Source organism: Nicotiana tabacum, chromosome 8 (assembly GCF_000715075.1).
Source record: "Nicotiana tabacum cultivar K326 chromosome 8, ASM71507v2, whole genome shotgun sequence".
In the NCBI taxonomy this organism is placed as follows: Eukaryota; Viridiplantae; Streptophyta; class Magnoliopsida; order Solanales; family Solanaceae; genus Nicotiana; species Nicotiana tabacum.
Genome location: NC_134087.1, coordinates 70,815,103 through 70,887,191, shown reverse-complemented (window position 1 = coordinate 70,887,191; position 72,089 = coordinate 70,815,103). Strand labels below are relative to the sequence as shown.

At 38.9% G+C, this 72,089-nt stretch overlaps 1 protein-coding gene and 1 pseudogene across 1 annotated transcript; one reads left to right on the top strand and one right to left on the bottom strand.

Moving 5' to 3' along the window:
• Positions 1-47,735: 47,735 nt before the first annotated feature.
• On the top strand, positions 47,736-50,283 carry LOC107765876 (transcription factor bHLH104-like; annotated as a pseudogene).
• Positions 50,284-51,288: 1,005 nt separating this feature from the next.
• On the bottom strand, positions 51,289-53,370 carry LOC107765873 (1-aminocyclopropane-1-carboxylate oxidase homolog 1-like). The gene is made up of 3 exons (XM_016584572.2): positions 52,745-53,370; positions 52,026-52,347; positions 51,289-51,780 (listed from the first exon to the last, which is right to left on the bottom strand). Exons 1-3 carry the CDS (start codon positions 53,254-53,256, stop codon positions 51,529-51,531), a joined length of 1,086 nt encoding a protein of 361 aa, XP_016440058.1. The 5' UTR covers positions 53,257-53,370; the 3' UTR covers positions 51,289-51,528.
• Between the last annotated feature and the right edge of the window lie 18,719 nt (positions 53,371-72,089).

Genomic DNA, 72,089 nt, shown 5'->3' with positions numbered 1-72,089 from the left:
ATCTCCACCTATAGCCACACCTGCTCCATTTGAGGTAGAAGTTGCCACACCTTTCACAGTGACGGTATCAACCACACCTCCTTTTAATTCCAAGGCCATACCCTAGGATTACGTTGTCGAAGCTAGGCGAAAGGGAAAAGCAAAACTGGAAGAATCTGATGCTGCACAAGGAATGATTAGAACAGGGAGGATTTATACACCTAAACACTTGGGAGGATCGAGTAAGGAGCCTGCTACTAAGAAACCTATCGTTGAAACTAGACCGGATAATCTTTAGAGGAAAGTACAGGCGAGGGAATATTTCGTTGTCGATCATTTGAACAAAACCCCTGCCCAGATATCAATCTTATCATTATTGCAAAATTTGGAGGTGCACAAGAATGCTCTGATGAAGGTGTTAAGTGAATCCTATGTGCCTAACAATATCACATGTGGAGAAATGGCCAACATGGTAGGGCAGGTGCTGGAGAGTCATAAGATCACCTTCCACGAGGATGAATTACCTCCTGAAGGGTTAAGTCACAACAGGGCGCTGCATATCACGGTACAATTTGAAGACAAATTCATTGTCAGGGTCCTGATAGATGGAGGTTCAAGCCTCAACATTTGTCTGTTGACTACTCTGAAAAAAGATTGGGCAAAGGTTTTCATGAGATAAGAGCAGGAAGTATGAACGTAAAAGCCTTTGATGGGTCTCAAAGGGCCACAATTGGGGAGATTAATCTTTGCCTACAAATGGGGCCAACTTGATTCGATATTGAATTCCAAGTGCTTGACATATCAACTACATACAATCTTATGTTGGGTCGACCTTGGATACATGTCGCTGGGGCTGTGGCTTCCACACCACACCAGGCTGTGAAGTTTGAATGGAACCATCAGGAAGTGATCATTCACGGAGATGGGAGTAACCCCATTTATACCAGTCAAACCATCCCAGTTATCGGGAACAAAAGAAGGCTAGGAAGGGAAACTTATCACCATATCGAACATGTCAATACAGTCGAGAAAGATAAATATTGGAGTAACAAAATAGAAAGCATACTAGCTTGGTCTAGATACGAACCCGGCAAAGGGCTTGGGAAGAATCTCCAGGGCATCACTAAGCCAATACAGCTGAAATGTCACGGTACAACCTTCGGGCTCGGATACTAGTATATATGGCAAGAGTATGATGATTGGTCGCCTCCATGGCGTGGACCTTATTACCCTCTTGAGCAACTAGTGCCACATCTGGGTCAGACTTTTCACCAGGCTGATAACTGCAGAAGAAGAAGCTTTAGCTAGGCTAAGGAATTTGTTCCTAGAGGACGAGGATATGGATTACAGTGCGATAATTGTGGAGGATGAGGAAGAAGGCCTCACCATTCAGACTGTGGAGAAAGGAGTCGTTCTTAGGAATTGGACTGCCACACCATCCCGGGCCCGCCTAGTCCCTGGGTAGCTTGGCATTTAGCCTAAACTTATTTCTATAGCCACGCTAGGCATTTCAAATGTTTTCAGTAATTTTGTTTTTAAAGATGCGTTTTGTTTCAAAAATAATTGCTCGATTTATCGAGCCGTACTTGTTTTAGAAAATTTTCAATTTTTATCAATGCATGGCTATTATTATTCATTATTATCTTTTGCACTTTTCTTTCTACAGTGTTATTATTACTTTTCCTAATGAACCAATGATTGTGACAAGTAATGAGACAACACAACATAAGGATAGTAACTCAGAAGAAGAGGATGAGATACTTGAGGAAGTTGTCAGAGAGGTTGAGAACTTTGAGAATAAACCTAAGTCGAACCTGGACTAAACTGAAGCAGTAAATTTGGGAGATGTAGAAACTGTCAAGGTGACTCGCATAAGCATTCACTTATCACCGACAGAGAAGGAGTAGTACATTCAGAGGAATATGAGGATATCTTTTTATGGTCGTATGATGACATGACCGGTCTAAGTACATCTATAGTAGCTCACAAATTGCCTACCAATCCAATGTGTCTGCCAGTGAAGCAGAAACTCAAAAAGTTCAAAACAGACATGAGCCTAAAAATCAAGGAGGAAGTTACTAAGCAAATCAAAGACAAAGTCCTCAGGGTAGTCGAGTACCCAACCTAGCTAGCCAACATTGTACCAGTTCCGAAGAAAGATGGGAAGTCAGAGTATGTGTTGACTATCGAGATTTAAACAGAGCAAGTCTCAAGGATGACTTTCCACTTCCAAATATACACATCCTGATCAACAATTGCGCCAAACATGAACTCCAATGTAGATTGCTTCGCGAGTTATCACCAGATCTGGATGGATGAAGAAGATGCAGAGAAAACAGTTTTCATTACACCATGGGGAGTATACTGCTACAAGATGATGCCATTTGGTCTAAAGAATGCTGGGCTACTTATATAAGAGCCATGACAACCATCTTCCATGACATGATACACAAGGAGATAGAGGTGTATGTTGACGATGTTATCATCAAGTCCAAGAGGGCCACGGATCACATATCAGACCTGAAGAAGTTCTTTGACAGGTTAAAGAGGTACAATCTAAAACTGAACCCCGCAAAATGTGCATTCAGGGTTCCCGCAGGGAAGTTTTTGGGATTCATTGTCAGCTATCGAGGGATCGAGTTGGACCCGTCCAAAGTTAAGGCTATTTAAGAGTTACCGCCACCAAAGAGCAAGAAGGACGTGATGAGCTTCCTATGACATCTCAACTATATCTGTCGCTTTATAGCATAGTCCACAGTCATATGTGAACCCATCTTCAAGATGTTGAGGAAAGATGCTGAAACAAGTTGGACCGAAGATTGTCAGAAGGCTTTCGACAAAATCAAGGAGTACTTGTCCACACCACCAATCTTGGTCCCACCGGAACCTGGAAGACCTTTGCTACTCTATCTATCTATATTAGATAGAGCTTTTGGATGTGTTTTGGGACAACATGATGAGACAGGGAGAAAGGAGCAAGCCATATACTACTTGAGTAAGAAGTTCATACCCTATGAAGCACGATACTCTCTGCTGGAGCGCACTTGCTGTGCTTTGACCTGGACAGCTCAAAAATTGAGGCATTACTTCTGTGCCTATACCACATACCTCATATCCAGGACGAACCCTCTAAAGTACATCTTTCAGAAGCCCATGCCAACCGGAAAGTTAGCCAAGTGGCAGATATTATTATGTGAGTTCGATATCGTCTATGTAACTCAGAAGGCGGTTAAAGGACAAGCATTATCAGACCATCTTGCTGAAAATCCTGTGGGAGGGGAATACGAACCCCTGAAAACGTATTTTCCTAATGAAGAAATATCATTAATAGGAGAGGACATTACTGAAGCTTACGACGGTTGGAGGATGTTCTTCGACGGAGCTGCAAACTTCAAAAGAGTGGGCATCAGAGCGGTTTTGGTATTAGAAACAGGACAACACTACCTTGTATCTGAAAAGCTTAGGTTTCCATACACCAACAATATGGCAGAATATGAGGCTTGCATCATGGGGCTCAATCTGGCCATCGATATGAATATACATGAGCTACTAGTAATCGGTGATTCAGATCTTCTGCTACTTCAGGTTCAAGGATAATGGGCTACGAAGAACACCAAGATACTACCATACTTGCATCATGTACAAGAATTGATGAAAAAATTCACAAAAATAGAATTCAGGCATGTGCCCAGAATTCAAAATGAGTTCGCATATGCACTAGCCACTCTGTTATCAATGATACAACATCCAGATAAGAACTTCATCGATCCCATCCCGGTAAGGATCCATAATCAGCCAGCTTACTGTGCTCATATTGAAGAAGAAATGGATGGATAGCCTTGGTTCCACGACATCAAGGAATATTTGGCAAGAGGAGAATATCCAGAGCACGCGAACCATACTCAGAAGCGCACACTGCAAAGGATATCCAATCACTTCTTCCAACTCGGAGGGACCCTGTATAGGAGAACTCCTGATCTAGGGTTGTTAAGGTATGTTGACACAAAGGAGGCCTCCAGATTGCTCGAAGAAATACATGTCGGAACTTGCGGACCACATATGAATGGTTTTGTCCTAGCCAAGAAAGTACTCAGAGCTGGATACTTTTGGATGACCATGGCGACTGATTGCATCCGATATGTATAGAAATTCCACCAATGTTAGGTACATGAAGAAATGATAAGGGTACCACCCAATGAGCTCAATGCAACAAGCACACCTTGGCCTTTTGCTGCCTGGGGAATGGATGTCATCGATCCGATCAAGCCTACTGCTTCAAACGGGCATAGGTTCATTTTAATGGCCATTGAATACTTCACAAAATGGGTAGAGGCTACATCCTATAAAGTTGTAACCAAGAAAGTCGTCGCAAACTTTGTCAAGGATCGTATTGTTTGCCAATTCGGAGTTCCCGAGTCCATTATCACTGATAACACCGCCAATCACAATAGTAATCTGATGAAAGCCATGTGTGAGACCTTCAAAATCAAGCACAAAAACTCTACAGCATACAGGCCTCAAATGAATAGAGCTGTGGAAGCTGCTAACAAGAACATCAAGAAGATACTAAGGAAGATAGTAGAAAACTACAAACAATGGCACAAGAAGTTACACTTTGCCCTATTGGGATACCGCACTACAGTCCGCACATCAACTGGAGCAACCCCCTATTTACTGGTTTATGGTATCGAAGTTGTCATCCTAGCCGAGGTAGAGATTCCTTCTTTAAGGATCATACAGGAAGTCGAACTTAGCGATACAGAATGGATAAGGAGCCACTATGAGCAATTGGCCCTTATAGATGGAAAAAGAATGAATGCAGTATGTCACAGTCAGCTTTATCAGAACAGAATGTCCAGAGCTTTCAATAAAAGGGTCAAACCAAGATAGTTTGCACCGAGACAGCTGGTGCTGAAGAAGATCTTCCCGCATCAAGATGAAGCCAAAGGGAAATTCTCTCCCAACTGGTAAGGTTCCTACATGGTTCACAGGGTGCTAATAGGAGGAGCACTCATACTTGCAGAAATGGATGGAGAAGTTTGGCCGAAACCAATCAATTCAGACATAGTCAAGAGATACTATGTTTAGACTACATACATTCCTTCATATGTTGTAACTGAACTACACTTGACCTGATTCCCGTTTAAGAGGGGATACGTAGTCAGCCCTGTGGGTTTGGTCATATCATAATAAAATTTTCATTTTCCTCTAGAACCAGAAACTGGGGCAAATTTTGAGGAGGACCCGCAAAATTTCGGAGCGAGTCCAGCCAACACCTTCATATGCCAGAAAGTCAGGAATTGGTTAAGAAACTAGGGCAGAATTTTGAGAAAGATTCTCAAAATTTCGGAGAGATGTCAGCAAATTTCATCGCACGCAAACTGCCAAATGATCATTTACCAAACTGGGGCAGAATTTTGAGGAGGGCCCTCAAAATTCTAATACAAGAAAGCTGCAATGTCTCTAAAATGTGTCATAGCCATCAGTTCATCTAAAATTACTATGTTTTCAGAAATAACTCTATTTTTATCAATAAGTGCATATTTTCGAAAACTTTATTTCCGTGACAGCTAGGTGTTACCCAGGGCAACTCAAACAGGGCCTCCAGAATGGAGCAAAGCAAAGACAGTAGACGAAGGCACGAACCAACCTCCCCTTACAAAACTTACAATTTTTCTTTGGATGCAGGCATGGTGAACATAACAGAAGTATTCGCAAACATACTATCAATCAAGTTGACAGACACAAATATATCTCCAGCTAAGAAACACTCCACTCCTATTTGCTATCTGTTCACTACATAAGGCTAAGCATTGTCTTCTCTTTGCATGAGACTAAGCCATGTCTTAAATCTTGCATGAGGCTAAGCCCTGCCTCCATATTTTCATAAGGCTAAGCATTGCCTTCTCTTTGCATGAGACTAAGACATGTCTCAAATCTTGCATGAGGCTAAGCCCTGCGTCCACATCTGCATAAGGCTAAGCATTGCCTTCTCCTTGCATGGGACTAAGCCCTGTCTCAAATCTTGCATGAGGCTAAGCCCTGCCTCCATATTTGCATAAGGCTATGCATTGCCTTCTCTTTGCATGAGACAAAGCCCTATCTCAAATATTGCATAAGGCTAAGCCATGTCTCCATATTTGCATAAGGCTAAGCATTGCCTTCTCTTTGCATGAGACTAAGCCCTGTCTCAAATCTTGTATGAGGCTAAGCCCTGCCTCCATATCTATATAAGGCTAAGCATTGCCTTCTCTTTGCATGAGACTAATCCCTGTCTCCATATTTGCATACGGCTAAGCATTGCCTTCCCTTTGCATGAGACTAAGCCCTGTCTCAAATCTTGCATGAGTCTAAGCCATGCCTCAATATTTGCATAAAACTAAGCACTGCCTTCTCATGGGACTAAGCATTGTCCCTCCCTGCATTAATGTTGCGCTATTCTAAACTTGGCACTATCTTCTTCCCTCGGGCTAAGCTCTGCCCCTAAATTCCGCACAAGACTAAGCTTTGTCTTGTTATCACTTTCGATACCATATCTCTACACTTCATGGGTTGACATATAGCCAACTTGTCCAAAGGCATCATAGTCCGAAGGCATCATCCTCATATCCTGAAGACACCGTGCCATGGCCTGAGGACCTCTCAATGCTTGCACATCATTATTCAAAGGCGTCATGGTTCAAAGGCACCATTTTCATGGCTCGAGAACATCATTTCATGGCCTGCGAATCGCCTATCTCACAATTCATGGCCCAGGATATCATAGTCTAAGGACGACATCCGCACTGTCCAAAGACAATCCCTCATGGTCCAAAGGGAATTTGCATCATCTATATGCTTGCATGCATTGTGTTTTAAGTTTTTCAGGTAATCGAGGAGGTAACCATTCTTCAAACAGAAGCAACCTTCGCTCAGGTTTCCGCTCATACCATTTTTGCTTTGCCATTATAACTGATTCCCATCAATTGCCTACCTTACTCTGTAACCATTCAGATATATGCCCTATAATACATCTCACACTCCAAACTCACAAATCATAACTCCATCAGATATCTCCCTTCACAAAAGAACCTTTTCCATCGGCTTCATTCACCGTTGCGTCCAGAACTATACATGGCCTGATTCCTGTAAAACCAGGGATATATAGGAAACTCAGAGACCAGAGCTCGACCTCCATTTTTTTCAAAACACTCATTCGGTCAAAATCGGTCATCATTTCTTTACCCGAATACTCTTTCATCATTCCCGAGTAAAGAGGGGCAGTTGTTAATACCCAATTTTCCCCACACACTTAAAATATTGTACATGCATTTGCAAACATGCACAAGTATTTTTACAATTTTTCTATGATTTTTAAAGGCCCTAAATCCATTTATTTATATATTTTTAATTACATAAATATTCAAAACTATCCCTTATATTATTTTACGATGATTTAACCATCTAAATTCATCATTTATGTTCATATAAGTGTTCAAATACTTTAATTGTATTTTTTATAATTACATTTGTATGTTTAAGACTATAATTGCATATTTTATCCATACAGAAATTGACCTTTTATCTTTTTATAATATTGAATAACTATTTTAAACCACCTTCATGCTTGAAAACCATTTTTTATCATTTTATTAGCTATTTTTAAAATTATTTTAATTAGTAAAATGGGTATTTAAATAACAGCCCCTAATTTACACCCAAAATCGGAACCCCCCCTCTAATCCAATTTATTAAACCCAAGCCCAATTTAAAATAACCCTAACCCAATTAAACCTACTCGACCCAGTAACTCCGTTTAATCATGGTTGTTGATCATTTAGATCAATGGTCAATGATTAAACTTACAATATTAATCCCAAACGACCACCTAAACCCCCTCATTTCTTTCATTTCCGCCGCCCTTCTTCGTTCCCTCATCTCTCAACCCTCTCTTAACCTAACCCTAAAACCTAGCTGCCATCACCTGCAAAACTCCCCGTCTATGGGGTTTCTCTGTATTTTCCGGCCCTCACCGGCCTGCTACATCTTCTGGTTGTTCGAATTCGTTGATCTATGAGAGAACCTCAAAGAGATTCAACCTGGTTTTGCTCGAAACTTTTTCACAGGCCTTTCTATGGCCATTTTCGTTTGTGAGTGATGTTTTCTTCCTATTTTTGGTTCGAATCTATGGGTTTAGACTGATTTCCTTTCATCTCTGTCATTTACAAAAAACCTAGTCTTATGATTACTTGGGTCTGTTCAGATCCTTGTAGATCTGAAACATTCAAGTATTATTTGGTATTTTTCTACGAAAAATCTTTCTATTTCTCTTATCATTATTAGATTTCAGTGATGTCTAAGAACTAGGGTTCGTCCTAAGTTCTCTTCAAACGATTTTCAAACTTCCAAGTGTTGAATATGATTATTCTTTACTGGTTTGATTAAATTTTTGTGTATATGCTTAAACCCTAGGTCTTTCTGTTTCTGGCACTAGTTGTTTCAGTGATTTCCCCCCTTATTTGTTTACTTCTGTCAATCCAATATACTGATTGATTTTTATTTGGGATTTGAATCATATTTTCCTATTAAGATCAGTATCTCTTGTGACTTTTACCTATTTCCTTATTTGTGATTTTAATTAGTAATACTTGCCTTATTCAAAACTATCAGTCTGACTTAGGGATTTGATTGATTCCTACATGGTATGAGAATGATTTTTTGCCTTATTTGAGCCCTAGTTTTGTACCGTTAATTGACTCTCCTACTTCTAAAGGGTCTCTTCCGGATTCTTCTATATTGATTGACTCGTTAATTGGCTGATCGATTTATTTGATTACCCTTATTTTATGAACTATGATTCACTCTTTACCTTGTTTGGTTTTACCTCACTAAGTGCTATATATACTCTCATTCTGATACTTCTAAGGACATGAACAACAGTTCACAAACACACCCACACACAAACTTTGCTCTCATATTTCTCTGCTACTTGTGCTCATTGTTTGTCTAGTCGGCTGAAAGTCAGGACTAGACTGTTGAATCCTGCTACATTACTTTCTGCTTCTTCTTCTTTAAATGGTATGCTCCCACTTTACTATCATGCAAACCTCTGTATGATTTGATTTGTGTACTTCCTATTCCCAGCATAATAACTTGTTTGCTTCTATGTTGACTGCAATAATATGTTTGCTTCTGTCTGATTGAACCCATGTATGTCTTGCTCTCAATCTATTTATTCCTACTTTAGCTAGACTTCTGTATTTCCATATGAATCAGACTCATGCTTATTTCTTCTTCACTAGCATGTCCCCTCTAATCTTATGTTCGCCTCTGACCAATATTGCTCCTAAGCTCAGCTACCCCTTTTCATGTGACTATATGCTCATCTAGTAACAGTTAATAAACTAAGATGAATGAGAGTCTTTGCTTTAATATTTTACGACTATGTTCTGTGTGGTTTGATGAACCTTTGTTTTAAAATGTTTCCTAAACTATTTTTTACTCCGGATATGTCCTTACTTCTAAACTGTTTCACACTTCTAACATTTCCTTCACTTTTAAAACTATTTTCACTCCTAAATGTTCTCCCATGTTAAACTATGCTCACCTCTGAATTCTTTTACTTCTGAAATATTTCTTAAAACTGTTTTCCACTCTTTCAAGCACTATCTCCCATTCTTACTCTTAAAATACTTAGGCTCCGGCCCCTCTAGTGTGTGTACTGCCTAGGAATCTATGAGATTCCTCCGAACTCTGGCACACTGGGTCTGGCCTCTCCACACTGCACAAATAATTACTTCTCTTTAAAAGGGATCTTGGTGTGAGCATTGCCCAGGGTCCCTGAAGCCCTTGGGAACTTTGACACACCAGGATACCATTGGGTGCACTATGAGATTATGACATTTTGAGACTGGTTGAAGGCCTGCTTTGCTAGGTTTATCCTTTGGGCCTATATTCAGGCTCCCTATAGCGTTGCTTGGTTTATTCTGTAATTCATTTGTTCTATGGTCTGTAATAATAATCTTTGTAAACAGATATTGGGGGAAATTAGTAAAAGGAAGGGATTCTTATATGATTTTTGTGGGGAAACCGGGTAGAAGTTATGCCTTTAGGTCTATATTATGTTCACTTGCATTAGAAATCATGCGTTAGGTTTATAGTATGTTTACCTGCATTAGAAACCATGATTTTAGGATCACTTGGCATACTGGACGACATGTTATAGGCACACTACCTCATTTGTTACGAAATTCTATTTTCTGCATAATCATGATCATCTAGAAATCCTGTTATTAAGTTACTACTATAATTCTGCCTAATAAAAACGTCCATTCTTTTTGTACTTTAGAGATCCTGCTTTAGGACTGTATTTTCTTTTAAACTATGCCTACATCGCCTAATTCAACTATCTTGTCTATAAAAGATGTTTAAAAATAATCCCAACACTTAGATGTCATAGAGATAAGTGTGTAATATTCAGCACCTATACCAGCATGCCTATAGGACTTAATGAATTCAAATTGTTTTAAACTGATTCCCAGAATTCTGATTGCATTTTATAGGGTATTACAGATCCACGCCTAGACAAGCCTATAGGTAATCAAGGTCTGATAAAAACTGTGAAACTATGCTTTCCTTGTGACTGCCCAGGTTCAACAGGTTCTAAAATATTAATAGGCAAACTGATTAGGTCTCTATCACTTTGCCTTAACACAATGCTGCATATTCTCTGCTTGTCATGCTCACCTAGATATCCTGTTCTAGGACATTTCTAAAATCTGTTGTTTAAGACGTGCACTTACTTATTCTATTTGTGGAGGTAAAATGTGAGCCTTTAACTATTCTATCCTTGGTCCAGTCCTACGTGTTTTGTTTGTCGCCTAGAGTTTTCTCCTTTTAATTACTATAGGAAAGTCTAGATCCACCTTAACTAGAAGTCCTAAATACCTCCGAGACTATATAAATAAAGGGATGGGTAGTGCACGTATAGGATACATTTTAAGATTGCTAGAACGCTTTAGGCTATGACCAAGGGGAGGGTAATTAGGTAGTAAAGGATATGATGACCTATGCTCTAATGCCATATGTAACCTCTCTAGTTGAGGAAGGCTTACCGGGTATTGCGCAGATGTGATCCTATAGGCTAACAAACCTAGGACTTCCCTCATCTTATTTATATGTGTGCTTAGACTGCTCATCTATCAAATTTTCTTTATCTTATATGTGTGCTTATACTGCCTATTTGTTAAATGACTAATTCACATAATTTGAGTTCGGTCGGGACCCACCGTTGTGGACCGCGAGGGGTTCCTAACACCTTCCCCTCAAGGTTATTTCGAGCCCTTACCTATTCTCTGGTAATGCAAACCGGTTTCATGAGTTATTTGCTTTAGGTGTCCTAACACTCCTTAAATTTTTTAGGTGGCGACTCTTCAAATTCAAATACCCAATTTCCAAAAGGAAATGAGTTGTTCTCAATGTATGTCGAAACCCAGACTCCGCAAGGAAAAAGGGAGCGCGACAGATATGATATGTAATGAATGCATATGACTGAGTATGTAATGCAATGAAAACAGATAATTCAACAGCAGAAATGACCTCAATGGGTCCCAACAAGATAAACATGTTGTCTAATCATAGTTTATAGCATGAATCATAGCTATATAGCTCAAATACGTAGACATTTCATGGTTGCAAGTAAGATCAGGTAACTACACAATACCACAAAAATAACGGAGTCACAATTCACACTGTGCACGACCATATTCCCATCAGCTAGCATGTGCATCACCTCAACACCAATCGCATAGCACGTAATTCGGGGCTTCATACCGTCAGCACCAAGTTTAGAAATGTTACTTACCTCGAAAAAGCTAAATCCAATACCAAGCAAGCCAAAAGATGCTCCAAAAAATGTCATTTCGTGCGTACCGATCTCCGAATGACTCGAAACTAGCCAAAAGACACTCAAAATAAAATAGTGCCAAAGGAAACAAACCCAATCGATAAAAGTCAAATCTTTAATCAAAATACCAAAATCGGCCATAAAGTCAAACTCGGACCCGCGCCTTTGAACCCAATAAAACTCATAAAATCTAATAATCCGTTTAATTAAGTTTCCAACCATACTAGTTTCACTCAAATCCGACTCCGAATCAATGTTCAAAACTCAAATATTCACTTTATAAAATTTTAGACAAAACCCCCAAATTTTACTTTGAAATCATCAATCAAATGCCAAACACGAAGATGGATTCATAAAATATAACTAAACTTGAGTATAGAACATTTACTCCAATCCATATGGTGAAAATCACCTCCAAAAATTGTCCAAATCCGAGCTCTCCAGCTCAAAATACGACAAAATGCACAAACCTTTGATATTAAGTATTTTGTCCAGTTATTCTGCCTCGTTTTGTGTGCCAAACAATCTTGAAACTCACTATTGATATTTCCAATGGATTCCTTGTGAAATTTCAGTCAAGTTAGGCTTTTGAATCACTTCATTTGACCTTATAATGAAGGAGATATGTTGGTTTCAATATTTGAAAATAGTGCAGATTTTTAAATACGAAGTCAGTGACAATTTCGTAATTAATCTAAAAAAAATCTGGCAACCAAATTCTTAGTAAAATAATCACAAAATCCTCATAAGATGTCCAAATTTGATGATTCTTTTTGCAATGGCTCCATAATTACGATATGATTCTAATGCTTCAATCAAAATAGAAATCGAAGCTTATTTGTTTATTGTGGTACCATTTATGCTTGAAGAAACGACGTCGAAACATAAGAAAAACGAGCGTAACACACCCCAAACTATTTCAAAATTCACCCGAGCCCTTATGTACACCGTACGAACATACCAACAAGTGCCATAACATAACATGGAGCTACTTGATGCCTCAAATCATGCATAACAACATCGAAACGACGAAACGCACCTCAAATCAAACTTCATGATCTTTTGAACTTTCGACTTCCAAATACTCGCACCGAAACATATCAAATCAACTCGGAATGAACTCAAATTTTGCACACAAGTCCTAATATATCATATGGAGCTACTTGTGCCCCCAAACTACCGAGCGAAGTGCAAATGCTCAAAATGATCGGTCAGGTCGTTACACTAGGTGTTGTAAATTGATGCGTGCTACTTGTTGTGGGGGCTATGTTGTGCGAGGTGATGAGAGCTCGTACGTATCTACATTCATATTATTGTCCGGGTAGGCTTAGGTTCACATCATGATATAACTGTACTATTTGAGCAGTCTCTCACCTATTAAATTCCTTTGTTTAACATTACTACTTGAGACTAGACTTGCTATCATAGAGACTTTACGATATATATGTTCATTGAGAGGTTTTGTTAAAGAAATTATGACTCACACGTTTATTCGTGAGTGGGGTCAAGGACCCGTTAAAGCTTCTTATTCTAATGGGATCGGGCTGTTTCGGCAGGATTATGTACTTCACATCTTATGGGATCGGGTTGTTCGCCTCGGCAGGATTTATGTACCCCACTCTCATGGGAGCGGGTCGTTCGCCTCAACAGGTTAATAGATGTATCTATGATTCGTGTCGTTCGACCCTCGGCAGTACACAGTTTAATTATTTATGTTGGATGGGGCCGTATGCCTCGGTATTTCTATAAAAATATCCTCATGGAAATCGTGCGTAATATTTGGCAAGAAGCCAGTGTATCTTTGTGTTTTCCTTATTTGAATTATGACAACCTATCTGATGAGATCCACTATATTTATATATATGTTGCGGTTAAGAAAGTAATTTCTAATGGAGAGCTTGAGTTTATTCCAAAGAGGAGGATTGTACCACATATTTATACTCGTTTATTGTGTTTATTTGTTATGCCTCATTTCTGTACTTGATATTATTGGACCACTAGTAAGTGTCGATGTCGACCCCTCGCCACTACTCCTCCAGAGTTAGGCTAGATACTTACTGGGTACGCGTTAATCTACGTACTCATACTACATTTGTTGCACATTTTTGTACAGGTATATATATGTCTAGTGGCCTTAAGGGCATAGAGGTGTGGTTATTTACGGGGACTTAGGTGAGTTGCATTCCATGTTACGATCCATAGCCAGCAGAGTCTCTTTCAAAGTTATTTATACTTTCTTGTCTAATTTTTATTTCGGATAGAGGTTGTATTTTATTTTACTTCCTAGTGATGCTCATGCACTCGTGACATCGGGTTTGGGGGTATTTATGGGTTGTTTAGTATTGTGGTTGTAAGAAAATATCATCATTTACTTTGTAAATTTTATCACTTATCATTTATCTAAAGAAAATTAGGATTTCAAAATACTAAATAGAGTAATTAAGTTAATAAATTCTTGTTGGCTTGTCTGACAGCGATGTTAGGCGTCATCACGACCTTCAATGGATTTTGGGTCGTGAAAACATGGTATCAGAGAACTAGGTTCACTTAGGTCTGTACTTATCTTCAAGAGGCTACGAGGTTGTTAGGAGCACTTCCCTTCTTGATTCATCATCATGCGATTTGATTCCTTTTGAGGCTTATGCCTTTATCTCCTTCCTATTCAATCTTATGCAACGTGAAGAACTTGTTATAAATTGGGAATCGAGGAATTGTAATGGTACTACAGAAATGGTGCAGGATGTTTCTCCCTGCGTATTTGATTGGGCTATTGTCGTCGCCTTGCTGAAGGTCGTTCTATCGTTTCATCTCAGATTTGGCACGGATGGTTATGACGATTCGTGTCTTACTATAGCACAATATTTGTGTAATGGTAGGATGCTTGTCTATGCGTAGAGGCAGTGAATGACTTGAAAGGGCGGTTTTACTCAGTGCATGATTCAGAGATTCAGTATTTTATTTCCGGCGGAGGAAAAGAAATCGGACTACGAATGCTTGGGTTTGGATCCATACGGTAATGAGACTTGGTATTTTTGAGCGTGGTGGAATATTCATTTGTGATGTAATGTCGTCGTCCTTGTTAAATGTGTTAAGTTCGCCGGTGTTATGGTCTTCTTCAATTCGCCTTTGGGGGCAAAGTATTGTGAAATAGTGTTGGGGAAGCGGCTATCAGAGATCATAGTGTATGGTGGTTCAGGATTGAATTGGTGTCCCTAGTATTGAGGGCTCAAGGAAGGTGATCTTCGGGGAGGTTTAGAGCTGGTGGTGATCTGTTGGTTCAGGTGCTGCAGAGATGGATTTCGATTTAAGGCAATAGTTGGGCAGTGAAGGACGAGGAAGGGCATGCGGGAGGTGTCTTGCGGTGGTTAAACTTCTAGAAGGCCAGGTGTAAGAAACAAAAATCGAGTAGCTGCTTAAAAGAGAGGGTTTGACCAAAGAGGGGGAGTGGCCGGGTAGCATATGGGTTCTGTGGTAGGATAGCTACACACATGGAGGAAAGTTTAGAGTGATTTGGGATTTATGGTAGACAGTGACAAGGTCTACGGGCTTAATTTGGAACATTGGCTACTATTCGGAGGAAGGTTGGATACGATGGGAAGGAGTTGCTTGATATGAAGAAGGATACGACATGTCTTCGGGTTGGGATATTTTTTTGCAATTTTAGTGATGTCAATAAGGAGTGAACAGACTTTTACAACGGCTGAATGAGCACGAGCTTAGGATGGTTTAAGTATTTCATAGTAAGGGTACTCAATGCAGCGTCGTTCGAAGATGTCGGCATGTAATTTCCACAAGTGGGTTATTCCTGTGAGCAGGTTAGCGGTCGTGTGGTGTTGACGAAGCTTCTATGAAGAATTGTATTGGCTATCTGGTAATAGGTCAAATATGTAAATATGGCTAGTGATTTAGGGTGTTCATAAAATGTTAATAGAAGCATTTCGAGGAACTTGGCGGGTTGATTGTACAAGGTCATGTCAATGGGGGATAAGGAATCTTAGTGGGTTCCAGAGTTATGCAATGGTAGCTTCAAGCTAAGTGGTAGAGCCCCACCGCCTATGATTGGATTGTATGGTTGCCTACTTGTGAGATTTCTGGTTATCGACACATTGGTGGCTTATTATGACTAAGGAAAGAGGACATCAGTGGTGATTTGAGCAAAGGATTTAAGGAATGTTTGCTATAATTGGCCCTATCAATTTATGTTCAAGCTTTGGGAAGACTCGGGATTCATGCTTCATGTAGAGGTGATTTACAAGGAAAATGATTCAGTTGGGTGCTTCTTTGAGAGGGTGTTCATGTGCTAGTAGAGCCTTGGGGTTTGATCATATTTGGGAACAAGTTAGAGTGGTGATTCTCAGCAACGGTCCTAGGGGATTCAAAAGTTAAAGTACGACACCTAAGGATTTCGAGTCTGTAGTATGGTTAAGTATCTAGCTTTTGCAGTAGATTATCAAAGGGGCTTGGGGTGTTCTATGTTATCTTCGGTCTATGGTGTAGCATTGGATGAATGGCAGGAAATAACTTCGGATTCATAGAGGAATTATCAGAATGGGTGTACCAGTTAAAGATGTGAATATGCACACAAGGAGGGTATGAGATGGTTCATGGGTTTTTATACGATGTGGTCTCGTATTAAGTTATGCATGTGATTTGTGGCGATATGTGCGAGGCTCGACGGTCGCCGTAATTGATTTTATTTGGAGGCATTCAAGTATTATGGCTTGTTATGTGTAGATGGATCCCGGAAGAGATGTGGTGGTTTAGACCACTACTAGAGGATTATATTTTCTGCGATTATGGGAATTCAGTCACATGTTGCTATGGTTCTCCTAGAATGAATTAAGTGAAAGGTTTCTATATGATGAAGTGTTTATTCTATTAATTGTTCAGGAGTTATAATGAAATTATTATACTCTATGTATTGGCATGTTAGGTATATAGTGAGCGGCATGGGAATTGGAAGTTGAGGATCAAGGTTGTCATTTGGTATTGGCAAGAATATCACGATCTCAGATGAGCAATAAAGGATTCAAATGGTTAGAGTAAGCTGGTATTGTCTTTAGTGTCACCTGAGATCGGTGTCCTGTGTAAGAGGCTTTTCGTATTGATTACGGATTCTTGATTTGCTTTACAGCGTTTGTGTGGTCAGTGGTATAGATGTGCAGACTTGTTACCTGGTGTGGAAGTTCATGGGAGCATATCCTACGGGAAGATTGCATGAGTATGTCAGGTAGTCACTTGATTGATTGAAGATTTAAACCAAGGGTGGAGATTTTGGTACTATCGCTAATGTGAGAGTTTAGGCCTGAAAGGCGCTCTACTCAGTTGATTGTGAATCGTGGAAGTTTGGTTCGGATTTGATAGTTGTTCTTATGTGTTATGGAAAAAGGGGTTATTGTGGACCCTTGAAAGGTTATTAACCTAGTATGGTCTAACTGGATGTGTTCATTTTTGCATAGTGCCATTTATGGAGGAGTATTCAGATGTTGGATGTTGTTTCGTCGTCAGCTATTTCCTGTAATACGGTATTGTGCCATGTGGGTTGTGAGGCAGTTTGATTATTCACACTTGCGTTAAGATCCCATGTAATTTGTGGTGTTGTGAGAGCAGGATGGCTCTTAAGATACAAGTCATTTATTGCACCTTAGTTGTGCTTGATTTTTGTGGCGTATGGCGCTATTCGTCTCCCCAGGATTTGTATTATGCACTTCGCGTGCTTGTGGTTGATATTCGGGTATTTCGCGGGTAGGAGCATTTTAGCTCGGTAAGTATTTCCTTTATAGATTATTATGTGTGGATCGAGTGGCACGCCGCCATGGGTACATCGTTTGGATTGGGTGGCACGCCGCCACGGGTATCATGGTTGGATCGGGTTTCATGCCGCAATAGTATTATGTGGGGATCGGGTTGCACGCCGCAACAATGTGATGTTGAGTACAGTTCCCCATATCTATCCTTGTGTGTTTTGTTTCTCATTTCCGGAGGAAGGTTCATAATATCCTTTCTGTTGTTTAATTAGTTACATGGGTTGAGTAGTTCTTTCCAAGGTTCATTTTCCTTTGGTATCACATTCGAGTTTGTAGTTTTTTGGCACATTGTGGCATTATTGAGTCTTTTGATAGTGTCTGAGGTGGCTTATTGCCTGAGTAGCTTGTTCTAGGTGAGACGAGATTATTGGACTTGGGATCCGTACGACAGATTTGTATAAAGCGTATTAAAGAGCAAATACCGTTATTTGGTTCATAATGAGGTAATGGTTCTTGTCAAGAGGTAGAACATAATGATTTGTTGACTCGGCAATTGGTTATGAATTTTACACATCTCTTCCGTCGTGGTAGAATTCCAAGGGTTGGAACGGTACCTATATGTGTCATGAGGTGTGTTGTGAGCATCAGATTTGTAGGATTTCGGCTATTGTTATCAGAGGATGTTATTATGGTCATGTGAATTATACAGTGCATAGTGTGGATTCAGCAAGGGTATGCAATCATGTATTGGTGCATAGTGTAGTGATTGATACGGTGTTCACATGATGTAAATAGGCCTAGTCGAGGATTTCAGATGTTGGAGTTTGGCTCTAAGGCTTATTTGCCTACATAAAGGGGAGGATCTTCATATTGGCTCAAACTAATGTACTTAACTGAGTTGTGGTAGCATGGGTAGGTGCACGAGGTATTAAACAGTGATTTCAGACAAGTCTAGAGCAGTTCTTAGCACATTCGAGAACGAACATATGTTTAAGTAGGAGAGAATGTAACGAACTGACCGGTAATTTAGAGCCCTACCACATCGTTCAGCAGTTTGAGGCCATGAGCAGCTTTACTTCAGGTATTATGACTTGTACGCGTGGTCAAAAATGAAATTCGGGAAGTTCGGAGTTGATTTGGAAAGAAAATTTTCATTTCGGAAGCTTTAAGTTGGAAGAATTGACTAAGGTTGGATTTTTAATAAACGACCTGGAAATCGGGATTTGAAGGTTCCAACAGATTCGTATGATAATTTTGGACTTGGACGTATGTCCGGATCGGGTTTTGGATGACCTGGAGCATTTCGGTGCCTATTGTGGAAGTTGGCATTTTTGGAAGAACTTCATAAATTGGGTTGAAGTGTATTTCAATTCTATCGATGTCCATTTGGGATTTCGAGTCTGGGAATAACTCCGTAATGGTGATACTGGTTTTAGGAGCGCGTCCAAAAGTGAATTTGGAGGCCCGTAGCTCATTTCGGAGTCATTTGGCAAAAGTTAGAAATTTGAAGGTTTTTGAGAAGTTTGACCGGGAGTAGACTTTTTGATATCGGGGTCAGAATTCGATTTCGGAAGTTGGATTAGGTCCGTAATGTTAAATGTGACTTTTGTAAAAAAATTGAGGTCAATCGGACGTGATTTGATAGGTTTCGGCATCGAATATAGAAGTTTGAAGTTCTAAAGTTCATTAAGCTTGAATTGGGTTACGATTCGTGATTTCGATATTGTTTGATGTGATTTGAAGGCTCGACTAAGTTTGCAATGTGTTTTGGGACGTGTTGGTATAATTGGTTGAGGTCCTAAGGGCCTAGGGTGGATTCCGTATGGTAAACGGATCGAGTTTGGACTTGGAGGAAGCGATGTTGGGCGAGCTGGGCAGGAGCGCAAGTGCGAGGGCATGTCCGCACCTGCAAAGGCACATATGCAAAGGGTAGATCGCATAAGCGCTATTTTGACCGCAAATGCAGAGGCTGCTGGGTTGAGTTAGAGCCACACCTGCGATGGATTTCCACAGGTGCGGAGCCGCAGGAGCAGCTATTGGACCACAGGTGCGAAGGTCGGGCTGGGCAGTGTGCTTCTTTAAAATGAGAGTTTGGCTCATTTTCACTTCACTTCTTCCATGGGAGTCGATTTTGGAGCAATTTTGGGGTGCCATTTTCATCATCAAGCGTGAGGTAAGTAATTTATACTAGTTGTGAGCTAAATACATGATTTATATACAGATTTAAGCATGGAAATTTGTAGAATTCGAGATTTTGGAGAAAGACCTTGAAATTTATATTTTTGGATTTTGATCACGAAATTGGACATAGAATTTGGAATAAATTATATATTTGAGTTCGTGGTGTTATGGGTAAAGTTTATCTTCGAAAATTTTCGGAATCCGTGCACGTGGGATCGATGGTGATTTTTATTGACTTTTTGAACGGAGTTGGAAATTATTGTAAATTGAATTGTTATGAGTATTAGAGTATATTTTTATTGGTTTGCACATTGTTTGACTAGTTTGGTGGTTTGAGGTGTTAGGGTGACGTTGGAGCCAGTTATGGAACTTCAGAGAGAGGTAACTCTCTTGTATAACCCTATAAGGGGGAAATGACCCCTAGGTGTTGTAAATTCATGTGTGCTACTTGTTTTGGAGGGCTACGTACGCGCGAGGTGACGAGAGCCCGTACGTAGCTACATTCATGTTATTGTCCGGGTAGGCTTAGGTTCACATCATGCTATAACTGTACTATTTGAGCAGTCTCTCGCCTATTAAATTCCTCTGTTTTACATTACTACTTGAGACTAGACTTGCTATTGTAGAGACTTCATGAGTTCATGATTAGTCACCGAATAATTTTACTCCTCTTACGACATGTTTCTGTTATAAATATGTTTTATTGAAAGGTTTTTGTTAAAGAAATTACAAAATTCCTCCCGCGTTGTGCGTTTTCATCGCAAAGCTTTCCTCAAAGTTCATAACTCACACGTTTATTCGTGAGTGGGGTCAAGGACCCGTTAAAGCTTCTTATTCTAATGGGATCGGGCCGTTCGCCTTGGCAGGATTATTCTTACTCTAATGGGATCGGGTCGTTCGCCTCGGCAGGATTTATGTGCCATACTCTCATGGGAGCGGGTCGTTCGCCTCGACAGGTTAATAGATGCATCTATGGTTCGTATTGTTCGACCCTGGGCAGTGCACATTTTAATTATTTATGTTGGATCGGGCCATACGCCTCGTCATTTCGATAAAAATATCCTCATGGAAATCGTGCATAATATTTGGCAAGAAGCCAATGTATCTGTGAGTTTTCCTGATTTGAATTATGACAATCTATCTGATGAGATCCACTATGTCTATATATATGCTCTTGTTAATGAGGGAATTGCTAATGGAGAGTTTGAGTTTAATGCAAAGAGGAGAATTGTACCACGTATTTATACTCGTTTATTTGTTCTGCCTCATATCTGCTTATCATTTTTGTACCTGATATTATTGGATCACTAGTAAGTGTTGATGTCGACCCTTCATCATTACTCCTATGGGGTTAGGCTAGATACTGGGTACACGTTAATTTACGTACTCATACTACACTTGCTGCACATTTTTGTGCAGGTACATATATGTCTAGTGGACTTGGGGGCGCAGAGGTGTGGTTATTTGCGGGGAGTTAGGTGAGTTGCATTCCATGTTATGATCCGCAGCCAGCAGAATCTCCTTCAGAGTTATTTATACTTCCTGTCTAATTTATATTCCGGACAGATGTTTTATTTTATTTTACTTCCTAGTGATGCTCATGTACTTATGACACCGGGTTTTGGGGGTATTTATGGGTTGTTCAGTATTGTGGTTGTAAGAAAATATCATCATTTACTCTGTAAATTTTATCACTTATCTTTTATCTGAAGGAAATTATGATTTTAAAATACTAAAAAGAGTAATTAAGTTAATAAATTCTTGTTGGCTTTCCTAACAGCGGTGTTAGGCGCCATCTCGACTTTTAATGGATTTTGGGTCGCGACAATATGTTTGGAATACAAATTAGACAGGAGAGTGTAAATAACACTAATGGAGACTCTGTGTGTTGCAGACTCGTAACATGGGATGCAACTCACCTAATTCCCCGCAATAACCGCACATTTGCGCCTACAAGACCACTAGATATATATATGTACATGTACAAAATGTGCAGCAAGTGTAGTATGAGTACGTTAATCAATGCGTACCCAGTAAGTATCTAGTCTAACCTCGAAGAAGTAGTGACGAGGGGTCGACTCCGACACTTACTATGGGCTAACCATAAAATATCAATATTATAATTAAGCATGGATTGCATAATATAGCTGATAACTCAATAACCGGAGATAACAAACAATCCTTCTACTAATAGAAATTCCCAAATTTATTTTTTTCTTATTTAACAATTTATATCTTAAGCCAATAAAGCAATATTAATTATTATAGGTTCCAAAGATTTATCATGCACAACTTATGCCGAGGTCGTACGGCCCAATCCAACATAAAATATTTAAATTGTGTAGTGCCAAGGGTCGAATGACACGAACCATAGATGCATCTATCTGCTACCGAGGCATTCGGCCAGCTCCACAAGAGGAGAAAATACATTAAACACAACCAATTCAAGATTTATTAAGGGGCGAATATTCAAGTAATACCAATTCTCATTACGGTCAAGTAAATGAAGTTTAACCTTTTACAATTCTTTTATCAAGTTTCAATATGATTTAAGCAATTAAATTAACAAGTGGGGTACAAACATCGCAAGTATAACATGATTTGAGTCCTAGACTACCCGGACATAAGCATAATTAGTAGCTACGTACGGACTCTCGGCACCTCATGCGTACGTAGCCCCTACAAATAGAAGTACATATTAAATCGATTCACCTATGGGCACATTAGCTCGTGCTACCACAACCAGTTGAGCACATTAGCTCGAGCCAGTCTGAAGATCCTCCCTTTTATTTAGTCAAATAAGCCTTAGAGCCAAATTCTAGCATCCGAAATTTTCTACCAGGCCCGCTTCCAACATACGAACATTGTATCCAATCACTACACATTGTACCAAACATGACTGTATACACTTTTACTGAATTCACACCATGCACCGCATAATTCACATGACCCTAATAACACCCTCTAACAACAATAGCCGAAATCCCACGAATCCGATGCACACAACACACTTCATGATGCATGTGAGTTTGGTTCCAACTCTCAAAATTCTGCCTCAACGGAAGAGATATGTAGAACTTCATAACCACCTACCAAATCAATAAATCATTGAGTCTCTCCTCTTGACAAGAACTACTACCTCATTCTAAACTACATAACGATATTTGCTCTTTAATATGCCTTATATAAATCTGATCGCACTAGTCCCAGGTTCAATATTCTTGTCTCCCCTAGTACATGTTTCTTGGCAATAAGCCACCTCAAACATGGACCAAGATCTCCTATGATGCCACAATGCGCCAACAAGCTACAAGCTGGAATATAACCCATAAGGAAGAACGAACTCTAACAAAGAACTGCTCAACCCACGTGACTAATTAAACAACTGAAGAGATGTTATGAACCTTCCTCAGAAAATGAGAAACAAAACACACAAGAATAGATATGAGGAATTATATTCAACATCACGGTGTTGTGGCGTGCAACCTGATCCACACATGATACTGTTGCGACGTGCCACCAGATCCAAACAACATACCCATGGTGGCATGCCACTTGATCCAAACAATATATGCATGGTGGTGTGCCACCCGATCCGCACATAGCAATCAAGAAGAAAACATGCATCAAGCCATAAGCTTATACTTAAGAAATACCTGAATATAGACCACAAGCACGCCAAGTGCACAATACAAATCTTGGGGAGACGGATAGCGCCATATGCTATGAAACCCATGCACAACTAAGGTGTCATATATGATCTGCATCTCGAGAGCCATCCTACTCACATAACATCACAACTATGCTGAACCTCAACACATGTGCGAATAATCAAGCCATCTCACAACCCAAATGGCACAGTAGAGGGTTACATGGAAAAGCTGATGACAGAAATAACATCCAATGTCCAAAGACTCCTCCATAAGAAATGATATGCTGAATGAACACACCCGTCTTGGTGTAGAGCACACATCCACATTTAGACCCATCAACGAACCTCAAACCGATTCTGATCATATCACACTAGTCTAATAACCTTTTAAGGATCCACAATACCCCTTTTACCCCTGACACACAAGAACAAACGTCAAATCAGGAACAACTTTCATAGTTCACAACCAAATGAATAGAGCGCCTTTCAGGCCTAAAATCTCACATTAGCGATAGTACCACACTCTTCATACTTGGTTTAAATCTTTAATCAATCAAGTGACTACATGTGAAACTTTTACAATCTTCCCATGGGATACGCTCCCACAACCTTCCGCACCAGGTAACAAGTTTGCACCTCCATACGGCCATGCTAATGTTGTAAAGCGAATCAAGAACCCACAAATCAGTACACAAAGTCTCTTACACAAGACACCGATCTCAGGTGACACTATATACAATACCAGCTTACTTTAAACATCTTAATCCTTCCCTGCTCATCCGAGCTCGTGATATTTTTGCCAACACCGAACAGCAACCTTGATCCTCAACTTCCAATTCACATGCCGCTTACTATACCTAACATGCCAATACAAGAATTTCATCATAACTCCTGAACCACTAATAGAATAAACACTTCATCATATAGAAATCTTTCACTTAACTCATTTCAAGAGAACCATTGCAACACGCGACTGAATTCCCATAACAGCAGAAAATACAAACCTCAAGTTGTGGGCTAAACCGCCATAACTCTTCCGGGATCCATCTACACATAACAGGCTATCATAATCGAATACCTCCAAATAAATCAAATTACGGCGGCCGTCAAGCCTCGCACATACCGCCATAAACCACCTGCATAACTTAACATGTTGAAGGAACTAATCATTGCCACCACCATGCCGATTCAATCATTACTAACTGAACCAACTTCTTCTAATTTACTTTGGACTTGCCTTAGGAATAATAATAGATCCATTCAAAATATAACAAACCCAATCCGCACTCATCCTGAGTGACCTTATTTCACGAGACCATGCTGCCTCAAAACCTATGTACCATCTCATACTCTCCTTGTGCGCACATTCGCATATTTAACTGGTACACCCAATCTGATAATTTCTCTATGAATCCGAAGTTATTTTCTCCCATTCCTCCAATGTTACACCGCAGACCGAAGATAACATAGAACACTCCAAGCCCCTTTCATAATTCACTGCAAAAGCTTGATACTTAACCATACCACGGACTCGAAATCCTTAGGCACTGCACTTTAATTTTGAATCTACTAGGACCATTGTTGAGAGTCACCCACTCCGACTTGGTCCCGAATATAATCAACTTCCAAGACTCTATTAGCACATGAACACCCTCTCAAAGAAGTATCTGGCTGAATCACTTTCCTTGTAAATCACATCTACATGAAGCATAAACTTTGAGTCTTCCCAATGCTTGAACATGAATCGATAAGGCCAAATATAGCATACATTCCCCAAATCCTTTGCTCAAATTACCACTGATGTTTTCTTTCCTTATTCGTAATAACCTACTAATATGCCGATAACCAGAAACCTCACAAGTAGACAACCATGCAATTCAATCGTAGATGGTGGGGCTCTCCCACTTAGCTTGAAGCTGCAAATTACATAACCCTGGAACCCACTAAAACTCCTTCTTCTTTATTGACATAATCTCGCATAATCGACCCGCCAAATTTCTCGAAATCTTCCTGCTAAACATTTTATGAACACTCTAAATCACTAGCCACATTCACATATATGATCCCTTACCGGATAGCTAGTAGAATTCTTCGTAGAAGCTTCCAACACCACGTAATTGCTAACCTGCTCACAAGAGATAACCCACCTGTGGAAACTCCATGTCGACATCACCGAACGACGTTGCATTGGGTATAATTACTACAAAATCAGTAAACCCTCCTGAGCCTGTGCCCATTCACCAGCTGTACAAGTCCATTCACTCCCCATTGACATCACCAAAAGTGCGACAATACATTCCAACCCAAAGTCATGTTGCATTCCTGTTCATATCAAGCAACTTCTTTCTGTCGTATCCAATCTTCCCCAGTATAGTAGCCAACATTCCAAATTAAGGCCGTAGACCTAGTCATTATCCATCATGAATCCCAAATCACTCGAAACTTTCCTCAAGGCGTGTAGCTATCCTACTACAGAACCCAAATGCTACTCTGCCACTCTCCCACTTTGGTCAAACCTTCTCCTTTAAGCAATTACTCAACTTTTGTTTCTCACACTTGGCCTTCTAGAAATTTAACCACCGCAAGACACCTCCCACATGTCCTTCCTCATCCTTCATTGCCCAATTGTTACCTTAAATCAAAATCTGTCTCTGTAGCGCTTGAACCAATAGATCTCTACCAACTTTAAACCTCTCCGAATATCATCCTTATCGAGCCATCAACAATAGGAACACTGATTCGATCCTGAACCACGGTACGCCGCGATCTTTGACAGCCGCTTCCCCGGCACCATTTCACAACACCCTACCCTAAAGGCAAATTAAAAAAGACCATAACACCGGTGAACTTAACACATTCAATCAAGAATGACGACACCACATCACAGATGAAAATTCAACCACGCTCGAAAATGCCAAGTCTCGTTACTCCATCAACCCAAACCTGAATATTCATAGTCTGATTGTCTTTCCTCCGCCAGAACTAAATGCTAAACCTCTAAGCCGTGAATTGAGAAATCCTTCTATCAAGTCATTCCTTCCGCGATCCATAATTAAGCACCCTACCATTACACCTACACTGTGCGATAGCAACGTACGAATCATCATAACAATCAGTGCCCCACTTCAAAACCATAGGCAATACTGAAACTGAGCTGAAACGACAGAATAACCTTCTGCAAGGCGACGATAATAGCCCAATCAATTACGCAAGGAGAAACATCCAGCACCACATCTGTAGTACCATTACAATTCCTCGATTCCCAATTGATAACAAGCGCTTCACGTCGCATAAGATTGAATAGAAAAGAAATAAAGGCATAAGCCTCAAAGGAATCAAATCGCACGATGAGGAATCAAGAAGGGAAGTGCTCATAATAGCCATGTAGCCTCTCGAAGATAAGTACAGACATCTCTGTACCGATCTGCAAGACTCTACTAGACTTGCTCATGACTCGTAAAACCTAAGTGAACCTAATGCTCTGATGCCAAGCTGTCATTATCCAAAATCCATTAAAGGTCGCGATGGCGCCTAACATCGCCGCCAGGTAAGCCAACAATAAATGATTAAATTATTTACTCATATTAGTATTTTCCGAAATCAAAACTTCCTTCAATTTAATAGTAAGAAATAAAGTTTACATGGTAAATGATAATATTTTTCACCACTACACTAATGAACAACCCATAAGCATCCCAAAACCCGGTGTCACAAGTGCATGAGCATCAACTAAGAAATATGGTAAAATATAACATATGTCTGGAATACAAATTAGATAGGAGAGTATAAATAATACTGATGGAGACTCTGTGTGCTGCAGACTCGTAGCATGGGATGCAGCTCAAAATGTGAAGCAAGTGTAGTATGAGTACGTAAATCAACGTGTATCTAGTAATTATCTAGTCTAACCTCGAAGAAGTAGTGACGAGGAATCGACTTCGACACTTACTATGGACTAACCATAACATATGGATATTATAATTAAGCATGGATTGCATAATATAGCTGATAACTCAATAACCGGAGAAAACAAACAGTCCTTTTACTAATAAAAATTCCCAAATTTATTTTTCCTTGTTTAACAATTTATATCTTAAGCCAATGAAGCAATATCAATTATTATAGATTTCAAATATTTATCATGCGCAACTCATGTCGAGGTTGTACAACCCGATCTAACATAAAATATTTAAATTGCGCATTGCCGAGGGTCGATCAGCACGAATCATAGATGCATCTATCTGCTAATTAGGCGTTTGGCCGCTCCACAAGAAGAGAAAATACATTAAACACAACCAATTCAAAATTTATTAAGGGGTAAATATTCAAGAAATACCACTTGACCGTAATGAAGTTTAATCTTTTACAATTCCTTTATCAAGTTTCAATATAATTTATGCAATTAAATTAACAAGTGGGTGCAAACATCGCAAGTGTAACATGATTTAGGTCCTAGACTACCCAGACATAACTAGTTAGTAGCTACGTACGGACTCTCGTCACCTCGTGCATACGTATCCCCACAAATAGAAGCACATATTAAATCGATTCATCTATGAGGTTAATTCTCTCTTACAAGGTTAGGAAAGAGACTTAGCTCGCTCCGAAGTTCCATAACCGGCTCCAAAGCTTTTTCCCCAACAACTTAAACAGATGCTCATCGCTCCAAAACTAATCAATCAATGTGTAAATCCATAAATATATACTCTAATACTCATTATAATTCAATTTATAATAATTTCCAACCCCGCTTGAAAAGTCAATAAAGTCACCCTCAGACCCACGTGCCCGGATTCCGAAATTTTTTGAAGATAAACACTACCCATAATATTACGAACTCAAATATATAACTTGTTCCAAATTTCGTGGTCAAAATCCAAAAATACCAATTTCTAGGTTTTCTACCAAAAATCCCAAATTTTCCAACAAATTTCCATGTTTAAATCTTTATAGAATCCATGTATTTATCTTGCAATAGGTGGGAATCACTTACCTTGTGTTCCTTGATGAAAATCCCTCCTTGAAGCTCTCCAAAATCGCCTCAACCAAGTGAAAAATTAGATAAGAAGAGCCAAATCCCGCTCTTAAAACGATTCTGCCCAGCGACATTTTCGCACCCGCGGGACAGTAGTTGCACCTGCGGCGTCGCTTCTGCGGAAATTGCCCAAACACGATGCCTCACACTTGTGGAAACATTCCCCGCTTCTGCGACATCACAAGTGCGATCTCCCTTTCGCTCATGCGCCTTATTCCGCTTCTACGCCCAACTCTTCGCTTCTGCGCTTACACAGATGCGGCCAAAACTCTGCACCTGCGGTCCTACCCCTGGCTGACCTGCTCTGCTTTTTCGACCCCTGGACCACTTTTACGTCCTCGCACCTGTGGCCAAAACCTTGCAGGTGCTGTTACACGATATGACAGCAGCTTCAGCATCTTCATAAGGCCAAATTCAATTCGTTAACCATCCGAAATCCACCCGAGGCCCCTAGGACCTTAACCCAATGTACCAACATGTCCCAAAATACAATATGAACTTGTTGGAGGTCTCAAACCACACCAAATAACATCGAAATCATGAATCGCACCCAATTCAAGCTTAATGAACTTTAGAACTTCAAACTTCTACATTCGATGCCGAAATCTATCTATTCACGCCCGATTGATCTCAAATTTTGCACACAAGTCACACTCAACATTACGGACCTACTCCAACTTCTGGAATTGGAATCTGACCCCAATATCAAAAAGTCCACTCCCGATCAACTTCCCAAAAACCTTCAAATTTCCAACTTTCGCCAAATAACCCTGAAATGACCTACGGACCTTCAAATCCACATCCGGATGCGCTCCTAAGACCAGAATCACCATACTGAGCTATTTCCATGCTCGAAATCCCAAACGGACATCGATAACATTGAAATACACTTCAACCCAAATTCATGAAATTCTTCCAAAATGCCAACTTTTCACAATAAGCGTCGAAACACTCCTCGATCATCCAAAACCCGATCCGGACATACGACAAAGTCCAAAATTATCGTACGAATCTGTTGGAACCTTCAAATCCCGATTCTGAGGTCATTTACTCAAAAATCAAACCTTAGTCAATTCTTCTAACTTAAAGCTTCCGAAATGAGAATTTTCTTTCCAAATGAGAATTTTCTTTCCAAATCAACCCTGAACTTCCCAAAATTCAATTCCGACAACTCGTACAAGTCATAATACCTGAAGTAAAGCTACTCATGGCCTCAAACTGCCGAACGATGTGCTAGAGCTCAAAACGACCGGTCGGATTGTTACAGCAACAACTTTTTATTAAACAGGTAGGTTGCGAGCAGCTCAGCTTACAAGCAACTCAAGAAAAACCTCGCAGCTGCTTCCTGAAAATCCTCACAACTACTTCTTGAAAAGCCTCACAACTGCTTCCTTTCTTTTATAAATAGAGTAGTTTTTAGTTCATTATGTACAACAGTTTGGAATCAAATAATATATCACTTTTTCTCTATACTTATCTTTATTTTATAATATTTATTTTATAACAGTTCAATATTAGTAACACGTATTATATGTCGCATCAGACCCCTTTTTCCTTTTTAAACATTTCAACGTGTTTCTTCTCGACGGTCGTACATTTTAGTCATTCTTGTTTAAAACGTTAAATTCTTAATTTGGTGGTCCATTTAGTTTTAGTAGTACTGGAATTGGATGCATGCTCCACCTGGCACACCTTTTATCAGTAGGAATTCATCTGTATTAATTTTTTGTTTTGTTTTTTGGTTCTCCCACTTCTTCATCTTCATCGATAACATTTTTCTACTTTATAAATTTCTGGATCTCGACTTTTCAAATATAGATTATGGAGAAAAAAAAAATTCGTTTCTATCAAATTTCTGTACAATACGAATTATATTACTCTAGCTAATTTCGTCTCTATTTGCACCTATAGAGTACGTCACAGACAGGGGTGTGTTTAAGTTTTAGCATATTGGTTCACAGCTCCTCTATCTAAACCATGTATAATAATGTTATATTTTTTCAAAATTACTTAAATATATGCGTGTGCACTCATGTTCAAAGACTCCTATGATGCAATAATTAGTGAATGCACCTCGACAAGTAAAATTAGCGGTTCAAAACCCACTCTGGACGATCTTGTTTTCGACATGGAGTATAGAAATATATGTTAAAATCAGTAAGATTTAAAAAAAAATTGAACCTATAATTTCAAAGGTGTAGTGGGTTCAGGGTAAGAGACTTAAGTTAAATCCGCCAAATATAAATTTTAGATCCACTTCTTTACAATAGTTCACACATCCTCGTGAAATCTTGGATCCCCTCACCGCTTCATATTGTAAATTTGTAATCGTCAAATTAAAAGCCATTAATGATCTATGTACACACCTTTTCTATAACAAACAGCATTACATCAAATTTTTTTTATAATTTGTATGGTCTTTAGAATTTAAAGTAGGAACATATCTTATTACGCCTCAAATGACGATAGTAAATGTTTATTTGCTAATCCTAATATACCAAAGTGTATGCTTGGAATGAGTGCACAATGTTTCTTTCTATTCATCAGTACTCTACTTTAGAGTTATTACCAACACACAACAATTTCATTCCGAATTACATATCCTTCCCAAAAATATGATATTCACCTAAACTTAACAACTCTGAGGTTTAGTCTATTATTGCCCAAGATTGAAGGTAAAGTTACTTTGTGTCACGACCCGGAAATTTCACCATCGGAATTGTGATGACACCTAATATTTTACTTGCTAGGCAAGCCAATGTTAGAACAATTTACTTCTTTTAACAGTTTAAGTGATATCATTAATAACGAACTGAAATAACAGGTATGTTCTAAGTATAAATGCTGAGATTAAACAGCCAATCTTCTATTACAATTCCCTGAACCTGGTGTCACAAGTGCACGAGCTTCTAAAGTAATACACATAAGAGTCTGAATTAAGTACAAGTTGTCTGAATGAAGTTATACAGCTAAAAAGAAAAGTGGATGGGGACTCCAGGAGTTGCGGGCGCTGAACAGCCATACCTCAAGTCTCCAACAATGTCCAATCCGAACCCACTAATATCCGTCATTGGGACCGACTCCAAAAATCTGCACAGTGTGCAGAGTGTAGTATCAGTACAACCGATCCAATGTACTGGTAAGTGCCGAGTCTAACCTCGACGAAGTAGTGACGAGGCTAAGGCGGGTCACTTACACTAAAACATGTACGCAATATATAATAACGACAGAATAATTAAAATACAGTACAAAATTAAACAGCCAACAGGAAATGATAACCACAGCCTCGAAGATAAACCAGTGCCGTCCAAAATTACCAATTTTACCAGTTCAAACATAATATCGGAAAAAGAACGCAGCTCAAGAAATAGAAACATATAGGCTGTTGCGGCGCATCCCCCCCAGACAACACATAATCCTCCCTTATTCCACCATAAGAATATCAATAATAGTAAATAATATATTTGTTGATGCGCGCAACCCGATCCCACCATATATCAATATCAATGTCATGATTTCACCCTTATGTCACCATATCAATCCATTCTTATAACACATGTTGCGGCGTGTAATACGATCCCACCGTGTGTGTGTGTGTGTGTGTGTGTGTATACACCCTTATTCCATTATATCAATCCTCCCTTATTATATCTGTTGCGGTGTGCAGGTCGATCCCACCATATCAGAACGAAACACTCAATGTACACAGTCAAATCAACAGGCTAAATCACAAGGTATTTACGATAAATAATTACCCAACTAAACCAAGAAAAGGGAAACCTCGTTCAATATAGAATCTACACGAATAATACTACACAGCGAGACCAATCCAGAAAATATGCCTTGAAACTACTAATAACCAACTCAAGCAAATAATAGCAGACAACGAAGCTACGAAAGAACTAATACTTTCAACAAAGAGAAACAATGTCTATCAACTAGCAATTAGGCATAGAAATACAAGTAAAGCATGTAGCAGTTAAGGCAAGAAAGACAATATAAGAAGAACGGGAAGGAAACAGGCAAAATAGATAAATTCGGGCGCTTAGGTACTCGTCACCTCACCTATACGCCGCTCACATGGATTTCACATAGCAAATAAGTCAAGGATTCCTAATCCCTCGAGTCAAAGTTAGACACGACACTTACCTTGCTCCGCGAGCTACTCAATGCTCAATTACCGTTTTTCCTCTAGTATCCACCTCCGAACCACTCGTATCTAGTCACAATTAACTCAATAACATCAATTATTACTAAAGGAATCAACTACAATGCATAAATTTAGATTTCTCAAACTTTCCCCCAAAAAGTCAAAAATCGACCCCGGGCCCGCTTGGTCAAAATTCGAGGTTCAAACCAAAATTAATTTACCTATTCACCCCGAGCCCGGATAAACAATTAGTTTTGGAATCTGACCTCAAATTGAGGTCTGAATCCCCAATTTGCAAAAATCTCCAATTCTTCCTAAATCCCTAGTTTTCTACCATGAAAGAACAAAGATTAGGGCTAGCAATTTAATGGATGATATTAGAAATGGAAGAAAATGAGTTAAAGAGTACAAACTTATAAATTGGTGTTGCGTTTTCTCTTCAAAATCGCACCTAGGTTGAGCTCTAATGTAGAGTTTATGAAAAATGGGTAAAATCCTATTTTTTGGTCTGTTTTAAGTCACTAGCGTCAGACCTTCTTCGCGTTCGCGAAGGGCCTGCCGCGATCGCGAAGTAGCGGCTCAATTACCTACGCGTTCGCGAAGGCTTATACCCACCAGCCTATGCGTTTGCGAGCCATGTGCCGCGTTCGCGAAGAGTATAGGTTACTTCCCCTCCCCCAGGTCCCATGCCTATGCGTTCGCGAGAGGCTGGTCGCGTTCGCGAAGGATAATGCCCCCAATGCTCCGCGTTCACGACCAAGCCTTCGCGTTCGCGAAGAAGAAAGTCACCCTGCCCCGATTTTACCTTTTGCGTTCGCGAGAGTACCTCCGCGAGCGCAATGAAGGACACACCAGATAACAGCTGAAGCCTAAAACCAGATTTTTCTAATTTTCAAAACACCCGCAGCCTATCCGAAACTCACCCGAGCCCTCAGGGCTCCAAACCAAACATGCACACGAGTCCTAAAGCCTCATACGAACTTGCCCGCGCTCTCAAATCGCCAAAATAACACCTAGAACTACGAATTGAACACCAAATCGAATGAAATTTTCAAGAAAGCTTTAAAACTTCTATTTTCACAACCGGGCGTCCGAATCACGTCAAACCAACTCAGTTTCTCACCAAATTTCACAGACAAGTCTTAAATATCATAATGAACCTGTATCGGGCTCCGAAACCAAAATATGGACTCGATACCAATAAGATCAAATATTAACCAAATTCTTAAAAAACCATTAGATTTTTAGTCTTTCAATTTTTAACAAAAAATCATATCTCGAGTTAAGGACCTCGGAATTTGATTCCGGACATACGCTCAGGTCCCATATTTCATTACGGACCCACCGAGATCGTCAAAATACAGGTCCGTGTCCATTTACTCAAAACATTGACCGAAGTCAATTAAAATTAAATTTTAAGGTAAAAATTATTATTTTCATCAACTTTCAACATAAAAGCTTTCCCGAAACACGCCCGAACTGCGCACGCAAATGAGAAGGATAAAAAATGAGATTTTTAAGGCTTAAGAGCGCAGAATCGAGTTCAAAAATATAAGATGACCTTTTGGGTCATCACACTCTGATATCACAGGTAACAGCGCAAGTGCAACACTAGTGAAGAATTTCGCTTCGGATTCATGATGGAGACGGAGCCATATCCAAAGTGTTAGGATCGAAAAAATCAGATGTCATGCGGAAGCTAGCAAAGCAAACGTTGAACGACAATAAACCACACAACAAAAGAGAAATCTACTAAAAGAGACACTAATATTTAATGTGGTTCGGTCAATTAACCTACGTCCACAACGGATATGAGCAATCCACTATATAAAAAAGAGTACAAAATATTGAAAGAACAACCTCACGAAGAGGCAAACACAAGTAATACACTAACACTTGTCCCGTAAAGTTCTCCCCCTAAACACGACTCTGAAACCCCATATGGCTACATTGTGGATGCTACTGAATGAGAAGGACGGATCTTCAATATATAGAACTCTAAACATTTTCCTACAAGAAAAAGGACTAGCCAAATATGAAAGAATTATATTTCCTTCTAGGAAAAGAAAAATCAAATTCTGATAAATATGTTGTCATTTCCTTCGTGAGATAGAAAAACTAATTATTGTTAGAAAATCTGAACAAACATCTAACGCAAAGAAGGGTTTCAATTGAATCCTATTCATGAAATTTTAATAGCTCAGTTGGCTTAGTTAGTTGAGCTTTCACCTTGTTCGTGGGGCTTATTCCCCACCTCATAATTCTCCTCCATTTCTCCTTCTCGTACCCCCACGTAAAAAAAATTAATCCTCTTCGTTGGAAAATATTAGAGCGCAAGGTCGTTCAAGTACTTAAAGAAGTAATTGAGTTTGAGTATTTTGATAACAGTTTGTTGGAGGAGCTTCTTGGAGCAGATAATGACTGAAATGTGCAGTGAACGTGTTGTGGCCTTTCATAGTTCTCCACCTAATGAATCCCCCCCCCCCCCCTAATTCTTCCAAGACAAAAAGGCCAACAAAATAATCTTATAGACAAAGCCGAAAGGCATTACTTTTTCAAATCATGTTGAAATATGACCCATATGTTATAAAATTTGAAATAGTTTTTGAAGAAACTAAGAGGAGTATTTAAAAGTATATTATATATAGGTATGTGAGAAAAATTAACCACACCCATTTTTCGCACTAACAAATCGCAGGATATGTTTTCTTTTATATAGCTTTATAAAAAAGATTAAGTGATGTATATTTTATTTTAACTATTTAATAATTAAATTATATTATTCGATTGATGTAAACACTGTGTTAGCTTTAGTAACTATTTTCAATGGGCTCAACGTTTGGCGGAGTGGCTTCTCATTTTTCCTACTTGAGTGTCTTGTATTTCTGTAACCAGTCAACACTGTGCATGCAAACCGAAGTATTGCAAAGGTGTGTCGGTCCTTTATATCATTTCCTGTGCTTTACACCTTTTTAGGATTCAGTTTTTCCATTACAGAATTGACTTATCATGTGTGATATCTGGTTTTTCCTGACGATGGCTTTCTGGGTGTCATGGATTTGGGTCCCAAGTGAATTTTGTCATCTTAAGGTGCGTAACTTTCTTGACTACTTCTTCAACATTCAAATTTGGTGGTCGGAAGAACCCGTTATTTAATGTGATCATGCACAATCCGTATACAGAAATTTTCGTAAGCATTGTTAATATTTTAAAAATTAAACAAATGAATAAATGACTATATTAACAATAAATATTATTTTTTACATTTATACCCAATATTTTTATTTTATTGATTAACTATACACATATCTACTAATCATGCAGGTGAATATAAGTCTAGATATTATTTTGGCATATCCGCACCTAATCATGCAGGTGAATATAAATCTAGATATGTGCTTTCAACCCCATGTTTGAGGATGGGTGGTAGGTTATTTTTTCAGTTGTGGGTTGAATGTGCAGTAGAAAACTTTAATGTTTTGGTTTCTTCCTTGATGATTAAGGATGGATTAACTTATCAAATGTTCCCTTAATCACTTTCCAAAGAATGCCATAGCTCTAGATTTGGATAATGCAATACATTGATGATGTAAATTTTTATAAATAGATCATCAGAAAAGCAATTACAAGTGTCTTTATTTATGAGCTGATCATCTGAAAAAATGAGCAATTCGTTAGAATCGATTAAATTACAATATCTTTTAAATTATAAATGAGACTTAAGCTTTTCTAGTTGAAGGCAGAGACAATATTCACCAACTATTGTGGGACCAATCTAAATAAAAAGCAATTAAAAATAAAATAAAAAATGGCATCAAGTTGCAAATGTAACAAGTTGCAATAACAACAAAACCAAATAGCAAAACCAATTTGAAGTTGGTTTTGAACGGTGACAACAAAGTTGGCAACTTGCAAACTTGAAAATTGCAAACCAATGCATCTGATTGGTTAGAGAGGGTGGTTCTCTTCCTGTAAATAGATGTATTTTCTTCTCAGATCAAGTACACCAAAATAAGAGAGAGCGCAATAGAGCGTAGAGAGAGTAATCCACATATTGTAGTCTGTGAGATAAATAGTGAGTGTGAGTAATATTATAGTGAGGTATTTAAAAATAAAGAGTGTTATTTGTTTCGAAGTTGTACTAGTCTCTTGGCACTACTAAGTTGTAATATTATAATGAAAATATTGCTCCGCTCGAGAATTGTATATTTACCCCGTTAAAAGAGTTGTGTCTTTGTTACTCTATTGTGTTATTGTTATTTACCGTGGATATTATTCCTGCGCGGGATATTTTTATTCCCAACAACATGGTATCAGAGCCATGGCGAATAATGGTCCACTGTTTTTTCAGTATCCCCGTCTCACAAAAGATAATTATGAAAAATGGTGTCTACGTATGAAAGTCATTCTTGGCTCCCAGGATGTGTGGAAAATCGTAGACAGAGGGTATGCAAAACCCGATAATGAGGAAGCTCTGACTCAAAATGAAAAATATGTCTTGGCAAAGACAAGGAAGAAGGAACAACAAGCCATCACGCTCATCCACCAATATTTGGATGATGCCATGCTTGAGAAGGTGGCCGATGCTACCACCTCAAAGGAAGCTTGGGAGATTTTACAAAATTCTCTCCAAGGAGTTGACAAGGTGAAGAAGGTAAAATTTCAAACTCTAAGGGCTGATTTTGAAGTTTTAAAAATGAAAGAATCCGAATGCATTTCGGATTATTGTTCAAAAGCGAAGGTTGTTGTAAATCAACTGAGAAGATACGGGGAGGACATAGAAGACGTTCGTGTGGTAGAAAAGATCCTTCGCACTTTAACACCTAAATTTGATTTTGTGATGTTTTCTATTGAGGAGTCTAAAGATTTAGACTCTATGATGGTGGAGCAATTGAAGGGATCTTTACAGGCCCACGAAGAAAAAAATCAAAAGGAGACAAGAAGTGTCATTGGAGCAACTTCTTAAAACGCAGGCATCCTTCAAGGATTATGGAGGTAAAAAGAGCTACCGAGAAAATGGACGAGGACGAGGCCGTGGAGGCCATGGAAGAGGAAGAAGTAATGGTAACAACTTCAATAATGAAGCTAAAATCCACCAAACATTCAGAGGTCGTGGTCGTGGACAAAAAGGAGGAAGAGGACGTGATTACTACCAAGAAAATAATGGACAAAGGTATGACAAATCAAAAATTGAGTGTTATAATTGTCATAAAATTGGCCATTACTCTTGGGAATGTCGTAGCAATATTGAAGAAAAAGTTAACCTTATTGACGACAAGAAAGAAGAAGTTGAGTCAACGTTGTTGATGACACTCAAGGAAGAAGACAGGGATGATTACAGCTCGTGGTATTTGGACAATGGAGCAAGCAATCATATGTGTGGATGCAAAGAAAGGTTTGTGGAGATCAATAAAACGGTAAGAGGTAATGTGTCCTTTGGAGATACCTCAAAGATTCAAATCGAAGGGATAGGTACGATTCTGATCTCCTGTAAAGATGGTAGTCACAAACTAATTCAAGATGTTTATTATGTGCCAAAATTAAAAAGTAATATTTTGAGTTTGGGCCAACTTCTTGAAAAGGAATATGACATCCACATAAAAATATGCATTTTTGGCTTAGAGATTCAAGTGGAATTCTAATTGCTAAGTGCATATGACAAAGAATAGATTATTTTCTCTGAATCTTAAAATAATTGATGCAAGTGTTTTAAGGCTAATGTGCAAGATGAATCATGGTGTTGGCACATGCGATTTGGGCACTTGAATTTTCAAGAACTCAAATCAATGGGAGAAAAGAACATGGTGCATGGGATACCATCAATCAACCATCTCAATCAATTGTGTGAATCTTGTCTTCTTGAAAAACATGCAAGGAGGAATTTTCCAAAGGAGGCCATGTCAAGATCAACCAAAGCCGCTCCAGCTTGTTCACACTGATGTGTGTGGACCAATCAATCCACCTTCTTTTGGTAAAAGTAAATACTTTCTGCTTTTCATTGATGAATTTCGTAGAAAGACTTGGGTTTATTTCTTGAACCAAAAATCTGAAGCTTTTGCTGCTTTTAACAATTTCAAAGTACTTGTGGAGAAAGAAAGTGGCTATGAAATTAAAGCTCTAAGATCCGATAGAGGAGGCGAATTCACTTCAAATGAATTTAATGACTTCTGTCAATCTCATGGAATTCGTCGCCCTCTAATGGTACCTTATTCACCCCAACAAAATGGTATTGCAGAGAGAACGATTCTTAATATCGCTAGATGTATGTTGAAAGCTAAAAGTATGCCCAAGGAATTTTCGGCCGAAGCTGTTTCTTGTGTAGTGTATTTGAACAACAGGTCTCCAACAAAAATGTTAGATATCAAACCCCTCAAGAAGCATGGAGTAGAAGAAAACCAAGTGTCAAGCACTTGAGAATCTTTGGGAGCATATCCTATGCTCATGTGCCACATCAAGGGAGAGCAAAGCTTGACGATCGAAGTGTCAAGCATGTGTTTGTTGGCTATGATACGAGTTCAAAAGGCTACAAGTTATACAACCCAAGCAGCGGTAAGGTGGTGGTAAGTCACGATGTTGAATTTGATAAAGAATTGGCATGGGATTGGGAAGCTCCGGAAGAAACTTCATATGATTTTCTTCCATACTTTGGTGATGAAGAAGAACCAGAAACCGTGGAACCTGCGCAGGATACAACTCCACCTCCTTCTCCAACCAATGTTACATCTACCTCTTTTCAAGAAAGTTGAAATGAACAACCGCAAAAGATAAGGAGTATTCAAGAGCTCTATCAGGACACAGAAGAAGTTACTAATTTTGATTTTTTATGTTGTCTCTTGGCTGACAGTGAACCAATGAACTTTGATAAAGCTGTCACAAACAAAAAGTGGATACAAGCCATGGAGGAGGAGATTGAGTCAATAGAGAAGAACAACACTTGGGAGTTAACAACTCTTCCCAAGGGTCATCGAGTAATTGGAGTGAAATGGGTATACAAAATAAAGAAGAATGATGATGGAGATGTGGAGAAATACAAGGCACGACTTGTGGCTAAAGGCTACAAGCAAAGACAAGGCATTGACTATGAAGAAGTCTATGCACTTGTTGCCCACATGGAGACAGTTCGTTTGCTGATCTCTTTGGCGGCGCAAATGAAGTGGAAGATCCATCAATTAGATGTAAAGTCAGCCTTCTCGAATGTCTATCTTGAAGAACAAGTCTATGTTGAACAATCATTGGGCTTCGTGGTCAAAAAACATGAAGATAAAGAGTTGAAGTTGAACAAAGCTTTATATAAATTGAAGCAAGCCCCGCGAGCATGGAATAGTTGCATCGACAAGTATTTTCAAGACAATGGATTTACTCGTTGTCTCCATGAATATGCTCTTTACCTTAAAGTTCATACTAATGGAGATATCTTGCTTGTTTGCCTTTATGTTGATGATCTTATTTTCACGAGTAATAACCCAAGTTTGTTTGAAGCTTTTAAGAAAGATATGTATCGTGAGTTCGAGATGACGGACGTAGGGCTCATGTCATACTACTTGGGCCTAGAAGTGAAGCAGATGGAGAATATAATTTTTATCTCTCAAGAAAGCTATACAAAAGAGATATTGAAGAAGTTCAACATGCTCGATTGCAACCCCGTAAACACGCCGATGTAGAGTGGGACAAAATTGTCCAAGTTTGATGAAGAAGAAAAAATGGATCCCACATTTTTCAAAAGTCTTGTGGGAAGTTTGAGGTACTTGACTTGTACCAGGCCAGATATACTTTTTGCAGTTGGAGTAGTAAGTCTCTTCATGGAAGCTCCTACCTCCACTTACTTGAAAGTCACTAGAAAAATTCTTCGTTACCTAAAAGGTACGATCGACTTTGGTTTATTTTATTCTTCTTCTAATGACTTTAACCTTATGGGATTTTGTGATAGTGATTATGCGGGAGATATTAATGATAGAAAAAGTACAACTGATTTTGTATTTTTCTTGGGTGATTCTGTTATTTCTTGGAGTTCAAAGAAACAATCCATTGTTACTCTCTCGACTTGTGAAGCTGAATATACAGCAGTAACACCCTGTACATGTCATGCTATTTGGCTGAGAAGATTGTTGAAGGAGCTCAATTTACCACAAATTGAAGCTACAGAGATTTGTATTGACAACAAATATGTACAGGCACTCGTGAAGAATTCAGTGTATCATGATCGAAGCAAGCATATTGATACAAGGTATCACTTTATCAAAGAATCCATTGCCGAGGAGGAAGTTGAGCTTAAGTATGTGAAATCTCATGATCAAGTTGCAGATATTTTTACCAAGCCTCTCAAATTTGAAGATTTTCAGAGATTAAGATCAAGACTTGGGATGAAGAAAAATCAAAATTAAGAGATAGATTTGTGGGACCAATCTAAATAAAAAGCAATTAAAAAAAGGTAAAAATGACATCAAGTTGCAAATGTAACAAGTTGCAATAACAACAAAACCAAATAGCAAAACCAATTTGAAGTTGGTTTTGAAAGGTGGAACAAGTTATGGCAATTTGCAATATGCAAATTGTAAATATAGTCTTTTGATTGGTTGGAGGAACAGTCTCTCACTACTATAAAAGGAGGTTTCAGCTATTCATTTCAAGCACACCAAAATCAAAGAGAACGCAACAGAGCGTAGAGATAGTAATCCACAGATTGTAGTCTGTAAGATAAATAGTGAGTGTGAGTAATATTTTAGTGAGGTGTTTAAAATAAAGAGTGTTATTTCTTTCGAAGTTATAGTATTCTCTTGACACTACTAAGTTGTAATATTATAGTAAAAATATTACTCCGCTCGGGTATTGTATTTTACCTCGTTAAAAGATTTGGTGTCTTTGTTACTCTCTTGTGTTATTGTTATTTACCGTGGATATTATTCCTGGGTGGGATATTCTTTTATCCCAACAAGTATGTCCTCTATTTCAGACTTCCCTCTGTCTTTTTCCTCCCCTCGCATTAAAATGGAGCAATTCCTTAATTCTTACATGTGTTCGTTCATTTCATTTGTTGTCTTCTTTGATAGTATTAGTAGTTCAGTGCTATTTCTCCAATAAGCTTTTTCGTTACTTCCACCACACATTTGTGTTCTCATCGATCAATTATTTGACACTTAGCTTTCGTATCATGTCCAGGTGCATTCAAGATCCAAACTTAACCATTTCTTCCCTCCCTTTGTTTACATAACTTATCACATGAATCTGGTGACTCAAAACTACTCTGAATCCATTTCTCCCATTAAAGTCCTCCAACTTCTTCTTCACATGCAGGCTTTCCAATCATAATCGTCGCCATCATCGGTATATTGGCCATTGGTTTCACACTATGTGGTGTGACCCAAAACAGACAATATCACACCATGTTAAGAGTAGTTTTAGGTTGTTTTAGCCCAATAACTAGTATCGGAGCCAATAGTTACGCGGAACTATGAAGATGGCGGAGTGTATGGGGGCTCGACTTAGCCTTTGCCCATTTACGAGGTTTACGATCTTTAACCATAGCTTTGAAGATGCATACACAACCTTTGGGCTTTAGTGACCGTAAATACTCAAGATCATGTGGTGGCACACAAGTTGATCTCCAAATTAGCCCATGAATGATGATGGATTATGTGGAATTTAGTTCAAGTGAGAGATTGTTGGGTGTATGAACAAATTCCCAAGTGGAAATTAGAAAAGAAAAAAGATTCTACTTATAATGAGTTGGATATTTTTAATGTGAGGCTTTTTGGAAAAAATCGTGCAGACTTGGTCCAAAGCGAACAATATCACACCACGTTAAGAGTATTTTTGGGATGTTTTAGCCCAACAACTGGTATCAGAGCCACATGGATATAGTTCAAACATTTCCAAGGACTTTCCAGTAAGCAAAGTTGAATCCAAGCTCAGTCAAGCTCCTTTTGGGAAAGTAGTGGCAGCCCAATGCTGCATTGTTTTCATAGTATATTACAGTTTTGGAAAACCAATTACCGCTTGCAAATATCATATAGTAGTCAAAATTCATAAACGGATAAGTCCAACTTGTATCAAGTTTGTCAAGATGAAGTCAATCTCAGATGTGGAAGCTCCATTGTAGTCTTCAAATATAGTTGCTTGTGCCATAAAAGGGGACCAAATAACTGAAATGGTAAAGTAGTATGAGGGGAAGGCAAAATGGCCTCGTGGCCACTTAAACTTGCACCCGTTTTTTAGGGACGGGACAATGTAGTAGCTCTAATGGTGTTACCGATGTCTGATTTACCTTATTATGTGCATGGCTTGATCGGTGTCGTGCTATATGATGCACAATTTCCCGGTAAATAATATTAGATTTATTGTTACTTATGGTATTAGAATAATATGAAAGGTATTCATGATTTCCACGGGCGAGGAAATTCCTTATGCGAGGTTCTATATAAGATGAGAAAAAAGTGTTCAAAATATTTAACTATGATTTAAGACACTAGAATAGAGATTCTGACTCTTGGGATAGTTATAGTTGTTATTAATTTTCCAAATGAGTTACAAAAGGCATATGTAGTGTAATGCAAAGATAAGATGAGTGTAACGATAAAAAATTCATACCTCTCTTTTCTAGGGTATAGCTCGCTTAACATTCGAGGACGAATGTTCTTCTTAGTGGGGGAGAATGTAATAATCTGAATTATTTTTATATACTTATTAGTTGTGAGACTAGAGAGATTAATGTTTTTTTCTTATAACTATTGGGTCAAATATTAAGCCAGTGGAAAAAAAATTATTATAGTATATGTGTATTAGATAAGTGTCTAGGGGACTAAATACACATGACAAATTGAGAATTAGAAATAAATAACTTTATGTATTATTTAAAATGATAATAAATGGGCTAAGCCCACCTATATATGTTTATATCATGTGAGAGTGTTGGGAGTTATATACATGCTAGGGCTTATATTTGATAAGGAAAAAAAAAAAATCAATGAAAGAAGACTTCTTGGAATTGGCGGTTGCGTGAAGGAATTGGTGAAATAGCCTCAGGTAACATTGAAAATATATTGTATTATACTTTTGTGGAAGAAGAATGATGGTTGCATTAATAACTAGAGACGTTGTAATGAATAAAAAGTAACATTATGATATTACAATATTATACAATGATTGATTAGTTAAGGGTTTACTTAGAAATAGAGGAAATTTCAAGAATAAGATAATCTGATACAATTATATATTATTTTGTATAAAGCTAAAATTATTTAATAAGTGGTTTGTGGTGTAGTGTGATGTGGCGTAGCCTCGTGTTATGGCGCGTTAGAAATTATTTCTTCGTTACCGTGATAGATTTGGGGCATTGTGTATGCCGAGGTGATAGATTTGGGGGCATTGTGTATGCCGCCATGATATATTTGAGGTATTGTGTATGCCATCGTGATAGATTTGGGGCATTGTGTATGACGTCGTGATAGATTTGGAGCATTGTGTATGACGTTGTGATATTTTTTGGGGCATTGTGTATGCCGTCGTGATAGATTTGGGGCATTGTGTATGCTGTCGTAGATTCGTTGGGGGTATTTGGTTAATTTCCTGCACTGCCGTTAATGACAAGTCCTTAGTGCAGATTGTGTTGAGATATATATAGTATTGTTGTTGAATAATTGTTTGGACCTTATAAAGTAATTATATAGTAAAGAATTTATGTGTATATTATTTCTTTGCTCGTTGTCTGTTTGTATTTTCTAACACTTATTCTAGAGGTATTTAGAGTGTCGGGTCGAGGATCTTACTGGGTTATATTTATGTATAACTCACTCCTTACTTGCATGTCCATGCAAATATTATTAGTGAAGACGGAGCTAGTAACTGACGAGTTCGCTAGAGTTGATTCAGTTATTGAGGTGAGCCGCCGCATTGTTCGTGGAGGCTTCCAACAAAGTCTTTATCATTTATTCATACGATGTCTTTTGTAATTTTCTTAGATGCTCCATGGTCTAGTGTGGGATTCGGGCTAGAGTTTCAATATAATATTTCGAGATATTTATTGTTCATAATTAATTATCAGATTATTTGGATACTCATTTAATTAATCAAATGCTGCAAATTAATGGCTAAGGTAAGAAAGTATGGTTCGCCTCGGCGGGTGGTGTTAGCTAGGTGTCCGTCACATCTAGGGGGTAGTTTGAGACGTGACAAGTAGACCATTACGCCTCTCCTCTCTTTCTTATCTTCACCGGTGACCTCCCCATTTACCTCCCGTCATTAATTCCACCCTTTTTTTTAATCTAGTTCTTCTCATTCTCTTTCAAATTTTTGTTATCTCGTTTTCTTATTCTCCCGTATATAGTGAATGGTCTGAGTAAAGAAAAGTTATGAGTTTTGAACCTAAGCCAGGAGAGAGACAGCACCTTGGAGTTTTCCGGCCAGATTCAATCTCAAGGTGTGTAGTTTTACTTATTTCTTATGATTTGGGACTTTTTAGCAAAGAGATGTGGATATATGGTTGGTCGCCGGCGAACTGAAGGTGGCAGCCATTTGAGTTTTCTGGTGGTCAAAAATTCAATCCCTAATTGAATTTAACAGAAATAATAAGAGAAGTAGGAAATGGGGAGAAATTCAAAAATAGCCAAATTTACAAGTGGTCATTCAAAAATAGCCACACTTTTAAAAGTAATCGAAATTTAGCCACTTTTCATGTAAAGATAAATTTGAACGAAAACACTGTTCAAAATCCGGAAAATACTCCAGTATATTATACTGGAATTCCAGCATAAGTATACCAGAACTCCAGCATAATATAATGGAGTTCCAGTATAAGTACACTAGAACTCCAACATAATATACTAGAGTTCCAACAAGTATAATTGTCCAGTATAATATAATGGAAGTTCATACACAGGTGCTCGAGTCTCCAGTATATTATGCTGAAACTTTCCGCGTGTTGGAGTTCCAGCATAATATGCTGGAAGTTGATATACATGAGCACCGAACTCCATTATATTATGCTGGACCGGTCTCTGTTGCAGCAAAATAGTGACTATTTTTCATTGACTTGGCAATCGCTGACTATTTTTGAATGACCAATCCGAAAACTGGCCAGCCTGTGCTATTTTTACTAGGAAATGGGATGAAAGAAGCCGACTAATTTCTTGGATTTGGAATTTGGTCGGAGGCTTTTTCGTATCTTCTTTTACTGGTTTGTTGTGGGTTTTGGGTGTTTGGGGGTGTTTGAGCGGAGAAGAAAGGTAAAAAATAAAATAAAATTTTAAATGAAATTTTGATAAATTAATTTAAAAATTGGGACCCACAAATAACACATGTCAAGTAATAAATCGTCTAGTATATAACGTGTTTGACATATCAGCGCAATTGATATATACGCTCGGTTAGATATGTTTATTAGTATTCAGTCCAGTGAAGTGTTTAAATGAAAAAATTATAAATTTGTTTCTCGGGTTAAAAAATGGGTGCCATGAGGGGAATAACCATCTCTTGGATCGGTATTCCTTGTGGTGGTATACTTCAATGGCTTGATCTACCTGAAATAGCATCAGCGATTAACTCTTACATGCAATTTGTTAATAAAAAAAAAAGACTCTTAAAATTTAAGATATTAAACATATCATGATATCTTTATTGACTATAAAAATATTATTCTTTTTTGATGAACCAATAAAAAATATTGTTATGTAAAATAAAACTTAGGGAATATATTGTGGGTTTCCTATGAATATAAGAATATATTATTAAGAGTAAAATTAAAATTAAAAATAAAAAAAAAAGGATTATCAGGAAATAGTGTTATGTAGAATGTAATTGATGGAATTAATTTTTTTTTCTTACAAATTCTTCGCATCAAACACAGAACAATTGTGAAATAAGGACTGAGAGGACCGAGGGACTACTCAACTGCTGGGCCAATTTAGGAGTCAATTACTCGTATGGTCACTCAACTTTGTCAAATTATCTTTTAAAGTCACTTTTCTTTTGTTTGTAACAATAAAGTCACTGAACTATGCCTATTGCACTCAAAAGATCACTCAACTAGATTTTTCAAATTTTGAATTGCCAAATACCTACTTTACCCTCTAAATTATAAATATTTATCTTTTTTTTGTTTTTTTAACTTTTTAATATTATGATTTTTTATTTTTAATTTATATTATGGACTTACCTATAGAATAAATAAATATTATTTATATATTAAAAAAATAAAAAGTATTTAAGCATCTATAATCTATAATGTTGGAATAACAAAATAATGAGCATAGTAAAATTAATTAGAATAATTTGTTCGTAATAATAATTTTAGTATTAACAACAAAAATTTAAAAATTTATTTACACAATTCAGAATGAAAGAAAATAAATGTTGTAAAATATATATTCCATGCATGTAATATAAAAATAATTATTTAAATAAAAGTATTTTTATAATATACATATATATTCTTGAAAATTATGCTCAATTATATTATATATATTCCATGCATAATATAATTGAGCATAATTTTCAAGAATATATAATGTATATTATAAAAATATGTTTATTTAAATAATTATTTTGGTATTACGTGCATGGAATATATATTTTACAACCTTTATTTTCTTTCATTCTGAATTGTGTAAATAAATTTTTGAAGTTTTGTTGTTAATACTAAAATTATTATCATTAACAAATTATTCCAATTAACTTTTTTTTTACTAAGCTCGTTATTTTGTTATTCCACCATTATACATGCTTAAATACTTTTTATTTTTTTAATTTATAAATAATATTTATTTATTCTATAGATAAGTCCATAATATAAATTAAAAAGAGAAAATCATAATATTAAAAAGTTTAAAAAAATAAAAAGAAGATAAATGTTTATAATTTAGAGGGTAAAATAGGTATTTGGCAATCCAAAATTTGAAAAATCTAGTTGAGTGACCTTCTGAGTGCAATAAGCATAGTTCAATGATTTTGTTATTACAAACGAAAGTAAAGTGACTTTAGGAGATAATTTGGGATAGTTGAGTGGCCATTTGAGTAATGAACTCGCCAATTTAGTCATCATATCAAAATGACAGTGGAAAATGCGGCGACACCAATATTTTAGTCAATCGGTATTACACGTGTCAACAAGAATTCCGACTTTAATGACTCCTCTTCTAAACTAACTCCTCGTTTTCTCCTGTGGTATCGTCAATCATCGTCATGTTCATTCAAGATAGATACGCTTTTAATATTTTTTCCTCATCTTCTATGTGCCTAGGTATTTATTTAAATTGGACTTTTTAGTATTCGACTTGTTCTCGAAATGGATCAATTGGATCCATTTCGAGATGACAATTGGGACCTAATCGATATTAACAGTTTTTTAGATGAACCTCCTTTTGATTTCTACTGGAACGATCATACGCTGAACCAGAGGTATTTTGATTTATGCCCTTAATCATTAACTGAACCGTGTTAATTAGGTATTTTTGAGAAGTAAAGTTGTCTAGGATACTGTACAGAGTGCTTTCACTGTCGTTTTGGTTTTATTTGAACTGCGGAAATTGTTGTCTTTTGTTAGGGAAGGCCTGAATTAGTTCTGTACATTCATTATTTTCACTATTAAAAGCTTCTATGTCTGTTTTCTACCAAATTATTGGCGTTTGCTTAAATTTTTTGAGAAAGTGTTTCAACCATAAAAAAAAAAAAACTTTTTTGCAAAAACTATTATTCAGTGAAAAGGTTTTTGCAGCCAAAAAAAAAAAAAAAAAGAGCCAAACCAAGGTATTCAGATTTTGAAACAAAGGCATATCCGATAGAGATATATCCTTTTGAGTTTCCTTATTTGTTGCTTATATCAACGAAAAAAGGCTTTCCTTATATTGTTGATCGTTGGTTGCAGGAATGTCACTGAACTTGATGTATCACTTCCTGGTTCTATATTTCAGGAGAAGGAATATGTAGAAACAGAATGCCGTCGGAAGAGGTATTTATTAAACTTATCTGACTGCAGTATTTCTTGTTTCTTTCTATTTACCTTCTTTTGTTCTTGAGATGGTCAAGCTTTGGTGTGATGATCTTGAGGGAGTAACTTCAGAGTAAAATAGTAAAGTTGATGTAATGTATTGATAGTCATGTACGATAGTGTGGTCTAATTTGATAGAATTTCTCCGTATTTTACCCTGAATATTACTCCTTATATATGAGCACTGCATGTAAAGGAACTTTATCTCTTGTTTATGCTTAGTATTTCTTCTCCACAAAGTGGATGTTAGTTGACCTGCAAAAGATTTTAACATAAATGTGTAAATGAGACAGGGTTCACTTGGCTAAGACTTCTATAATCTATCGCTATTTTACTTAGTGACGTTGACAAAGGCAATCATCTTATCATAATCATTTACATTATCTGCATTATTTGGTTCTTAAACAGGGCTCGTAACAATTCATGCAGCAAAAGGAGAGTAAAGCTTGCCGATAGAGACTAAGAAGAGAAAAATTGAATGACAGGTACCGCCATGCTTAGATGATTATTATTTTAACGTTTCTTCAAAGATGGTTTCTTTTATAGATTGCCTCTGCACATTGATACCACACATTATAAAGCAGGAATATAGTCTATTGACAAATTTTGGGTAGATAATTACTTTTAGGGGGTTTGCCAATCTTGATGCCTCACACCCTCTTTTACATGTGGCTGACGGAGTGCAAAAGAAACCATTTCTTTTTTTAATAGGTTATACCTGTGGATGTGAAATGTATAGGGAACTTCTCTTGGCATATCAATTACTTGCTGATTAGTTTCAGAGTGTGTTATTTTTATTAGTTTTAGAATGAGTTTCAACTCAAGTGAACCATTTTAGCGTTTAATTAGATTTATTTGAATCTCGACTATGCTTCATGTAGGTTCTCAGAGCTATGCTCCGTGCTGGAACCTGGGAGACCTGTGAAAACAGACAAAATTGACATACTTGACGACGCCATTCGAATGCTAAACCAACTGAAGACTGAATCTGAGGAATACCAAGAGATGAACCAAAAGCTTTTGGAAGAGATCAGACCTCTAAAGGTTAGATATGATGTTTTCTATGTTAGTGATGCTAAGATGTTAAAACTAGGTTAATTTAGCTGGTATAGTTTGCCACTTATATTCTTGCTAGTAACTCTGGACACCCCTAATCTATCTTATAAGAACTAGAAATGCATCCTTAACACTTAAATTCTTATCTGCGGTAGATAGTGCATTGTACGCATATCTTTATTTCGCTCATGAACAGGCAGAGAAGAATGAACTCCGGGAAGAGAAACTCTCGCTGAAGGCAGACAAGGGGAGGATGGAGCAGCAGTTGAAAGCTTTAATTGCTTCCCCGCCGAGTTTTATCCCAACCCATACAACAGGATATCAGATGGCGCAAAATAAAAGGGCAGTTTTCGCTAGTTATGGCTTTGTGCCAATGTGGCAGTATCTACCTCCAGCTTCCCAGGATACATCTCAAGATCATGAATTCATGCCTCCTGTTGCTTAATCTTTGGCATTTTCCCTTTCATTCTTTAAGTATGGGCAGCTTGCTAATCTTTTTTCACCTTCTTACTCCTTGTTCTATTTTCACCATTATCTTGATTTTTTTTTTTTGAGCACAAGTACATGTATGATCAAATGGTCAAACTAGATTAACATTGGCTTTTACCTTTGCCTTTACTCAACATTGGATTTTTTGTGAGCACAATTTGATCTTTGGTTTTTGTTGCTCATATTATCTTGCATGGAAGTTTTAACTGTAGAATAAAAATCAAAGTCATTGCAGATCCATTTCTATAGCTAAGTCCAGCAGAACTGTTACATTTAACTGATTGTAGGATCTGACAGTTACAGACTAACAAATCGTTTCTGCCTTGTTCAGATCCTAAAATCTGACAAAGCAGATTTGCCTCCAATCCCTGTTGCATAATAGTAGTTTCCCTATACCTCGCAGGATTATCTTCTGATAACAACTCCTTAATTGGTCCATAAACTCTCGATGATAATGAGTGACCGGTGGTGAAAAAACAGGCCACTGATACTCTTGGACCAACACGACTTGCCAGAACTCTGTGTGCAATGCTCGTGAACTTGTCATTTGATATAAGCTAGAAATTTTCCAATTTAGCACATATCATGTTCTATTCAAATATATGCAATTCATGAATACGAATAGAATAGTTCATCATAGGGTAGTTACCTGTAAAAGATCACCAACATTTACTACTAGAGCACCAGAAACAGGAGGAACATCAAACCCAGCAACTGTCATGAAGAACCTGAAGGCCTCCAATGTGATCCTGTAGCAGTACTGTAAGGAAGTCACTGTCTTCATGCTCGCTAGTTCCAAGATATACTCTAAAATGATAATACTACTGTTATTTTAGGACGTGGAAATTGTTACTCCAAATGATATACTACTGTTATTTTAGGACGTGGAAAGGGAAAAGGAAAATACCTATGCATATTAGGGTTTTCTAACATAATTTATCGGTTAACAATGTATAAGTTAAACATAAATCTAAGAAAATCTCAAATATTAGTTTCTAAAACTTGCAAATAATTTTTATCTTAAAAAAACGAATGAATATTACATTAAAATGAACTTAAAAATATTTTATTCATATGCAATTTCTTAAACTGGGTCAAACTAGGTGAAGAAGAGGTGTTCAGTAGGTGCAAATCCAAACTAAGCAGAAAGATAAACATTCAATCTCCATCAGCGAGATACTTTAAAAAACCACAGTTGCAATGTTGCATACATACTGAGATATTCAGAACGCGGAATGGACGTAAGAAGCATAATTTTAGGAATAACAAGGCCACAAAGTGTAGAATACAAAACTCAATCATATGGCTTTACTCCAGCAGAACTGTTACATATAACTGATTTTAGGATCTAACTAATGGTTACTGACTAACAAATGAGTTCAGATCCTAAAGCCTAGCAGCGCAGATTTGCCTCCAAGCCCTGTTGCATTATAGTGAACTGAGAAATCCTTCACTGTAGTTTCCCTATACCTCGCGGGATTATCTTCTGATAACAACTCCTTAATTGGTCCATAAACTCTTGATGATAATGAGTGACCAGTGGTAAAGAAACAGGCTACTGATACTCTTGGACCAACCCGACTTGCTAGTACTCTGTGTGCAATGCTCTTGAACTTGTCATTTGATATGAGCTGGAAAATTTTCCATCAAAATGAAGTTAGCACAACATAATATATGTCAATTCATCAATCATTTCTTATAACCCTACTACAAATAGAATAAAAGGCAGTTAGTTGTACTAAGCTCTTGTTATGCGCGGGGTTCAGGACCACAAGGGTATATTGTACGCAGCCTTACCCTGCATTTCTGAACTTTTACCAGTTACATCAAAGCTCCCCTTCATAAATAGAGTAAACTCATATATAAAAACGCTTACCTGTAAAAGTTCACCAAAATTTACTACTAGAGCTCCAGAGAGAGGATGAACATCAACCCAGTAATTGTCATGAAGAACCTGAAGGCCTCCACTATTATCTTGTAGCAGTACTGTGAAGAAGTCACTATCTGAATGCTTGCTAGTTCCAAGTGTTAGTTCTGGCTCAGGGCATGCTGGGTAATAATGGTACAAAACAGCAAGCCCTTCTGAACACCCAGTGTCATTCAGATAGCTCGGTTTGAGGCCAAGCGCCTCTGAGAGTAATTCGAATAAAGAACAACCTAGCTTCTTTATGTGCTCCGAGTACTCAATCAGAATATCTCTGCAGGAAAAATAATGTAAGAGTACATCAAAAATTTCTTAGATATCTAAAATGCTAAATTGACAATCTCCTATACAATTTGCCGTCATAACTTTCTGTTCTACGGCATTTTCATCGTATCTTTTTTACTCTTGCTTTTCTTGAGTCGAGGGACCCCACTTGTGGGATCACACCAGGTATGTTATTGCTGATAATTAATCTCCTATAGCCTCGAGGGCAGATTTCAGTATAGAGTATTATCATGATTCCTGTATACTTGGGACTATTACGCGTTACTCTATCTCAATAGAGGTTCCAATTTTTCTGATAGAAGTATGAGAACAGAAACATATATAACAAATGATATGAGAAAAAAGGTACAAGAATTTTTGACTCAGGCAATTCATCCAGTAAAAACCTGCAAGCCTCAGGCAATTCATCAGCAGTAGGAGGGTCTGGAGCCATACTGCAGTAAGTAGTATCCCTCCAATTAGCTGATGCAGCTCCAAACAAATCAAAATTGCTATTATACACCACTCTTTTCGACGTATCGCGCGTATACCATCGTTTCTTCACCTCAGTATCTTGCTCATAAAACCTCCTAACACCATTCAACATTTCTTGTAAAACACTTTCTGGAATTCCATGATTGACCACTTGAAAGAAACCCCACACTTCACGGATTTTTTCAACTATCGCGCTACGTTTAATTGGATCTTTACTGATGCCATCTAAGTCTATAACTGGAATATTGATTTGGGATTTTTCAGGATCATTAGATGCCACAGTATATGCATCTTCTGGTGTATAGAAAATTCTTGGAACCTTTTCAACTCCTGCATCTACTAGTCCTTTAACGCCAGCTTTTGTACTATCAAAAGCTATTAATTCACTTGTCCTATCATAGATATGTTCACCTGTGACAACCATTTTCTTCTTCTGCTAGAGAAATCAAAGCTCAAATAGGAGAGATAGGAAGTACTACTACTAAATGAGGAGATTTTATTGAGTAAAGTCAAAAGTATGGGACCAATATCCAAAATTGCAAACCTCTAATATCGCAAATAGTCCACCTATAATTTTAGGTGGATTTGATGTTGATTTTTAATTATTCATTTAGACATTACGTTAAAAGATCTTTAGCGGTTAATTTATCATAATAAAAACTATTTTAAATTTTATAGTTAAATGGGAAATTGTTATACTCCAAATGGTACACTACTGTATTATTTTAGGAGGTTGACACGGAAAACGTAAATTCCTATACATACCAGGGTTCTTTCACCTGAGGTGCAAGACGTGTTTTAAACATAATTTTAAGCGTATAACAATATTTAAGTCAAACAAAAATCTAAGAAAATCTCAAATATTAGTATATAAAAATTCAAAATTGATTATTTTAAAATAATGAATGTTAAATCATAAAGCATAAAATCAAATGTTAAACCATAAAAATAAATTAAATGAACTTTAAAATATTTTACTCATATGTAACTTCTTAAATCAAATTCATTAGTTTTAATTAAATAAATATTGGATGCTGAGTAATTCTTTTTAACAGAAATAGTATTATTATTATATAAAAAAACTCATTCGAGACTTGGTCTAGGTGACGTCTTGGGAAGGAAAAAAATATCAAAAAAGACAAATAAGAATCAAATCCAAAAAATCAAAAGCAAAGAAAATTTGAACTCATCGCATGGAGAGGGAAGTAAAAGTTGACATCATTAATGAATAATCTTATGATCCTTATCTGAGAAGTCTTTTTCACTTACCAACTATATTATATAGATGTATTATATTTCCAAATTCTTAGAATTCGGTATTTGATGCAGAATTCTGAAGTTCAATCTTGGCAACTGATGTATCCTATTGGCGGATGCTATGAACGGGGCGGCTCAACAATATTGATGGCCTAAAGCCAAACCTCGCCTTAAATTGATTAAACAAAATTTAATATATTATTTTTACTTTATTTTTTGTGATGATATCGATCATCTTGTACGTATTTTGATCATTCATTCATTTACCTGCTAGTTTTCACCATAGTAGATATTTAATAATTCTATTCATTAAGACTTAGATAATATTTTTATAAGAAACATATATTAACGGTTAAGGTAATATTTCTATAAATTCTCATAATCTAATAACCACAATTTTCTACCACTAAATAGATGTCAGTATAATTTCTTGAAAACGGTTCAAATCTACCGAAGTGACAAATGTCTTAATCCACTCTTTATAAAAAATAATCAACTATAAAAGATATTACAAGAGCATTCGTTCTTTAATTATCAAAGTCGTCATCAAATTGTTTATTGTCATATATTGCATAGTCCTTATAAAACTGAGTTGTTTATTGGATAACCTCTATCACATTCCAAACAAAAAAGTATAAAATCTACATCTTTTATTAGTAATTTTATAGTATTGTATACGGTAAAATCAAGCTCATGGTACACCCTGACTTCCGATAAAATAAATGGAGCTAGAGACATGATGCCAAGGAATCGGAATAGAGGCAAGGATCTCATCGAGTCAGAGTCCGGGGGCGTGATGCCCACCCTCGAGAATATCGGGGCCATGATCCGGGATCGGTTTAAATCCCAAAAGACTTTGGAGAACGTTGTCGAGCAACCAAGCGCGACGAACAGAAGGTCGTGATATCCGCAACCGGTAGGATATCACGGCATGAATCTCGGCACGCATCGATAGAGAACCGGTGATTGGTTAACGGAAGATTTTTTTACCTTTTATATAATTGTACTTAGGGTAAAACTCCCTTACTATATAAAAGGGAGTCTAATTATTCATTGAGGACATGGTAACACATGCATACCAAGGCAATATACTATTATTTTCTTTGTTCTTATTAGTGTTCATCAGTGTTGGTCATTGTGAGTCCAGAACGGGGGTGGATATTTTATTAAGGCTAGAATCCTCCTCCTCATGTGGTTTAAATTTACTATATCTTTATTTATTTAATCTAACGCATTTACCGTTTGTATCGAGTTAATCCGCGCCTTAAAACCACTTACAAATTCAATTGTTATCAGTTTTTTAAGATACACAGTTTGGCGCTCACTGTGAGGCTAAGGATAATAGTGGCAATTTGATACAAATTTTCATAACGCACCTTATTTTACACTTGTTTTTTAAAGTGTCTTTATTTTCAGGTCAAAGTTCAAAATGTCGAACTCCCAATCTGCCCATCTAAACGTAGATGCTGAGTCCGGTTACCATGGTGAGAACAATAATATAGCACCAGGTAACGAGGTACCCCCTGTCGATCCTAACAGAGTTCTAGCCGCGAACCCGATCGACGCTAACTCACATGTAGCCATCAATGCAAATTTGCCTACCGATCCTGAGAACAACGTCCGTGGGGGAGTCCGATCAGTAGCCCAAAATATGCACGGCGGTGAAGATGATGGGATCAACTTGTGGGTGATATTTGAAATGCTATAGGCTCAACAGGCAGCGATATAGCCCGACTGCATAACCAAATCCGCTCCCCCAACAGAATTAAGCCCGAGCCGTCCTGAGAAATCACTCGCAGAAATGAATCGGTCACGGAGAGTCCAAGTGAAGCTGAATGCGGGACTAACCCCGAGATCATAAAGATGCTTGAGCTGACAACACATGTAGAAGCGGGAGAAAAGAAAATCGAAGTCAATGACAAAAAGGTGGAAACCTACAATTCTATGGTCGACCAAATCCCAGGAGCACCACCGATATTGAAGGGTCTGGATTCCAAGAAGTTTGTTCAAAACCCTTTCCTCCAAGCGCATCTCCGAAGCCAATCCCAAAGAAGTTCCGCATGCCCGAGATTCTTAAGTACAACAGAACAACTGACCTAAATGAGCATGTGACCTCATACACGTGCTCCATCAAGGGGAACGACTTGGAGGATGATAAGATCGAGTTCGTCCTGCTGAAAAAGTTCAGGGAAACTCTGTCAGAGGGAGCTATGATATGGTATCACAACTTACCCCCTAATTCTATTGATTCGTTTGTTATGTTTGCAGGCTCCTTTGTGAAAGCACACGCCGGGACTATTAAGGTTGAGACCAGGAAGTCAGACCTTTTCAAAGTGATACAGAGAGATAATGAGATGATTAGGGAATTCGTGTCCCAGTTTTAAATGGAACAGATGGACCTGCCTCCGACCACGGACAATTGGGCCGTTCAGGCCTTCACCCAAGGACTCAATACTCGAAGCTCATTGGCTTCACAGTAGTTGAAGCAAACTCTAATAGAATATCTGACTGTAACTTGGGCCGACATACATAACCAGTATCAATCAAAAATTAGGGTCGAAGATGATCAGCTTGGAGACCCTTCCAAGTCCGTTTATCCCGTCATAGCTATCGACAGCCAAGAGAGACATATATTATGAACCAAGGTCAAATAGGGATTGGTATCAACCATACAATGGAGATTGAAAAGGTAATGGGTCTGGGTGAAACCCTATGAGAAGTTAAAGGAGAAGCGATCGAGGTCAAAATAGCCGGGGACTCATGAGTAAAAGTGGTTTCAATAGGCACATCGGGCCTAAGGAAGCGCCAAAGTTATCGGAGTACAACTTCTCGTCGATGCTACTGCCATCGTATATGCCATCAGACGCATCAAAGACACCAAGTGGCCTCGACCTCTATAGTTCGATCCAGCCTAAAGGGACCTCAACCTAATGTGTAAATATCATGGCACTCACCGCCACAAAACGGAAGATTGCCGACAATTGAGAGAGTAAGTAGCCCGTTATTCAACAACGGTCCACCAAGAATTCCTGAGCGATCGAGCCAAATATCAATTCAGGAATAGGGACTCTATTAGGCAGATCGAGCAGGAGAAACCTCAGCACGTCATTAACATGATCATCGGTGGGTTCGACATCCCCTAGAGGCCGATGTTAAATCACACCAAAGTATCCATCACAAGGGAGAAATAGACTTAAGATTACGTGCTAGAAGGAACCTTATCTTTCAATAACGAGGACGCTAAAGGCATGATGGCCATAATAGGGAGAGGAATGACAAGCATCCAAGATACTCAACTGCTCTTCCTCCGGGACACACCTTCGAATCACACCATCCGTGCAAATCTTGAACAAGTACGGCTCATCCCAATAGAAATCCAAACTATCCCGCTTGACCTTCTTCCTTTGGTTAGAAGAGAGCTCACACGGGATTATACCTGTCACAAGGAAATTAGCAACATCCTCAAACCATGGCATATCATTCATTGATACCGAAAGGAGTTGTTCATCGGGAAATGAATCATTGATCTCTAGGCCATCACGAGGCCTCCCCTCCTCCTCCAAACGAGACAAGTGGTCCGCCACTTGGTTTTCACTACCCTTCCGGTCCACAATCTCAAAATCAAACTCTTGAAGTAACAAAACCCATCGCATCAGTCTAGATTTGGAATCCTTCTTCGTCATCAAGTATCGGAGTGCGACATGGTCGGTATGAATAATAACCTTAGCGCCCATGTGCTTATCTAAAGCTGAGTTGTGTAATTGCTCCAAATTGCACTTCTCAACATTTTTGGTTTTGATTTACTTCTAATTATATAAAACTACAATGCTCAATTAAACTAAAATAAGCTAAAGTTAAACTATTGCGAGTTGTTCAAATGGTTAAAAGGCACTAGGGTAGTTACATTCGCATAGGAGGTCAATTGACGGATACTTGAGTCTAAGGCATGATTGTCACATTTGGGGAGTATGATATAACCATTGCATGATTTTACTCACTCTACACCTCTCGGTAGTTCGAGTGATTTTGCCCGAATTGACTTTTTCAAGACCAATTGGGTATGCAAATTTGCATAAGCAATCAAGGTTCAAGTCAGGTATTACTATCTCAAGGTTTAACCCTTTAATTGGGGCTATCAATCTCTTGAGCACGCCTCAATTCCTTGTTGGACCAATTTCAGAGACTTAGACTCTCTTTCTCAAGAAGAGCCAAAGTCAACTAAACACAAACTAGTGTTTGCAACCACTAATTCAACAATTAAACATGAAATTAGTTCAAATATCAAACACCCATAGCCAATCAAGCCCTAAAACACAAAACCCATCAATTACCCATACTAGGGTCAAGCCACAACCCTAGCTTATGGGTCTAGCTACTCATAATTGAAGAAGAAAACAAAGAAATAGATGAAGAAAAACTCATATTAATTAATTGCTAAATTAAACTAGAAGATTCAATGTTGGAATGAAGCTAAAATTACTCAAAACAACTAAAAATATCGAAGTCATGAGCACAACCTTCAGTACAAACTGTCTGATGACCTAAAAATGGGAAAATAACCTATTTATACTAAGCTGAAAAATCTGGACAAAAATACCCCTGCGGGGTTAGTGCAGACCGCACAAAATCACGTGCAGCCGCACTAGGGCTCTGGACTTGAATAAGTGACTCTCTGAACTTGGGCAATGCGGACCGCACAGAATCGAGTGCGGCCGCGGTGGCCTCTAGTGTGGTCCGCATGAAATGGAGCGCGGACCGCATTAGGCTTCAAACTTGGAACAGGCAACTCTCTAAACCTTCTCTCTGTGGACCGCACTAAATCTAGTGCGGCCGCATTGATCCCAGTGCGGACCGCACAAAACCTCGTGCGTCCTCATTATTTTTTTTGCCTGAATAGCACCCTCTCTGAACCTCACTTGTGCGGACCGCACAGAATGGTATGCGGCCGCACTGGCCCTATTTTGCCTGAGCTTGTCTTGTCTTGGTACCTGCACAAGTTTCACTCCTTTTTGAGCTGATCTTTGACATCTTGTCACCTTGTTGATCAAACCTGCAATCAAGCACAACTTGTGAGCCTTTTGGGACTATTTGTACACATTTCTAGTCAAAACTTAAGCATGAAGGAGTATAAAATGTATCAAAATCCCTAGTTATCAACTCCCCCAAACTTAAGCTTTGCTTGTCCTCGAGCAAATAAAATAAGACCCACCCCTTAAAAGAAAATCCAAGAAAATTCAGTTGTCCTAAAGTGACCTCATCTAGCATCAATTGGGACTAACAATTTCCCTCAATACAAATGAATCATTAACAACATTTACTCTTTTAAACACCATGGATTAAGTGCGATACAAGAGCATCAAGAGTTGACTCAACACATCAAAGAACTCTTTCTATTACTTTGGTCAGTGTGGAACCTAAACTCACACATCCACAGCTCTCCCTAAGCAAACCTCACCTTTAGAATAGTAGCACTCAGAACGAAGTTAAATGGAAAATCACTCATCTCTCTCAAGGAAAAGTTATAAGTCCGGCTCTAAGTACCATATGCTTACCCCTTATGTGAGTCACCACTAATGTAAGTTTCATTCAACTAGAGATCATATAGGGCTTTTGTGGAGACATAGTGAAGGTTTTTGGTTCCGGGTAGGCAATGTTTGGTCTAAGTAGGTTCCATCTTCCCTTAAGCACTTCTTTTGTTTCATTTCGGCACACCTTCACTTGACTCTTTGAGTCATTTCACTTCTTTCTAAGGGGTTAGAGAGACACACTGTCACTCTTTATTATACATTTCAAATATTTTTTTCCTTTCTCAACTTTTCACACCATTCATTCTTTGCTTTTCTTGAATCCCTTTTATTCATTTCTACATTGAACATTCTTTTTGTCTTTTTGCTTTTATTTCTTTTTTATTGCCTTTCCTTTTCTTCATTTTGTACCTTTTTACCACTTTGTTGCAATCCTCGTCTCTCCCCCAAACTTATACTCTTGCCATATGCTAAGGAAAGATCGGGTGCCAAGAGAGGGTATCTTTTAGAACGGGTAAAGGCTTGTATTATGGTTTTTGAAGAAAAAAAAAATCTAAGGCTCAAAAGGGTTGACTAGAGATTTTATCATTGGTAGGCTATTGAAGTGTTCAAGCTATCATTTGGATCAAGGAGAGCCTATAATCAGGTCTCAAGTCAAAATTTACTTAGGATTTCTCCTCAACAAACATTTAGGGCAAGTTCTAGACCAATGGCTTGGAACTTGGACTAGCAATGTAATTTCTCACCACACAAGCTATGAGATCGCTAAAGACACAGATTTGGGGGCCCACAACGACCTTAGATAAGATTTGAGCACACAATGGTCCCGAAAAATTACTTGATAATTATCGGTAAACACAAGAGTCTCAAGGTCACGACTTTCACCATCCTAAACACAACAATTTATTTTTAACCATGAGATCAAAGGCAAATATGTTAGGCCCAAGTGAAGCTTTGCTTGAGGCACCCTTACCACTAACTACTAAAAGCAAAAAGAAAAACGGACTTAAACCCTTAAGAAGGTTGTCACGCCATCCATCATTGGGAAGAGCCACCCGGTTCACACAAACTCCACCTTTGGAAAGAACCGTGGCATTAAGAAAATCAAAGGCTTATTGCAAACGTTCAAAACAAGAAGTTACGAACATAAATAAGAAGCTACAGAAAAGAAAAATGCGGAAAGTAAAATGAATATTTACAAGAGGGGATTTAATCGAATATACAATAGAGGTGATGAATATATACAATGTAACATAAACTTTATATACATACCCAAAGTAAAAAGTATGAAAAATGTAATGAAGTACTAGAATTATATACATACCAAATATAAAAAGAAAAAAATCATAAAATTTGCCGAATATATACATTCATCCAAATCAATAAAAGTAGGGTCTACCCCCTCAAACGAAAACTGGCATTGTCCTCAATGCCAACTAAACAAAATAAGCACCAAAAATAAAAGGGAAAAGGATATAGAGACTCCCTATGGCCCGTCTGTCTGCATGGGATCCTGAGTGGTCCCTGGGTCCTCAATATGCTCGGGAACCTCAAACTGGTTCCCTATGGCCTGCTGCTCTGCTGCTGGGACCTGGACCTGGACGAGCTCCTAGGTTGCATTATGTGGCTGACTGGAGGAGGTCTCCGGTGGGTCTGCCAACTGGATGACTGCATCATCTGCTCGGGGAATCATCCTCTTCCTCTTGGGAGGCCTCTAGGATTGCTCTGGCTGGGAATGAGTTGCTGGTACCGGGTCTTGTAGCAATAAGTCCACAGGTAGATGATCTGCCTTCATCCTGTCAACCTTAACCCTCAGCTTCTTTACGGACTCCATGGAAGCCCGTGTCTTTCTCACCTTCTTAGACTCCTTCGCAAGCTCCTTGAAAGCTCTCCCATGAGACTCTACAGCATCTGTAAGAACCTTCTGTGTGTCAAGGATTTTCTTCTGGTTGTCCAGAATATCCTTGAGGCCGTCCTTAATATAATATGGGACGTGTGGAGGTGGAGGTGTCGACTGAGCTGCCACTATAGTAGTGAAGGCAGACAACTTAGAGGAATCTGTCTGCATCCAGTTGTTGATACTGAGAAGGGTCTGGCTCAGACGGTGTGCAGTCACTGGGTGGGCCGGGGTAGAGGGTATATCTGGAGTTGCTGAAGTGGATGGACCAGAGGGAATGTCTGCTGAGGTGGAGGTAGGATGAGTAGGAGCCACTACCACAACTGGCTCTTCAGACTGGCCAATTGGAGCAGCGGCTGTTCCCTTGTAGTTCTTGCCTTTCGGGTTGTCATCACCCTGCATGCTATACCATGAAAACGGGGCCTTTACTTTTACCTTAATATCAAATGGCCGCTTTTCAACCTTGAGGTCCCTAAAGTACATGGTCAAGAAGCTGGAGAAGGGGTAGTTTCTGTCACCTTCACTAACTACCTGTGTAATTACCCAAGACATCACCTTCCCGACGTTAATCGGGTACCCTGCCATGATTGATGCTACCAACACTGCCCAGTGAAGAGGGAGGGAGTTGTCATGAGTAGTGGGGTACAATCTGCTGCATACGAATGTTTCCCACCCATTGGCCTCGAAATTCAAACTTCTTCTCAAAAATTTCACTCCCGCATTCAACCAATCGGGGGTGGTACCTGGGATTGCCAGATACTATGCCAACCAAGGACGGACCTCCTCACCTAATTCCATCTTTGCCAAATACAGTGACTCATCCTCCTCATCGAAGCCCAAGTAGTCATTTATTGTTTTCCCATCAAATAACACTTTCAAATTGCGCACCTTGGTCACTTTGGTGCCCTTCTTGATGTGGGCAACATTGGTGTAAAATTCCTTGACCAGGTGCTCGTTTGCATCCTCACAGTTGTTTAAGAAATACTCCCAGCCCACACTCTCTCTAAACTGCCTTCTTACATTGGGGTTGTGAGGCAAAAGGTCTCTATCTACAAAACTTCTCTCCGGAATTAATTTCCTCACATGCCACCATTCTCTTAATTTATGGTAGGCCACTTCGTTCACAAATCGGTCTTGCCACACCTCCGGGTTTCTAGTTCATTCTACCCCGCCAACCTGAGGCTCACCCCCTTCTCCTACTACCTCTTCTTATCCTGTTGCCTCATCTTCTCCTACTACACCTTCTCCGGATAATGAAGCTATAGGAGAGGTGGAGTATTTATCCCCACTACCTTCAGCTGAGCCCTCAGACGACCCAGAAGATACATTTATTGACGCTTGGGCAGTGGGGAAAGGTGGATGAGTGTCTCTTAGTCTATTTCTCTCCGGCCAGTCAGGGATGTACTCTGGGATTGAGTCTGAAGATATATCCCGGGAGGGCTCGTATTCACTCCCAGACTGGTCAATGGCCCTATCAGCAGCTTTAATGAGCTTCCTTGTTTTTTAATGTTTTACAGGGCTTGGGGAGTCAATCTTAACATTTTCTATTTCCCTCCCCGAGAGGACTCTCCCCTGCCTGGTTGTTTAGAACTCTTGCCTCTTTGTTTCACCATTGCCTGCAAACAACATCCATTAGACTTGTTAGTATCAATAGAAGCAATTAAGTTCACAATTGCAGAAAAGCAAAAGGATACAGACAGTAGCAGATGTTGCACAGTGCGGACCACACAAAATGTAGTGCGGCCGCATAGAGGCCAATGCAGATTGCACAAAATGCTAATGTGGTCCGCACAGAGGTGGGGTTCAGACTACCCACTCTCTGAATAATTGCTCCACGAACTGCACAAAATGGTAATGCGGTCCGCATTGAGGCACCGCAGACCGCACAAAATGCAACGCGGTCGCGATCCTCGAAGATCAAGTTTCTAAACATTCTTCAATGCGGTCTGCACAAAATGCCATTGTGGACTGCACTGAGGTACCGCGAATTGCACAAGTTCCATCACGGTCCGCACTGAGTATCCAGAAGTAGCACAAACTTAGGGTTCAAGAAATTTTGATTTTAAGTCCAATTTTACACCTAAGAAAGGTCCCTAAGTGTTTCCCCAGTGATTTTAACTACCTAATTCTAACTTTAACAAGAAATTAACTACCCTAATCTACCAAATTAAAAGAAATACGGGAGAGAAGCTAAGGAAACAAAATTAAAAGACAATAATCAAATCAAACAATCAAAAAGAATTAAAAGTTACTAGATGTGAGAGTTACTGATGATTAATCGAGGATATGCAGATGAATTTGTGCAAGATTAGTGATGAACAGTGATTTTTTTAGGGTTCTGGGAGTTAAAAGATCGAAAAGTGTAAAAGGAGGTCCTTAGGCCCTATTTATAGAAAAGGACCTGGGGCCTAGCTTACCTACCCCAATGCGGACCGCACCACATAGTGTAATGCAAAGTTTGAGAAGACAACCACTGCAGTCCGCACAAAATGTAATGCGGTCGCAGTGGTCCACCGCGGACCGCACAAAATGTAATGCGGCCGCGGTGGAAAACTTCAGAGAGCTGGTATTTTCATCCTCCATCAATGCGGTCCGCACTAATTTTGTGCCCCCACACTGAGTTCTTTGCGGCCGCACACAATGTAGTGCGGTCCGCATTGAAAACATTAGAGACTTGAACAATTTTTCCACCATGTCCTGCACTGTGTCAACACAAACCTGTAACATCTCACAACCAGTCAGACCAAAAATAAATCCTATCCTGCAATGAAAATCAAAGAAAAACAAGAAGAAAAACACATGGGTTGCCTCCCAAGAAGTGCCTGATTTAACGGTACAACGCAGGTTACCATCAAATCACTTGAGATGAAGAAGTGCCACCACGTGGCTGTCATCAATTTTTCCCAAGTAGTGCTTGAACCTATGCCCATTCACTCTGAAAACTTACCCATTTTTGTTCCTTAAATCAAGTGCACCAAACGGGGTCACACACACCACTTCAAAAGGTCCACTCCATTTTAACTTAAGCTTTCTCGGAAACAGATGTAACCGAGAGTTGAACAAGAGAACCAAATCACCCATTTTGAACTCCTTGCTACAAGAATATTTATCATGAAGGTACTTCATCTTATCCTTATACAAGGAAGAACTGGAGTAGGCATGGAATCGGAATTCATCAAGTTCATTAAGCTGCTCCACACGGAGATTGGCTGCAACATCCCATTCAAGATTTAGCTTTCTCAAAGTCCATATGGACTTGTGCTCTGACTCAACCGGTAGATGACAAGCTTTCCCGAACACCAACCGATACGGAGATATACCAATCGGAGTCTTGTAAGCAGTCTTATAAGCCCATAGAGCATCATCCAACTTCTTTGACCAATCGGTCCTATTAGGATTGACCGTCTTTGACAATATACTTTTGATTTTCCTGTTGGAGACTTCAACTTGACCACTTGCTTGAGGATGATAGAGAGTAGAAACCTTGTGATTGACACCATACTTCGCAAGCAAAGTGTCAAAAGCTCTATTGCAAAAATGAGACCCCCCATCACTTATGATTGCACGAGGAGTACTAAACCTTGTAAAAATGCTCTTTTTGAGAAATGCAACAACACTCCGGGCCTCATTGTTGAGCAAAGCCACGACTTCTCCCCACTTTGAAACATAGTCCACCAGCACAAGAATGTATGTGTTCCCACACGAGCTAACAAACGGGCCCATAAAATCAATGCCTCATATATCAAAAATATCAACCTCGAGGATGGTATTGAGAGGCATCTCATCTTTCTTCAAAATTCCACCCGCTCATTGACATTCATCACACCTCTTTACAAGTTCACTTGCATCTTTGTACAAAGTTGGCCAATAAAACCTACAACTAAGAACTTTGGAAGCCGTCCTCGCCCCACCATGATGGCCACCATAGGGAGATGAATGACAAGTCTCCAAGATACTCAATTACTCTTTCTCCGGGACACACCTTCGGATCACACCATCTGTGCAAATCTTGAACAAGTATGGCTCATCCCAATAGAAATCCAAACTATCCCGCTTAAGCTTCTTCCTTTAGTTAGAAGAGATTTTAAACGGGATTATATCAGTCACAAGGAAATTAGCGACATAGGCAAACTATGGCACACCATTCATTGACACCGAAAGGAGTTGTTCGTCGGAAAATGAATTATTGATCTCTAGGCCATCACGAGGCCTCCACTCCTCCTCCAAGAGGGACAAGTGGTCCGCCACTTGGTTTTCACTATCCTTCCGGTCCACAATCTCCAAATCAAACTCTTGAAGTAACAAGACCCATCACATCAGTCTAGCTTTGGAATCCTTCTTCGTCATCAAGTACCGGAGTGCGGCATAGTCGGTATGAATAATAACCTTAGCACACATGAGATATGGCCGAAACTTTTCCATTGCAAATACAATAGCCAAAAGTTCTTTCTCGGTCACCATGTAGTTCACTTGAGCATCATTCATTGTCTTGCTCGCATAGTACACCGGATGAAACATTTTGTTCACTCTTTGACCCAAAACCGCCCCAACCGCAACATCGCTCGCGTCACACATGAGCTCAAAGGGTAAACTCCAATTAGGTGCGGTAATGATAGGAGTGGTGGTCAATTTATGCTTGAGAAGTTCAAAGGCTTGCATACATTTATCATCAAACACTAACTTGGCATCTTTTTCCAACAACTTGCACAAGGTATTCACTACCTTCGAAAAGTCTTTGATAAATTTCCGATAGAACCCCGCATGCCCAAGAAAACTTTGAACTCCCTTGGCAGATATAGGAGGAGGGAGCCTTGAAATCACATCAATTTTTGCTTTGTCTACCTCAATACCATGCTTTGAAATTTTATGCCCAAGAACTATGCCCTTTTCCACCATAAAGTGGCATTTCTCCCAATTGAGAACAAGATTGGTTTCTTCATAATGGGCCAAAACTCTATCAAGATTCTTCAAGCATTCATCAAATGAATCTCCCACAACACTAAAGTTGTCCATAAACACCTCCAAAATGTCTTCCACCATATCGGTGAAAAAGGCCATCATACACCGCTGAAATGTAGCTAGTGCATTACACAACCCAAAAGGCATCCTAGAAAAGGCAATGGTTCCATACGAACAAATGAATGTGGTCTTCTCCTAATCTTCCGGAGCAATCAAGATTTGGTTGTACCCAGAATACACATCCAAGAAACAGTAGAAGGCACGCCCAGCAAGTCGGTCCAACATCTGATCAAGAAAAGGCAAAGGAAAGTGATCCTTGCGGGACACTTTATTCAACTTGCGGTAGTCCATACATACCTTCCAACCGGTGACAGTTCTGGTACAAATCAACTCATTTTGTGAATTTGTAACCACGGTCATGCCACCCTTCTTCGGTACACATTGCACCTGTGAAGTCCAAGAGCTATCAGAGATGGGGTATATAACCCCGGCATCCAACCACTTGATCACCTCCTTTTTCACAACTTTTTGCATTGCATCTTTCAACCTCCTTTGATGCTCCAAGGAGGGCTTTGCATCATCTTCCAGAATAATCTTGTGCATACAGAATGCGGGGCTTATCCCCCGAATATCAGCTAAAGTCCATCCAATTGTCTTTTTCTTCTTTTGAAGTACCACCAATGTGGCATCAACCTGCATGTTAGTAAGACAAGAAGAAAGAATAACTGGAAAAGTAGAATTTGAGCCTAAGAGCTCATAACTGAGGTGTGGAGGCAACGGTTTCAACTCCAACACCGGAGGCTCCTCAATTGAAGGTTTTGTTGGTGAAGTCTTCCTATTCTCGAGGTCCAAAGATAATTTCCTAGGCTCATAAGAGTAAGAGCCAATTCCATGTAAAGAATTCACGCATTCCCCTCGGTCCTCATCATCATTGACATCAAGATTCAATAATACTACCTCCAATGGGTCCTATACATTGATTATTGCACGGGTGTCATCAATTATCACTGCTGTGATGAGGTCCACAAAAGAGCACACCTCGGTACTGTTGGGCTGCTTTATTGACTTGCAAACATGAAAGACCACTTTTTCGTCACCCACCTGGAAGGTGAGTTCCCTTGCTTCCACATCAACTAAGGCCTTTTCCGTAGCAAGGAAAGGTCTCCCCAATATGATAGGTACTTCATAATCCACCTCACAGTCCAAGATCACAAATCAGTTGGCAAGATAAATTTGTCCACCCGGACAAGCACATCATCAATAATACCCAATGGTCTCTTCATCATTCTATCCGCCATTTGCAATCTCATGGAAGTTGGCCTAGGTTACCCAATACCCAAAGTTTTGAAAACCGAGTAGGGCATCAAATTGATACTAGCCCCCAAATCATATAGAGCCTTAGCAAAATCCGCACTCCCTATGGTGCAAGGAATGGTGAAAGCACCGGGATCTTCAAGCTTCGGGGCCATTGAATGCACTAGAAAATTAACTTGGTGAGTCATCTTTATAATTTCACAATCCATAGAACGCTTCTTTATAACCAAGTCCTTCATGAATTTAGCATAGCCCGACATTTGTTCAAGAGCCTCCACCAAAGGCACATTAATGGATAAGCTCTTCATCATGTCAATGAACTTTTTAAACTGATTCTCATTTTTCTACTTAGCGAGCCTTTGAGGATAAGACGGAGGTGGCCTTGGCAAAGGTACCTTGGCTTTAGGTCACCGGCTCCGGCATGTCTATAATGTGTTCCTTAGACAGGTTCACATCATTTTGAGATTCCACCTCGGCATCTTGAATATCAATCCTCACTTATTCATTTACATTCTCATCAATCACATTTTCAACCACCAAAGGAACTTCATCTTCTTGCAACTCAACATCATCACTCAAAACTTTCTTTTGTTTGGAGGCATTCACATCACCGCCTCGTCCACTCCTTGTAGTTACCGCCATAACATGATTGTTCCCACCCTTCGGGTTCACTACCATATCACTTGGTAGAGCACCCTTAGGGAGTGTATTCAAGGACTGAGAGATTTGGCCTAACTGAACCTCCAAATTTCTGATTGAGGTATTGTGGGAAGCCAACTACGCATCAGAATCCACATTCTTCTTCATCATTTGTTCGAACATCATTTCAATTCTACCCATATCATTTCTAGAAGAACTAAGACGTTGGGATGGAAATAAGGGTAGATTGTTCAGTTGTTGGTACATTGGGGGCCTTTGAAAGCCTTGCCCCCGATTTTCTTGGTTTCCATTGTTCCATCCACCTTGATTGTTATTACCACCCCAATTGTTGTTGTTACCATTCCAACTTCCTTGATTGTTTTGATTTTTGTTTTGATTACCCCAGTTGTTGTTTTGGTTGTTTTCCCCCAATTACCATTGCCTTGTTGTCGTTGATTGCCCCAATTGCCTTGGGGTCTCCATTGTTGTTGATTGGAAGAATTGCCCCTTTGGCCTTGATAATTGTTCACATATTGCACCTCTTCATTTTGTTCATCATAACCATCATTTTGGAATCCACCACAATCATTGTGAAATTGCTCTGAATTCCCTTAGTTTTGTTGCATTCTTTGTCTTCTTTTGTTGACAAGCATATTGACACCCTCCATGGCATTCACTTGGCGAGGATTTTGAACTTGTTGCAACTATGCCTTTGCTAGTTGGTTCATCATAGTTGTCAACTCAGCTATAGCCTGCCCATGATCATGTAACTCCTTGTGCAAATGAATAACCGTTGGGTCACCCTGGGGCACATTGGCTCTACTTTGCCAAACGGAAGAAATGTCAGCCATCTCGTCAAGAATGTCACAAGCCTCATCATAAGACAGCTTCATGAAGTTGCCCCCAACAAGTTGGTTCACTATGCATTAGTTTGTGGTGTTAATACCTCGGTAGAAAGTCTGTTGGATCATCGCCTCAGTCATATCATTGTTAGGGCATTCCTTCACCATTATTCTATAACGCTACCAAATCTCATGCAAAGGTTCCATGGGCTCTTGCTTGAATGCCAAGATCTCATCTCTCAATGCAGCCATATGCCCCAATGAGAAAACTTTTGCAATGAACTTATCCGCCAACTCATCCCAAGTAGTGATGGAATGATTGGGAAGTCGCTCAAGCCAATCAAGTGTTTTCCCTCTAAGTGAAAATGGGAAGAGTCTCAACCGAAGTGCATCCTCGGACACATTTGTTTGCTTGCTCCCCCAACAGGTATCCACGAACCTATGAGATATTTGTAAGCATTTTGATTTGCAGCACTCGCAAAATACGCATGCTGCTCTAGAAATGTCATCATTACATTAGTTATTTGAAAATTTCCCGCCCGGATTCGGGGTGGGACAGTAGCACTAGCATAGCCTTAGTTCGGAAGCACTCTAGGAGCCACTCTTGGAGGTGGCGGAGGAGAGTCTGGAATATTGTCATTTGCATTAGCATTGGACTGGTGGCCTCTACGTTGTCCTTGAGGTACAAGAGGCACCTCATTATCTCCGACATTATCTACCTCCTCCCCCGCAATCACATTTCCAAGAGGGTCATTGGTGTTGTTTGCTGCCATTTGGTACCTGAAGTTGTGACACACACGAATTAGTAACAAAGAAGGAAAGAAGAACAATACACAAAACTATTTAGATAGATAGCTAAAACCGTTAGCTCCCCGGCAACGGCGCCAAAAAGTTAATCGAAGCCAACCCTGCACTACTATTGAGTAGCGAGAGAGGTCAAAGCAGTTTTTACCCGATTAAGATCGGGATCGATTTCCACATGGAGCTAGAAGTTGGAGTCGGGTGCCTATCCAAAGCTGAGTTGTGTAATTGCTCCAAATTGCACTTCTCAACATTTTTGGGTTTTGATTTACTTCTAATTATATAAAACTACAATGCTCAATTAAACTAAAATAATCTAAAGTTAAACTATTGCGAGTTGTTCAAATGGTTAAAAGGCACTAGGGTAGTGACTTTCGGCTAGGTGGTCAATTGATGGATACTTGAGTCTAAGGCATGATTGTCGTATTTGGGGAGTATGATATAACCATTGCACGATTCTACTCACTCTATACCTCTCGGTAGTTCAAGTGATTTTGCCCGAATTGACTTTCTCAAGACCAATTGGGTATGCAAATTTGCACAAGCAATCAAGGTTCAAGTGGGGTATTACTATCTCTAAGTTTAACCCTTTAATTGGGCTATCAATCTCTTGAGTACGCCCCAATTCTTTGTTGGACCAATTCAGAGACTTAGACTCTCTTTCTCAAGAAGAGCCAAAGTCAACTAAACACAAACTAGTGTTTGCAACCACTAATTCAGCAATTAAACATGAAATTAGTCCAAATATCAAACATCCACAACCAATCAAGCCCTAAAACACAAGACCCATCAATTACCCACACTAGAGTTGTGTCACAACCCTAGCTTATGGGTCTAGCTACTCATAATTGAAGAAGAAAATAAAGAAATAGATGAAGAAAATCTTATATTAATTAATTGCTAAATTAAATTAGAAGATTCAATGTTGGAATGAAGCTAAAATTACTCAAAACAACTAAAAATATCGAAGTCACGAGCGCAACCTTCAGTACAAACTATCTGATGACCTAAAAATGGGAAAAGAAGCTATTTATACTAAGCTGAAAAATCTGGACAAAAATACCCCTGCGGGGTTAGTGCGGACCGCACAAAATCACATGCGGCCGCACTAAGGCTCTGGACTTGAATAAGCGACTCTCTGAACTTGGGCAATGCGGACCGCACAGAATCGAGTGCGACCGCGGTAGCCTCTACTGCGGTCCGCATGAAATGGAGCGCGGACCGCATTAGGCTTCAAACTTGGAACTGGGAACTCTCTGAACCTTCTCTCTGCAGACTGCACTAAATCGAGTGCGGCCGCATTGATCCCAGTGCAGACCACACAAAACCTTGTGCGTCCACATTGCTCTTTTTGCCTGAATAGCAGCCTCTCTGAACCTCACTTATGCGGACCGCATAGAATGGTGTGCGGCCGCACTGGCCCTGTTTTGCCTGAGCTTGTCTTGTCTTGGTATTTGTGCAAGTTTCACTCCTTTTTGAGCTGATCTTTGACATCTTGTCACCTTGTTGATCAAACCTGCAATCAAGCACAACTTGTGATCCTTTTGGGACTATTGTACACATTTCTAATCAAAACTTAAGCATGAAGGAGTATAAAATATATCAAAATCCCTAGTTATCACATCCCCAGAAGATGCACTAGCAATATCTGTACTCATAAATAAATCTTGAGTTAAGCATGTGTTAATCGATCCAGGTAGCTCAGCTAATATTATTAGATCGAGAGTCATGGAGCAGCTACGTCTACAAGACCAAATTGTGCCTACAGTCCATGTTCTAAATGGATTCAACATGGCACGTGAGACCACCAAAGGGGAGATAACATTACCGGTGAACACCGCCGAAACCATTCAAGAAACAAAGTTCTACGTGATCACATGAGATATGAGATACAATGCTCTGTTCTGGAGGCCATGGATTCATAACATGAGGGCAGTGCCCTCGTCGCTGCACCAGGTGTTGAAATTCCCAATACCGGGAGGGATTAAAAGAATTTATAGAGAACAACCAGTTGCAAAGGAGA

Coding starts and splice junctions, on each gene's coding strand:
- LOC107765873 (XM_016584572.2), bottom strand. CDS start 53,256: ATGGTTGTCACAGGTGAACATATCTATGATAGGACAAGTGAATTAATA. Junction 52,348..52,744: donor GAATTGCCTGAGGCTTGCAG/GTTTTTACTGGA, acceptor TTTTTCCTGCAG/AGATATTCTGATTGAGTACT. Junction 51,781..52,025: donor ATTTTGGTGAACTTTTACAG/GTAAGCGTTTTT, acceptor AAAATTTTCCAG/CTCATATCAAATGACAAGTT.